The sequence below is a fragment of the Psittacula echo genome, assembly GCF_963264785.1.
Source record: "Psittacula echo genome assembly, chromosome: 5".
In the NCBI taxonomy this organism is placed as follows: Eukaryota; Metazoa; Chordata; class Aves; order Psittaciformes; family Psittacidae; genus Psittacula; species Psittacula echo.
Genome location: NC_137739.1, coordinates 81,179,191 through 81,245,371, shown reverse-complemented (window position 1 = coordinate 81,245,371; position 66,181 = coordinate 81,179,191). Strand labels below are relative to the sequence as shown.

General features: G+C 39.0%; 2 protein-coding genes across 2 annotated transcripts in view; one reads left to right on the top strand and one right to left on the bottom strand.

Annotated features, from left to right (window-relative positions):
- TTBK2 (tau tubulin kinase 2) overlaps nucleotides 1-20,261 on the bottom strand; it is a gene marked incomplete at its 5' end in the record, with an annotated part of 66,765 nt that extends 46,504 nt beyond the window's left edge. Inside the window, 5 exons of the mRNA XM_080618789.1 lie at nucleotides 4,381-4,485; nucleotides 6,371-6,511; nucleotides 7,213-7,286; nucleotides 14,696-14,843; nucleotides 20,193-20,261. Coding sequence (XP_080474915.1) covers nucleotides 4,381-4,485; nucleotides 6,371-6,511; nucleotides 7,213-7,286; nucleotides 14,696-14,843; nucleotides 20,193-20,261 — 537 coding nt within the window. The remainder of the gene's footprint in view (nucleotides 1-4,380; nucleotides 4,486-6,370; nucleotides 6,512-7,212; nucleotides 7,287-14,695; nucleotides 14,844-20,192) is intronic.
- A 38,767-nt stretch (nucleotides 20,262-59,028) lies between these two features.
- On the top strand, nucleotides 59,029-65,978 carry LOC308221021 (photoreceptor outer segment membrane glycoprotein 2; the record flags this gene model as incomplete). Its single annotated transcript, XM_080617819.1, has 3 exons — nucleotides 59,029-59,609; nucleotides 63,536-63,782; nucleotides 65,620-65,978. 3 exons carry the CDS (start codon nucleotides 59,029-59,031, stop codon nucleotides 65,884-65,886), a joined length of 1,095 nt encoding a protein of 364 aa, XP_080473945.1. The 3' UTR covers nucleotides 65,887-65,978.
- Between the last annotated feature and the right edge of the window lie 203 nt (nucleotides 65,979-66,181).

Here is a 66,181-nt window from a genome sequence, read left to right as displayed (position 1 = left end):
AACAAAGGCTTTCTTTGCCTACAGTGCACAAAAATCCTGGGAGCGATTTTTGCTGTAATAACATCTATTTACTCTAGGGAATAATTTAATTTATCATGGAAGATAGAGCTGCTTATAACTTAATTCTGCTGTCATTTAGGGAAGGTAGGAAAGCATGGCAGCAAGATGAGGAAACAGACTCCACTGAAAACAAATAGATCCAATGCTACTATAAAACTTGTCCCAAAAGAGTCTATGATAACTCATTAAAACCCTGCATTTAAATTAATATGATGTGTGGGAGACTTAGTTCCATAGGCTAAGAGTTTTGAATATTATAGACAGTTTCTTCATGTTGATGCACATGAAGAAACTAACTTTTAGAACATGTCTACACCATAGAAAAGAGGAGGCAGAACCATATCCATCCTAGGGAAGCATCTGTGTCATCAATGCATTTTCTGCAATGAGAACAGGTATGTTTGCTAACTATTGTAATAACAATATGAAACAAAAAAGTAATTACTTCAAAGGGTACCAAAAATATTTGAATTCTCTAACCTGAATGAATCTTCATTTTTACTTCAAAGTGCAAACTTTTTTCTATTGCAATATTGTTGGAACTTCATCAAAATTTCTCCAGACCCATTAGCACTACTGCCCATTTGTGAACTTCACTGCCAACATATCATATATGGCACCTGTAGTAAAACCTATACCTAAACATTGGCCGCCACTTTCTATATAAGATCCTGTATTCAGCCACTTGAAACTTCCTTCATATTACCAATTTAAGCTGAAATTCCTCATGTTAAATAACTGGTTTTGTAGCTGTTTGCTTTTAATTCAGCAAATAATTTCAAACCATTCTTGAATGCAGCTGAAACAAACGTTTGTTTCTTAACCCCCACAATAACTTGTAGGAAGCCTGTATGTATTCCCAGAGTGCCTTAGAATGAAGACAGACAAGGAGGGATTTGAGAGTGTGCCATGATGATCTCAAGGAACATTCTACTAGCCATCCAACACTCACTATGCCTGAGCTTTCAGAAAAATACATTTCACACAAGCTCAATACAGCCTTGTTTGAACGAGGCATAATTCAATATTTCAATAATATTCAGTAATTCAATAATTCAATCCAGAGCTGCAACAGCCTGAATTTGTTTTCTCTCACTCCTTCAGAATGCTTTCAGGGCTCATTGTGGTGCAAAGAAAAGAAACTGAGGGCAAAGAAAATGTCTTAGTTGCACTGAACTATTCCAGTGGGCACCAAAACTGCAAGAAGAGAAATTAGTTTAACTAGAAGCAAAGCAATATGAGGAGGTAGCTGTAGAAAAGAAACCAGAGAGGAGAGACAAAAGAAAAGATTCGGACTAGAGTAAGCACAGGCTTATCAAAACCACAGAAGGGTCCAAATGGATGGTTGAACATATCAGTAGCCACTGGCACATACTTCAGTCAAATACAGGAATAAAACCATGGATTCCCAAGTTTTATAATTCCTCTTTGTATAACAGATCTGAAACAAGAACAGCTTATCACACTGAATTTGTATGAAACTCTGCTGCATTTCTGTGTCCTAGTACAATGCACTGGCATAAACTAAGAGTCTAATGCTGGGTAGCTTAATGCTTTGCTATATTTCTCATTTCCTCTTTGCTTCCTGACCTGATTTCACACAATAAAAGTCTTCCTCACCATAAGGACCTCTTTTCAACTTTTTGTTTGAACTTCAGTCAAGTGAATACTATCTTTCTAACAAGACAATTTATACTATAAAACTTATGATAATTTATTCTTGAAATTGCATTTTAGTTTCAAACCTCTTGTCAGTCTTAAGTTGCATTTTGTCAAAGAACTACACAACACCTTTCTTCTCTACCAGTCTTGAAGCTAACTCAATTTTTTTATCTCCACCTGTTGGAGATAACCTGCCTGACCAATTTGGTGGAGCATGACCAGCAGGTCGAAGGAGGTGATCCTGCCCCTCTGCTCTCGTGAGACCTCACTTGGAGTATTGTGTGCAGTTCTGGTGTCCTCAACGTAAAAAGGACATGGAACTGTTGGAACAAGTCCAGAGGAGGGCCACGAGGATGATCAGGGGACTGGAGCACCTCCTGTATGAAGATAGGCTGAGAAAGTTGGGGCTGTTCAGCCTGGAGAAGAGAAGGCTGCGTGGAGACCTCATAGCAGCCTTCCAGGATCTGAAGGGGGCCTACAAGGATGCTGGGGAGGGACTATTCATCAGGGACTGTAGTGACAGGACAAGGGGTAACGGGTTCAAACTTAAACAGGAGAAGAAATTCTTTACTGAGAGGGTGGTGAGGCACTGGAATGGGTTGCCCAGGGAGGTTGTGAATGCTCCATCCTTGGCAGTGTTCAAGGCCAGGTTGGATGAGGCCTTGGGTGACATGGTTTAGTGTGAGGTGTCCTTGCCCATGGCAGGGGGGTTGGAACTAGATGATCTTAAGGTCCTTTCCAACCCTAACTATTCTATGATTCTATGAATGTATATGCTAGCCAGTGGTGCTGGCCAATGATTTCTGGATGGAAACAGAGTCTTGCCATAAAATTTTCTGCTTTCAATAGTATCCATATAAGCCTCTTCCATCTTTTTGAGTTGAACAAACAGATTTCTGGCCACCAGGAATTCCTTAATGTTGGGGAAAATACAAAGCTGTCAAAGGACTAAAATCTGATACTAGAATTTCCAAAGCTTCTGTTTCTATTCTTTTAAATCACATCTTGGAAATGCAAGGACTCAGGGGTTATATGTAAAATTTCAGTGGGACTGGATTCTTTCTACGGAAGTCAGGCATGTAGAAAATTAGACTCATCATAAAAATCTAATAATCAACCTTAACTAAGGAACAGTTTCTTATCAATACAGTACTACATGTTTTAGAGAATATGCTTTTAAATTGTTCCAGGTTATTTGCAGTATCTGCTGAAGAAATCTAATGACGTTTAGAAGAAGGATAGCCTTAAGAAGAAGCACATAGCACATTTAATGAAAATATTAATAATTTGGGGGTTTAAGCAAGGTCACACTGTGGTTGCTGTCTACACAGGAGTCTTTTATTTTTTCCCCTCACTGCCACTCTACTAATATGGATTACCCTGTCAGAACATTCTAAATAGATTAAATTGAAGAATTACTTCAGTTACACTGTAGGGCACTGCAATGAAAAACAAAAGGCAAGAGCTGAATTGTTACAAAAGAAAGAATAGGAGAAAAATTTTATGTTGTTATCACCTATTTTTTCCTGAAAATAGTACCATTGGTGTTTATACAAATTACAAAATCTTGGGAATTGTTTTCTCTTTGAAATTACAGGTCAGTTATAAAAAACATTATAAGCAGCCAAACATACAGAACACGAGAACACTGAGAAATAAAAAAGGAATTTAAAAACTACTTAAAATGTTTAGCTCACCTTTCCAACAGCAGCAGCCACTCTGTTGGTCTCCCCTGCTCTTTGTTTTCATTGCAGTGTCCAGCATTATGGCTGAAGGAATAGAGTACAGCAGAACCCTGCTAATTTACCTTACTGATTCACATACCTCATCATTTGCACACAGAAATTTGCCACCTTCCCAAAAATAAAATAAAACCAGAAGTCCTGTAGAGACGGCTTCTACCATTCAAAATCTAATCACATTAATCAATATGGTACATGATATTGACTAGGACGTTATTATTACCATCAAAAAGTAAACTAAACTAATTTAATAAAGAAAATATGTTTCTTTAAAACATCATCATGTACCATGCCATGGACTTGCTCATTTTCAAACTTTGACATCAACAAAAGGACTGCCCACCAGCAACTTAGTGAGGCTCTACTGTACTTAAAATTGTCATGTCCTCCTTGATACACTTTTATCTACAGTTTTCTTCAGACTGCACTGCATGGGAATACAGCAAATACATTTAACTATGTCCTGCTATCTATTATAATTAGTGTCCTATCACTGTTTTAATTATTCAGACTTTCAGAAAATTATATATTCAGTTTAGTGTATGACTTTTTTCTCCTACATAGAGCTTTTTTTCAATGCGATATATAATATCAAGTGAAATTCAGCCTCTGCGTAGTACCCTGATATTTAATGAAATCCTATTTGTCACTTGATTTTCCAAACCAAAAGATAAATTATCCAAAAATATCACAGACTATACCTCTGTCTCCAGACAAAAATCAGAAGCATGATTGATTCCTGACTGCCAATCTTTTAATATAATCAATAAATCATATGGCATTTCTGATCTGGAATGATATTTGTCAAGTTTAGACCAGTTACCAGTTCAATGCAATTTCCGTACTTTTCCAGAAAAAAAAGACAGCATATTACCACATTCAATTAATCAAATTGACAACTGTGAAAAAGTCTTACTGGTCTGACATCCCCACATGAGTTGGTAAATTGCCGTGCCAAGCCAAAATCCAGCATATAACACTTCCTACAGGTGCTAGGAAAACGTCCCATTGCGAAGTTAGACTGGGAAGAAAAACAAATACAGATAAATACATAGATATACACACACACATTTCAATATATGCACATACTAATGCAGTAACACAATCATAGACACTTCTCTATTCTTTCTTCCTGTTTTCTTCCATATTTTCAGTTCTACTAAACTCCCATTAAACTTGAAAAAAACATTAAGAAAATCACATATCCAACTTAGCATATCTGAACAGCAGCCTATGTGGTAACAGGAAATTGTCAACTTACTTCATCACTTAGAATATACTAATTTGTAGCAAGAATTTTCCAGTCATGGCAAGCACTCACACATTTTGATCTGGACATGTCAAAAAACCCTACCAACCTAGCAGCTACCAAGCCCATCTAAACAACTGCACTAGTAAATATGCAGAATACAGATTAAAAGGTGCAAACTGCCTTTCCCTTTTGACTGGAAGTGGAAGAACCAGGTTTAAGGGAAATAAAAATAAATAAATAAATAAACAAACAAACCCAACACACACCAAAATATCCAAACAGTAAGAACTGGAAAGTCAGTGAGGACTTAGGGAGGTAATTCTGAAAATCTCCAGTAAATATTCTCGTTTGCCTGTGTGGATTAACATTCCATGTTAAACCTTTAACAAAATTCTTCAACACTGCTAATTTATGATGTTTGAACATGTTGGCTGAACCAGTTCAAGTCTCTCCCCACCAAATTCCCTTAAAATGGATGACATAAGAAAAAAAAAAATCAAGCTAAAAACAAGCCACGTGAAATGGAATTGAAATTCTGAGCAAGCTGGAAGCTTAATGCAATTAACTCTGGAAAAATAGTTTTCTTATTCCATTATGTGAAACAGCAGTATTCTTCTGTATAAACCTGAAATTCACAGCTGCTTCAATGTGTAAGGCTGAGGGTAAAACCCAGTCAAAACTATGAACTGAAATGAGTGTGATCAACATTGCTTTTAAATGGAAGAGAATTTCAGCATTGCCTAATTCATCATGAAGCAAATAACCAAGCAAGGATTTCAGGATTTCAGCTCAGCACAAAGCTTGCTTTTTGTATAATCCATTTAGAAGATACACAACAAAAGATAAAATGGGTTTGTATTTTTTAGCCAAGAAAACTGCATCCTAGAAAGCAATCATGCTTTCTTTTGCATGTGTAGGTCACAGCATAATCTCTAAGGGGGAAGAAAAATTCTTTCTTTTACGAATCTAATACATTGCCTCACATTGCTGTTTATCCTGGCTGAACATTTCATTTTCTCGGTTTTTTCCATCTCCTAACAGCATTCTCCATTTCCATTCTGTTTGAGCCCATGGACTGCAAGACAGAGCTAGTTAATAACATGTCCCCAATCCATTCTGCCAGGCATAAAGGAACATATTTCCCATTCAAAACTCTAACAGTTTTCATCATTAAAGCCTTGCTCTCCAGCTAACCCCTCCTCACCTATTTCATTCGACATTCACTGCCTCTGTGTGCTTTCCGTATTAAATGAAGTCTTAGGGGTGGGTCATACAGAATACAAGGGTTTTTTTAAAAAGTTGCAAGAAAGAAGTCATGAAAACAAAAATTCAATTTCAGGAATAAATTCAAAGAAAAACAGACAAAACGGTTAAGAACAAAAGCATGATGCTGTCGGAAAGGCACTATCCTCATGACACTTTGACAACTCATTTTATTGTGCAATTCCAATAAACTAATTGAATAGTTTTGTCTTAGTTTTTCTTTACTTTCCTTGTTTGTGATAAATATATAGACGTTTATACAAAAATATGAACATTTTCTGTCCCTTCCCATTTTTTCATTTTAACATCTAGTATAGAACCTGTTCTTATTCATGCAGCCATCTAAGGACCACGTATTACCTGCCTGTTTTCATTTAACGGGCAGACTTACCGGTTTTATATCCCTGTGCAGGAATCCTACAGAATGAATACTTTCAATAGATTCCAAAATCTGCTTCCCAAGCCGCAGAGTGGTACTAATGGTGAATGTTCCTCGAGACTGGCTCCGACGCAGGTCTGCCAAGTTCCGACCCTGATCAAATTAAAAAGTCATCTACATAAAAAAATACTAATACCAAGATTCACAGATAGTAAAGGCTTCATACTACTTCTTCAGCTGTTTCTGGTTAACTACAGAATACTCTCACTTGCCATATTCAAGGATAACTCATCTCCCCTAAATATAATGAGCACATGTCCCTGAGTATCTCCAATATTAAATTTAGAATCTGGTTTTGGAAATATGGATCTTCGCATCTTTCTACTCCATAAAACTATTCTCTATTAGAAGACTACTAGATACACTACTAGTTAATGTTGTATCTGTGTCACACCTGAAAGAAGGCTACTGAGAAATTGCTCACAAAGGCTTCTTCACATTCACCTCTTTCAAGGAAAGTATGTTAATGTACTTAATTATGCAGTATATCTCAGATGATTTAACCAAACAGATGAAAAATATACTATGCAAAGAAATGTGAATTATCTCAGAAGACATCACAGTTCACTATTTCAATAGTCAAGTCTTTCTGAGTATGCAAGTTTTTCTTTCTGAGAGAACTATGGAAAGGATATCAAAGCACAAAGATATAAGGATATCCTCAATTTTGGTTTGTTCACTATTATGAATATCTTTATTTTTTGATTTGTCTAAAATTTTGCTGCTATTTTCATATATACTTGGCTAATAAACCAAAAAACACAAGCAAACTTTGAGCTGTTTAACACACTGACCTGCAACTGCATGACCACATAGTTAAATCTGTCGTTCCTTCCACATCCTATGAATCTACAGACATGATCTTTTCCTGAGAGAAAAAGAAGCAAATTAGATAATAATAATGAAATTCTGTAGTTAATTCCTTTAAATACCTATCAAATTACTGTATGAGACAATTATATTTCTTTAGAGACCTTTAATAAACTAAGCCCCCTACCCCCACGGTTGAACAGCTGTAAAACCAATGTCAGTTCTACTCCCAATTAATCAAAAGTTTTGTCCCATAAAATATGCAGCCTACCACACCTATCATTCTTCCACAAGAAAGTATGCACAGCAACATGTCTAAATCTGGTTTGAGATCATCTTAAGAACCTGAACGTGCACAAATCCATGGGACCTGATGAAATTCATCCACGGGTCCTGAAGGAGCTGGCGAATGAAGTTGCTAAGCCACTGTCCATCATATCTGAAAAATCATGGCAGTCAGGTGAAGTTCCCGACGACTGGAAAAAGGGAAATATAACCCCCATTTTCAAGAAGGGGGAAATGGATGACGCGGGGAATTACAGACCAGTCAGTCTCCCCTCTGTGCCTGGCAAAATCTTGGAGCAGATTCTCCTGGAAGGCATGCTAAGGCAAATGAAAAACAACAAGGTGCTTGGTGACAGCCAGCATGGCTTCACTAAGGGGAAATCCTGCCTGACCAATTTGCTGGCCTTCTATGATGGGGCTACGAAACTGATGGACAGGGGTAGAGCAGCTGACATCATCTACCTGGATTTGTGCAAAGCGTTTGACACCGTCCCACACGACATCCTTGTCTCTAAATTGGAGAGACACCAATTTGATGAGTGGACCACTCGGTGGATAAAGAACTGGCTGGATGGCTGCACGCAAAGAGTTGTGGTCAATGGCTCGATGTCCAGCTGGAGACCAGTAACAAGTGCTGTCCCTCAGGGATTGGGGTTGGGACCGGTCTTGTTCAACATCTTTGTCGGTGACATGGACAGTGGGATTGAGTGCGCCCTCAGCAAGTTTGCCGATGACACCAAGCTGTGTGGTTCGGTTGATACGCCGGAGGGAAGGGATGCCATCCAGAGGGACCTCGACACACTTGTGAGGTGGGCTGATGCCAACCTGATGAAGTTTAACCATGCCAAGTGCAAGGTCCTACACCTGGGTCGGAGCAATCCCAGGCACAGCTACAGGTTGGGCAGAGAAGAGATTCAGAGCAGCTCTGCAGAGGGGGACTTGGGGGTATTGGTCGATGAGAAAATGAACATAAGCCAGCTTCAGTGTGCACTTGCAGCCCAGAAAGCCAACCGTAACTGGAGCGTGACCAGCTCAAAAGGAGGTGATCCTGCCCCTCTGCTCTCATGAGACCTCACTTGGAGTATTGTGTGCAGTTCTGGTGTCATCAACATAAAAAGGACATGGAACTGTTGGAACAAGTCCAGAGGAGGGCCACGAGGATGATCAGGGGACTGGAGCACCTCCTATATGAAGACAGGCTGAGAAAGTTGGGGCTGTTCAGCCTGGAGAAGAGAAGGCTGCGTGGAGACCTCAGAGCAGCCTTCCAGGATCTGAAGGGGGCCTATAAGGATGCTGGGGAGGGACTATTCATTAGGGACTGTAGTGACAGGACAAGGGTTAATGGGTTCAAACTTAAACAGGGGAAGTTTAGATTGGATATAAGGAAGAAATTCTTTCCTGAGAGGGTGGTGAGGCACTGGAATGGGTTGCCCAGTGAAGGTGTGAATGCTCCACCCTGGCAGTGTTCAAGGCCAGGTTGGACAGAGCCTTGGGTGACATGGTTTAGTGGGAGGTGTCCCTGCCCATGGCAGGAGGGTTGGAACTAGATGATCTTAAGGTCCTTTCCAACCCTAACTATTCTATGATTCTAAATGTTCACAAATTTGAGGCACTGAAGACTGGAAAAAGGTTATTTTCCTGCAAAGCTGATGACTTGTCCTACCTAGACAATATTCCTAGCCACAATTCCTCTGTTTGTACAAGCTGCAGCTGCTGCAATGAAAGAAAAGAGCAGTAGTTACCTGTGGGTCATGTTTTGTATTAAAAAAAAATTGTAGCAAATGTAATTCAACTAATCTGATTTGTGAGTATCTTCTTCTAGAACATGATCTTTGCTCTCTAGCTACAGAAGACAAATTCAACTCAGGTACACTGAAGCAGAAACAAAAAGAAAGTAGCAGTTAAAAAATAAAAGAATCAGAGTTTGGTTTAAGCAAATTTTCTTTAAAGCCTCCTCCTGTTTTAGGAGCAAACTGTGGAAGAGAAGAGGGCTGCTCAGAAATAATCTCCCTAGTATCCTGTGTCAAATGCTAAGATTCCTCAGGCAGAGAGAAAAAGGCAAGCCAAAGACTGCAGTAAGGAAACAGAAGGGGAATGCAACCTCACTGTCATTTTGGTATCAATGTCACCGTGGAAGCTATGGCCAAGAGAAAGTGGCTGCTAAACCCGAGTAAAATTTCTGCCACCTAAGGTTTCTTTCATTAATTTCTTTTCCCTTAGGATTACCAGAATGCCATAGATAGGAGAAAACCAATTAAAATGACAAAACAAACCCCAAACCATTACTGCTTTCAAAACACTATTACTGCTACCTACAGATCTGGGAGGACTTTTTGTTACTGCTGCAATCACAGCTCCATGAAAACCCTAAAAACTTGGCCATACTGCATCTGAATATTCTCACTTCACCTGAAGAGCAGTTGCCTGTTTATTGTTTCCTCAGAAAGCTCCCTGCAACATATAATTAAAACAAAGAAAATGGGACAGGATTCATCAAAATTTCTTAAAAGAATTATTTTAAAAGAAAACACCACTTTTGCAAATATGTAAGTGCTAAGCTGTAAGTATCACTGATTTTCCTCTACTTTTTCCTTCTACCCATTTGTTTTAATGAGATAGGCAATATTACAGACAGTATCATTTTATGAAGAAAAAAGATTTGCAGCAAATTTATCAAGATGAAATCTTGTATATTCATTGCTGCAGTTTCCAGTTAATGAAGTCTCATCTCAAATATTTATGATTCATTTTACAGCCACTCTGCGTATGCTGAAGGAACATCTCCAGAGAAACATGTATCAGCCGGATTTTATCCGACAAATCCAGTAAATGTCAAAAACCTGGTTTGGTCAGAGAAGCCCTATTTTAACTGAGCAGCAACTTCAGCTATGTGGTAACTTCTCTGGAAAATAACTTTTCTAAAATCTGAGGACACAGGAAAGAACAGAAGTAGGGCCTGTACACCTTATTCAAATTGCCTGGAGAAGAGAAGGCTGCGTGGAGACCTCATAGCAGCCTTCCAGTATCTGAAGGTGGTCTACAAGAATGCCAGAGGGGGGCTCTTCATCAGCGATTGTAGTGATAGGACAAGGGGCAATGGCTTCAAACTTTTATAGGGGAGATTTAAGTTGGATATAAGGAAAAAATTCTTTACTGTGAGAGTAGTGAGGCACTGGAACAAGCTGCCCAAGGAAGCTCTGAATGCTCCATCCCTGGCAGTGTTCAAGGCCAGGCTGAACAGGGCCTTGAGCGACCAGATCTAGTGTGAGGCATTCCTGCCCATGGCAGAGGGGTTGGAACTACACGATCTTAAGGTTCTTTCCAACCCAAATCATTCTATGACTCTATGATCCTTCGCCACTCCAGTGTGGCTATACATAACTACTACACCCTTGCAGATGCCTTCAGTTCCTTTGCCCTCAGTGAAAAAACTGCTTTTTCACACCTGCCACATGATTGGGGAGCAGAGAATGAAGAAGTTGGCAATAGGCTGCAGTGAACAACCATGCCCTTGAAAAGCTTCCCAGGGAGGGTTTGAAGCCTACATGCCATTCCACCCCAGGTTGCAGTGTAGCACTACAACTAGCTTTTCAGCCTACAGCAGATGCAACCCATCACTAAATTATGCTAGAGAGCTGTAAATGAATGAGGGAGAAGTCTGTAAGGTTGTGTGAGACGGAAACCAACTGAGTGAGTCTCACTCTCACTGAGTGAGATGCGATAAATCTGTCTTCTCCCATCTGACTGTGGGAACAGATGGCCTAACACCATGATTAAACAAAACAACCATCTGTTGCAGCAGATTACTTAAAAAAAAAAAAAAAAAAAAAAGACAAAACCAGAGCTTAAAGAGTTAAACAGGATTCCAACGACAATAATCAAGAGACAGCATCATTGGCAGGGAATAAATATATAAATGAAGAAATCAAAGATGCAATTGATGACTAAGCTGTGATAAAAATGGCCATGTCAGTGAACATACTCCTTCTTCACAATTAAGAGAGAAGTCATAAACTACTCACATATTTAAGCATGTTTTGTTAGGTCAGGGTCTTAAAAGAGACGTATCTACAAAGTTATGACTGATTTCAACCCCACAATGAATGCCCACACTATTTTAATTTTCAACATTGCTGTAAGCAGAAATAACAACAGTACATCCCTGTGCTTCTGCCAACAGCTATTTGCATCCCAGTTTCACAGTTTGTGAAATAGAAATCTAATACAGAAACACTCAAAAGCATGTTTACAACCTTCAGAACGTGCCTGGCTCTAGAAAAGACTGGAAGAGCTGTTTTGCTGGTTTGAGACACATTATACCTGTTTATTTAATTCTTTCCTAAAATCCTGTTTCCTCACAATTTTCCCAGAAATTGTATATGATAATAAATACATCCAAAAAATCAGATCCACACATCAAGACAGCTCTGAATTACACTGTCAGCTCCCTTACTCTCATCACACACTATCTGTAGACCAGACTTTCCAAATGTTTGCAAGAAAAACGATTTTCATGACAGTTACATTCCTTCCTCTGATTTATGCCCAAGGTAACTAGAACACCTTGAAAGTAAGAGAACAGAAGTCCTTTGAGAAAAAGGTAATAATTATATACATACATATATATATACACACACATGCCAAAAAGGGATGGAAGAACAAGATAAAAGTTGGTCTCAGAGGATGTATGCTATTAGAAGGTTGTTACAAAAATAGCCTGAAAGAACTGTTTACAATTTCACCTGCGCAGAATCTGCAAGAAAAAAATCTTGTCAAAAATAAGAAAAATTTCTACATGGTAAATTGAGCATTCAATAAAAAATGTTTTTCAAGAAGCAATAATAAAGGTGGTTTCTACTCCCCATTTTTGTCTATTTTTCTTGTTTAATCTCTCTGCTTCAAATGTTTAGCTCTTGCATACTGAAAACTTGGCAAGGTAGAAAAATTAATGGAAATGGCTCCCAGAAGCCAAGTTTTTAGGTAAAACATAAAATGGTCTCTACCATAATATTATTTTACAAAAATTCTTTAAGTATGGATAAAAATATACACATGTAAAAACAAAGTTACATATCCGTGCAAACTATAAATCTCAATATATGCAAAAGACTCACCCTTGATTCACCTCTTATTGTAGTTATTTTCATAGTCATTTTCATGATTATCTAGGACATTCCCTACCTAAAACCAGAGTAGTTGCACTGTACTATGGTACTTGTGCAGCAATGATTAAATGTTGCCTCTAGTGTTATCATCATGGAATCACTGACTTTTTATTTCAATATGGGGGGGGGGGGGTCCTCTTTAAACTGTGCAAAACAATAAAAAAAGATAAAAATTAAGGCATAATATTGACTTCTCATAAGGAAGGTTGTCAAAAGAGCTCCTTCAAAGATCACATACAGAATGAGGGTTTCAGTTATATAAAACCCCCTTCTGTTTATCGTTTTCTCAGAGAAATACTATTGAGAAAATAAATAACTGAAAGATCTTTATTTGGATTATATATTAATTGGATTATTTGCCTCAGTGGATCTGTTGTTCAGGTGTTTCATGAGTCTGTCCTTTCCATCTAGACAGGATTTCCCATGATTCAGTAGAACCACTGCAGAAGGACTTGAGTTGTTAATGGAATTATACTCCCAAAGGAAGACTGATAAGAAAATGATAATTTCTGTAAGGCCCTATGGCAATTATTCACAAATCAATTTTTTATAATTTCAGCAAATATTGTTTTCCAAAAATATTGCAAAAGGTAAAAAAGTTTTTACTAAGACAAAAGCATTTTTGTAATATCTTAACTCCACTACACATGAATTCACAGTAGAAAGTTCTAATACGCCAGCTATCCAGACATATACAAGGCTATTTTTTACAAATACACTGGCATTGTAGTGCTACCAAATTCAGTATTTTATTTCAGTTATTAATTCCAGTATTTTATTTCAGTTATTACTATTTCTGTTCTTACTTCGGCTGCTTCACTTACACTGTTTTAAAGACTGGTTTTTGTTAAAAATAGAATCAAGGCCATGTGTGTACAAAAAAAAAAAATAAAAAACCCAATACCTTGAAAACTTAATTCTGAGCATTTAAAAACACAGTAGTTACAGAGTATTTGTTTCTTCAAAACTCACTAAGATAATTTTTCTCAAAAGCCTTTACAAATGGTTTCTAAATTTACAATTAATAATATTGAAACTCACTATTCATCTCTAGACTGAAAACTCTAAAATTCAAAGAAAGCAAATATGCAGTCCCTGAATCTCCTTGCTTGACTATAGAATTTGTGAAATTCTTTAAAAAGATAAAAACATTGGAACAGTTTGTTAACACTATAACATGTGACATGCTTGCCCTCTTAAATCTATAGAGGCTGTCAATTGCTGCTGCAATGTGACCTTTGCAGTAGATTAGGCAGCACCATATGTCATGCAGATTTTGTTTTATTCAAACTTAGAGTTTAGGAAAATGGGGCTGCTGACAGGGACAGATGTATTAGTCAAAATCTTCCAGATTCAAAATAAATTTTTTAAAGAATAAAAGTTACCCTTTAAACACTCTTTTTATAATCCTATGTTGTGAAAAGCAGTGAAGAGAAGCCGTTGCATATTTCTCTATATTGGTAGCTTCAGAGAGTAAAGTATTTAAAGGTACATCAAAAGTGACTATTCAAAGCTGTGATTCTGAATGACCTGAACCCTAAAAGTATTTCAGGACTCTACGTACCAGTAATTTTTTTTTCTACAAGTATTTCATATTTTTATCCTGGATGCTATGTAAAGGACCCACAAATATTCAGTGCTAGATAGTACAGGAAAAAAAAAGATACCATCTTAGAAGGGGAAATAAAAAGCTAATAACAACAGTGAAGTCTAGAGCAAACAAGGTAAGGAGAAGATATACATTCAGAATAAACTCCAGTTGAGCATAGGTTTTGCAGCTATTTAATGTTTTTGCTGTTCTTTTTATTTTCATGTCATCCAGTTTCAGATAAAAGGTTTATCATAGCAAAACTTTCAGAAACTAAAAGAGCTTTCATTCCACTTTAAATAACCATCTAACAATAACCTGCAGAATACAGGAATACTTACTCAGACTGTGACTAAGTAGAGATTATAATGATTTTCCAACAGACATTCTACTTCTGATGTATCCATCAGCCCTAGGGTACAGCCCTACCTTGCAATTTCTTCAACACAGCTACTTCCATTTTCAGCACTTGCTTTGGCTGCTGAGCTGATTCGACCTTCAGTGCAACATTTTCCCGAGTAAGCAAGTCCAGTGCATCGTAAATTTCTCCAAATCCTCCACCTCCTATTTTCCTCAGCTACATTGGGGAAAAAAGAATGAATAAAAAACAGATTTAAAAGAGGGGAGAAGAAAGGAAACAAACCAGCAATACTACTTTGTACTGCCTGCCATACTGCAAATACACAACATAATGATAATCTTCAGTACATAAAAGAGCTACTGAATTATCTAGGATGGAATGGTTAACCACAGTTCGGAAAAGAATCCTAGGAAAACAAGTTAATACATCGATCTTCATCTACATTATACTACTTGTATTTAATACAACAGCATTCCCCACACGACTCTGACCAAAGTCCGCATGCTGAATAAAGTCTTTCCTCAAATAGTCACATACTACCCAGAGACTTTCAAATACAAATGCACAGTGATGTTTTTAAAATACACCATCTTTTTCTTTTCAGAAATACACACACTGAATAGTAAAGGTACAAAAGTTCTTGGACTTACTGAAAAGAGATAGCATTTTCTACGCTATGCAGTAACTTACAGCTAAATCATAAATTATAAGAAATGGGTAAGATTCTCTTTGAATATATATTTCAAATGTTATTCACATTTACTTATGGCTCACAAATATTATTCTTATTAACAGACATATGAAAGGAACTTTCACCACCTAATGTTTCATCTGTGTTAGGAAGAGGTAAAAAGAATGCTCCTGGAGTATTGACCAGTTTGCTCTACATTTAGAGCAAATATTAATATTATTCACTCTGCTTTAAATGTTCCCAGGGAACAGAGACTTGTTGGTTTTCAGTATCAAAAATATCAATGTTATTTCCTGTAATGCTTTCATATGGTGATCTCCCCTGTAGCTAGCATTCTAAAGCTGATAAAAGAGAAAAGGAGATAAAAAACAACTCAACCTAAAGAACACACAATATTGTATTTTTACTACATTTTACATTGAAAGAACTGACATGGTTTTCTAACTGTCATTTGAAAACATACAGTTGCTAAGGGTATATGACTACGCTGTATTAAATGTCATCTGAACATTCCAAGGACCTAGAGATCAGCAATACACTGACCTATCTTCAGATTCTGAAAATGAATCTAATGCCTCCTCATCCAGACAATCAGCCATCTGACTGAGAAGGAAAAACAATTTTTAAAACAGCCTACACCCCTAAGAAAAGGGAAGAAGGTAACAGATAAAATACTCATTTTATTTACTTGCTTTTTTCAAGTCGTATCACATGAAATCCTTATTATATATATGATTACAACAATACTCAGTATTTTGTCATGCACCTTCTGTCCTGAAGATCTTTCACCATCACTATTTCAACTGCTATTTCAGTATTCTTAAGGTGAGGAAAATGTGGTCCAAGATACACAGTATTATCTACATTACTCCCAGCCAATTCATCACCAATTTTACAAAGGTGCATAGGATAGACAGCACATCACGCGTTCAGACCTACAGAACTAACCCACCTGAATATTTTCTTCTACTAAAACACTGCTGACTGCAAATTCACGTGTTCACTTCTTTCTAACAAGCACACCAGATGTTAGCAAATGCAACCTCTTCTCCACAGGCTGTATTCTTTCTCTGAAGCAGCATCACACGCATGCTACCAACAGAGACTTAAGCCCGTTACTCTTTAACCTACATATTCCAAGAACCTAACAAGTTCAAGAACAGAGAATCAGAAATCCTAAATAAGAAGTTTGTGTCTTTGGACATGACTTGCTTAAGGTACCAGTAAGTCTAGAATCTAGGGTTAACTCTAAAATAACAACAAACTGTGGGAAACAGAAACCTTACAAGTCTGATGAAATATTCAGTATAACTTGGTTACATTGAGGTGTATTTAATATATAGAGTGTTAGCCCTTGGAGAAAGGAATGGGATCTGTCATCTAAATATTGGGGAAAATAGTGAGTTTTAACAGGATTTTATATTTATTTTAAATATGGAAAAGTATGTGGGTTTGTACGTGTATCTCTCAAAGATGTAGATTCAGGACTAATTTGGCCATTTTTAAACCTGCATTTTTATGTTCCACCTCTTGGTCTGGTAATGTCATTATCTTACCTGAGCCCTGAGCTGTTACCCAGGCTCAGACAGCTAAACATAGATATCGATCTGACTGAAGTTTTTAGCATAAGCACATAAATTTTCAGCATAGTACAAGCACAACAGAGACAATGAGAATGCATGGTGAAAAAGGTGAGAGGGGAAATGGAAAGAGGTGACGAAGCCATCCTCACCCCTATACAAACTTAAAATGGTTTATCATATAACTTCATTTACCAGCTTTGAAAACCAGCCAGACTGAGAAAGTCTGCCTCTGAAAGGGGTTTTTTCTTGCTTTTTATTTTTAAAAATCTAAAACAAACAAACAAAATCCACAAAACCCACAAACACAAAAATACCCAAACAAAAACTAACGCATTACCACAACACATGACCACACTAATAAAATAACCAGATCAATTTCTATCCTCAGACAAAGTACACCAGAATCATCAACATAACATCCAATAATGACGTGGCACAAAAACATGAAGAACCTCTCTTTGACTGTAGATAAAAGTATCTGACGCGTCTTTGTCACTGGGTCACGCACCACATTCAGTAATAAGGCCACATTTTCCTTGGTCTTCTTTCTGCTGCCAATGTCCCTGTAGAAAGCTTTCTTCTTGCTTTACACATCCCTCACCAGTTTCAAATGCCAGCTGAGCTCTGGCTTCTCTATTTGTCATCCCAACACAGAGAGGCAATATCTCCACACTAATCTTGGGCAGCTCATCCCTGCTTCCACCTTCTGTTTACTTGCATTTTGCTCTTGAGTTTAGACAGGAGTTGCCTGTTAAACCATGCTGGATTCCTGCCACACTGGCTCAACATCTTTTACCTTGACAAGGACCACATTGCCCTCATTTACACATTGTACATTAGTTTCAAGCTTCTGTTCTCTGCATCATCATCTCACACACCAGTCATTCTCTCTTCAACTCTGATACTTCGTATGCTTCAAATCCAGAGCATACAATTTTCAACATGTTTAATCTTGATACTTTCACTTACACTACATATTAAATGGCATTCTTAAACCTACCTAAAAAAAATTAATATTACAATCAAGTCTCTCCAGGTCAGGAATATAATAAATATTTCAAAAGCCAAAAAAGAGGGATGAGAAAAGACATCACAGAGGATTAAAGCATACGTTAATAGATACAGAGACCAGTAGACAGGGAAGGTGTCACTGACGAAAAAATATTTTCTAAGCTTACATCCCAAAATAGAATCACAGAATCATAGAATAGTTAGGGTTGTAAACGACCTTAAGATCATCCAGTTCCAACCCCCCTGCCATGGGCAGGGACACCTCACACTAAATCATCCTAAAGTGCATATATAGGTTAAAATTAATTGAGCATAGTTTTTAGAAGTGCTCATATCCACAAATTTCAGGTACATTTTCACAATTACAAAGACCAAGGTCCTAAGCACCAAAAATTCCGAAAACTGCATTTTACCTGTGAATCTTTACATAACTTCCAGAAATTGTGCTTTTTATTTTATTTTTTGTTTTAGCTGGTTACAACAAAATAATCTCATGCAAGCATATTCCAGAGCTGCCATTCTTCAATGGGATGAAAAAGAAAGCAGGGCACTGAGAGAGTTCCACAAGGAACAACTGATAAGTAGGGACAGTACGCACTGTCACCAAAACTTCAAAGTCCACTGCTTTGTACCACCTCATCTATCTACACAAGGAAATCTTCAGTACTCTGCTGCTTCAAGAACACTAGCAAAAAGCTTCAATGCTTTATAACCTAACAGAACAGTATTAATTCTGTTAATACATATGTGACAAGCACTAAGGAATGTCTAAAATTTGCATGCTACTTTCTTCCACTGGCAGACTGTCCTATGAAATCCTGAATTCAAGAAGTATATCTCCTTGGATGCCACCAAGAAATCCTTAATGTTTGCTACAGGAATTAAGAAAATGAAAAGCTACCCAAACACAATATTTAGCATTCATCATCACCTGCAATACTTGATTTGGAAACCATACAATTTAAAATATATAATCATATGAAAGGAACAACAGCCTACTCTAAAAGTTTTCCAAAAGACAGCTGATCATTAGTCTTCATAACACAAAATAAACTTGAAGAAAACAGGACTATTTTTGCACATAGCAGACAGCAGAGTAGTTTTGTGGACAGCGATATATTAGCACACTGTTATCTCTTTATAATGCTATTTTATTCTATTGGATCTGATTCAAGACTATATTTACAATTGTTACCTCATTGCAATATTGAGATGCAATATAGACAGGTATTTTACAAATATTTACACTCCAAAGACAGCCACTTAGATTCTATTTACACAAACAGAAATGCAAAGGTTTCCTACACAAAGCTAGTACCAGCTTCCTGCATTTTTAAATGAAGAAGAGGGCACAAGATACTTGAAATTATTTTCTCTCTATGAATTTGAAATGAACAACGAATCTGTATTTTTTATGTTCAGTCTTAACAGTTTTTAATAAAATATTGAAATATGGGAGTAATACAAAGCAAAGACAGCACAAACAATAGTGATTCAGTATTCATTCATACCCTGCTAAAAACAGAGATATCCAAAATGTTCCCAAAATGTTCTATTATGAACATTTTTGTTTATTTATAGCTTTTTTCCTCTCCCCCCCCCCTTTTTTTTTTTTTTTTTAATCTCAGAAAAATCCACAAGCAAAAAATGATGCGAGGAATGGAATGGAGAAGGAACTTTGAGAACTCAGCCTCGTTTTCCCAGCAAAAATAGTTTCAAATGCATACTATTTTCCTCTAGATGTAAATTGAAGATACGAACACCAAAAGGGGACAGAGCTATTTATGGTAAAACCAATACTGGCACACAATCAAATGGACATAAATCAGCCAGGAATACATCTGCGCTATAAAATATAACAAACATAAATAATTTGTAGTTGGAAGAGCAGTAAGGTCCTGCAAGATCTTCCTATAAGTAGTAACAAATCTCACAACTCGACTAGTTTCAAGAGGGTGCCTGACTTGATTTCCAAAACAGACTGACACAATCATTGGCAGATTGGAGTCAATGAACTAACGGGATTCCCTCAGTTGTGTTCTTAACAGGCACTAAATCAGGATTTAAATGCTTTCCTCAGTCCTTACCAGAAAAAAAATTCACCTTATAGCTTCTTTTTAAAGCAGGACAAGAGAAACAAGTGATTTAAAAGTCCTTTCACCATAAGTATTAAGTAAAATACATCTCACAAGAATATTGTAACAGATTTCAAAGCACAAACTACTTATTTTTAAAAACATGTTTTAAAGAAGAAAAAGAATTGAAGGAATGCATACTCACCACCTTCCATCGTTCTTTGACCAAGATTCCCACACTGAGGATGTCAGGCTGCTCTCCTCCTCCACTCATTGCAACCTCCTGACACGATGGAGCTGCTATGCAAAGTCTATGTCAGTAGAAACCATCCAGATCCCAGGAATGGCTTCCATTTAACCAGTGACTGCAGAAACAAGAGCAGAACATGGGATCTCAGTGATTAACAGAATAACATGAAATACAGAAACAGCCATGTTTCTCACCTTGAACCTTAACTATCCTATAGTGACTTCCATTAGAGGGTAGATTTAGATTACGTATTAGGAAGAAATTCTTTCCTGTGAAGGTGGTGAGACACTGGAACAGGTTGTCCAAAGACATTATGGATGCCCCATGCCTTGAAGTGTTCAAGGCCAGGTTGGAAGAGGCTTTGAGCAGCCTGTAGTAGAAAGTGTCCCTGTCTGTGGCAGAGGGGTTGGAACCAGATGATCTTTAAAATTCTCTTCCAACCCAAACCATTCTATGATTATGTTGGAATTGTACTCAAGCAACTTCCAGTACCGAAGGAAATTTAAGGATATTCTTTATTTTTTTAACTCATTCTCTCAGACCTCTGAGCCCAATCTCAAAACGGCACTAATAAACATAAACATTTTCAGGGTTGTATTCTGCAGGCAGTTTCCAATTGCTGTAAATCATAACTACATTTAAATTTAAACAATTTTTTAAAATCTAATTAATAAAATACTAATTGGTTACATAATTAATAGCAATATAACAAAATTTAAAATAGATACTTAATTTGGAATTTTTTTCTTTTTTTATTGCACTGCATAAAGACTATTCCACAATGCGTTTCACATAACTAGGATTACTTACGATTAAAGATGTCTAAAGTACAACTTTGCTGGTTTATGCCTGGGTACAAATAGCGAAAGGAGAAAAAAACTATGGATAATTCTATTGCCTAATTTTTTAATTTCCTGATTTTAGGCAACCATCTCTAAATTAAATTTGATACAGTAATATAAAAAAATTGCCTTTTGGAGAGTAATCCATTCGTAATCGCTCTCATCAGCAACTGCTACAACCAATCAAAAGCTTATTTCAATTGTCTGAAGTTGTTTTAGTGTTGTGCTTATTTGTTACACGGGTATAATTATACAAGTGTAACACTTTGTACCAACTTTCTGATGCAATAATACATCTCTTCAAAAGTGTATCTGCTTTAGCTTTACTTCTATCACTTCCAAAATAGCATAAGATAAAAGTGAAAACTTCTTTTCTCCCTGAACCAACATGCAAATGGTATGCCAAAATCGGTACACCCATTCTGATTTAAATTAACACTATGTCCTTCCATTTGGATAAATGCCAAATTTACTACTGGGACTAAATTATGCCTTTTAGAAAAACAACCTGCTGTTTAAAAGTCCTGGTTTTTAAGATAGACATCTGTTTGACATAACTGTAGGGGTTTTTTTGTATTTATTTCACTTATATTTCATATTTCATTTATGCCTTTCCTGCTTCAGTTGCACATCCTGACATTTAAACCAACTTCAAACAAAACAGACCCCCCTGGAGAAAACTAATCTGGACTAGCTGAAGGCCTAAATTTATACCAAATTAGAGTGAATTACACTCCTGTAAAAGAGTATTCATTCAGAATAGGTAGCCTGAATTGGTTTAATTCAAACAAATGAAGGAAAACCAAATTAAGATTGTGTATTCCAAGTAACAGCATCCACCCTGCAACTTAATCAAGTTGAACTAAACCAATTTAAATTTTACCGGTGCTGGCAAATTCTCCTCTGCAGATCAGGTAAAAATTCTGAAGAGAACTATAGTGATTTCCGTGAACACTCTTAACATTACTCACCACTGACCATAATTACTAGCCCTTCCAACAGAATTAGCATAACACAGTCAGGGACTAAGTCAGTCAAACAGAAAATGAAATGGCACTAATGAGAGGAAGAAGGTCTATTTACAAATTTACATGCTTACAGCACGTATAGTCATTTTTCCACTTGCTCAAATCTGCGCTTCCCCTTCCACATCCCTCAGTTACATCAAAGCAGGTGCTGGCCTTCACTAAGTAATTTGTTTGCACCTATATCAGGACTTCCATGTTTAGGGTTTTTTCTGACATCTGCTTAAAAAAAAAAAAGTAATGGAGAAAGTATTCACCTCAGTGGAGCAAAATCTAAAATTGGCAAGTACGATTTTTGCTAAAGCTTTCAAACATGAGCAAAATTCATCACTTGTGGGAAAAGCAGATGCTTTATTAAAGCAAAGATACGACAGCAGTGGGTTTAGAGGTTTTTTGTTAATGCTGCTATCAGCCTTGATCTGACACCTGCTTTGACTGCTTAAATACATTTCAAATTACAGTTTACAGTCAGAGCTCTGTCAAACATTCTTTAGAGCTATTCATTCATGTATTCTTGAGAGAATCAAGTAACAAGAGAGCATCGCCCAGAATGTGACGGTACAATACACATACTCACAGAACAATCCCATACTTTAAAAATTATCATAGAAGTACCATATTACTATAACACCTGCATGGCCAAGGAAACAAAATCTCCATTTATACATAATTCCTCAATCCTATTCCAAGACACTAATTCCTTGTTAAATCTCTCATGATCCTATGTCATTACAAAGCAATAAAATCTATTCTATATCATCACCGTTATTCCAAGCACCAAAACCCCAGGACCCATCCAACTGTAGTCCATGGGATGCAGAAGTTCTCTCCTGAGCCCCTGAAGGCAAGGTGCTTAACACCTCCTGAAGCTTGATTATCTGCAAGCAATATAACTGCAAGCTCTATTTTGAATGAATGCAAGCTGCATTCATTACATGAGCACTATTTTACTTGAAAAACGCAACTTCTACAAACAATTTGAGGTTAATTTGAAGAATCCTGTTTTCTTCAAAATAAAGCATCAGGAGGATTCAGTCACCAAATTTCAAGGCCAGAAAGCTTGAAATTAGCCCAAACTTCTATCTGATCAGGCAACATAACTTCACCTCCTTCAGTGAATCAGCACGTGCCAATATTTAAGAGCCCAGATGACGAAGAGCCTCCTATCTTCACTGGTAACATGTTCCCATATGTCCCTCCCAGTAAGCATGACTTGCTTTGTTTCAAGATTTAATTTATCTAATTTTGGATTCTTACCACAGGACTTTCAGTTTTGGAAATCAAATTCCATTCCCAGTAATTTCACCTAATTTAAGCATATAAACTCTTTTTTTTCCTAACTTCCTCTAAATTTATAAACCAAGCTTTAAGTCTTCCTTCCTACTCCACCAGTCTTTTATTTGGCCCTTCTTTGAAAATCCTCTCCTTGCTCCACATTCTTCTGGTATGGGCAGCAACAGTGAGTTAGACACCAAGACTGAATTACACCCAATCATACCAATACCTAATATGGAGAAAAGATTAGCTTTTTATTTCTTTGTGATAGCAGTCTTATTTCCCTAACTTAAGTCTGAAGTTGTTTTCTAATTTTGCTTAATCACAACTCTATCAAAAGTTTGTACACCTCCATGCTTACACTCAGGCACTGCTGCTAGAATATGGTTCCTTTAAAGTCTTTAGTCACACTCTGATCTTGACTAGGTTTCATTGCTTTGGTCAGTTCTCTAATGACCTTAACACTGTATAACTGAAAATCTGCTAGTTATTAACATACTGCAGTGGATAAATATCTTTATATTCCTTACCTAATAACAGAAAGCACATATTCTGGTAGGTGCAATTTAGGACATGAATGCCTTCTCCAAACGCATGTGAGAAAAAGGGGACATTATTGGAGTGGACTTTTTAAAGGACTTCTGGACAGACATAAATATGCTTTTATCGGAGGTGGTACTCAGATCAAAATTGAAACTGAAACATCTCTGAATTCTGAAGGACTTAAATTCAGGTTGTTTGGCCCATTTAAATTCCACGGATGAATAAAATACTCAATAAAGTACAAACAGTTCAATTTGTATTACTGAAATACAGCCATATGTTGCTGTCAGCATAGCAGTGTAAGAGCCTACGATGCTGTTAAACAATTTCAGAAAGCTCCAGCATGTTTCTTATCCCACTGAAGCAGATGAACAGTTAATGACATACAGTTAAGGTGCAAACTTTCCCTTACTCATTCAACAGATGAATCCTTTAGCAATGCAGTTTTATAGGTGGCAGTATGGTTATATTCTGCACAACAAACACTTCTTTATAATTCTCCAAAGAAAGTAACAGCCATTTTAATTGCAATATGTCTCATAAAGTTCTATATTCATTAACTCATCAGTTTCCTTATCAGATCAAGGGAAATACATAAGATAACAGAATTATCACCATTAAAGGCAATTAGCCCTCTGTCAAATTTATTTCCAGGTGACAGGTCATGGAATAACCAGGACAACACAAAGAGTACAGGCTGTTCTGTAACATAAGCCTTTGCCTAGGAATTGATCACAGCATAAGAACAGGTAAAAGAAGGTTAGTGCTTATACCCAGAATTTAATATTGTACAAACAGCATCCACTATTTAAACTCTTCTATCCACTTAACTGCTTTTATCTACATATCATCCCCACAAAGGATTTCTTTGATTTACCCCAAACGTACTTGGGGTATACCAACTAAAAGATTATATGCTGTTAGAAAGCAACAGTACGAAACTTCTAGGAAGAAAAGTCCAGTTTGTAAAGGCTGATTCTAGCCTAGCAAGCAAAGACAACTGATTTATGTAATTTGTGGGCATGTATGTCATTTCTTTAGAGATGGCCCTACCCAAAGCCAGTTTCCATGTACCAGCCTTTCTAGATGTTTAAATCCAGATTTAAGGCTGAGAAGTAGCACAGAAAATTTGGCTGAATGGAGGTACTGTAAGTTTCAGAACAAAGCAAGTAAGGACAAAAGATTACTTCTGTTCTACTGAAAGGAAAAATACATAACCTGTTGCCTCCCCTGTGGAATGATAGCAACATTTTCCTATTAGGAATTCTCTATGCTTATTAGGAGCTCTATCTGCTTGCCTTCAGTTCATTTAAGAAACTAATAAATCTACTAGAATCTACAAAAGTTACTTTCTATTTCTGCACTTTCAACCTCTGAGCAGGAGAATTTAAACATACAAAGAAAAGTTTAACAAGTCAGCATAAAGAGAAAAATCAGGGCAGGAAACATTCAAAGGTTCTAATTCCATCATGTTTATGGTAAAGTCCACTTTCTTAGGCTAAGAAGCATGTTCACATTATAAATTCTATGGCAAAAAATGTTCTAAGTGTGTCTATTTGAACACCCAAACTGGAAAGCCATCCTATGCTTACAACCTAAATATTTTCTATATACATTCAGTAGAAGCCGGAGTTCTGAAAATCATCGTTCAGCATGTCAATAAGAAAACTAAATTTAAGACCTTGACTTAAATTTCCAAATACTGGTAGCGAAGAAAGTAAAAAATTCAGCACCAATGCCATTTTAGGTTTTCCTATCACAAGCTCTTGGGTGCCAAAATACTCATCATCACTTGGAGATTTCAGGTGTGAAAAGCTCCCAACTGTCTTGTGTGCTACTGCCAAAGAATCTGGATTTCCTTCTGGTAACTTCTGCACTTACAGCTATGTTGTTATCCCAAAAGTGGCAATATTTTCTCAGTTTGAAGACAGAGCTAAAAATATAACATTTAGTTTCAAGATAACAGTTTAATTTTAGAAACACGTATTTCAGGCTACCACACAGTTTGGAAGAGATTTCAGCACCAAAATATTACAAAACCCCAAATAAGGTACAGCTTATCAAAGGAGTATATTATCTTTTACTATACCAACTGATACAGGTGGTAAAACCCTACAAGTTTCAGACACAGAAACCTTTCTTAAGTCCAAACTAGAACAAACAACTTTAAAATTAAATTGCACTGAAGTAAACTTTAATGTGTTTCTTGATTAGAGCAACTGGGATAAAAGATACTCAATACCTTGCCATAAAGAAAGGGAAGCACCTGGGTACATGCATGACAGAGAGAGTTGTGGCTCCAATGAGAAACACAGAACATAATTTATTACCTACAGAAAAATCAGAAAATTTTGGTCAGGGAGAATTAGCAATGAATCGTACAACAAAACCTCTGTCCAAGCCATGATAGTTTTGCCATGGTATTTTTCAGCCAAGTGACTTTATTTCCTAATTTGATCTGTCACACAAATGCACAAAGCCTTAAGTCAGAATAAGAGAAAGAAAGTTAGCTAGCTGTGGGGGACAGGGAAAGGCTGGACTACTGTGGTGCTTTCTACTCAAGCCGCTTGAACTACAACCTCAAGTGCAGAGCCTTTAACACTAATGTGGAAACCTAACCTTGTGGAGAGTTTAACTTCATTCCAAACATCACTCTATTATTCTCATTTTTTTTTTTCACACCTCAGAGTGAGGAACAAATCAAAAAGATATTTGTGAAATGTTAATAATTACTCCAAAATTAATTTTAAAACACTAAAAGTGTCATTTATTTAAAAAAAAAAAAAAAAGGAAAAAGAAAAAAGCAAAAGGCTGTAGTTCTGTGTCTTAGATTTCACTGTAGCTGTTGTGGTATTTACAACAAACATAAATGGAACTAAAAGCAGGGGCTTTTGCTGTTATAAGAATTTGTTTTACCTGTCATAAAAGTCTTCTTCAAAAGAAACATGCAAATGGAAAGTCATTTCTGCAGTTACCTAAATTATACAGTGTTACAACAATTCTTTTTCAAGATACGTGTAAATTTTCATTGCAGAAAAGTTAAGTGATAGTGAAGTGTGGTTTTGAACATTGATACAAAGACAGCTTGAAGTCAAACAAGATATTTAAAATAGTGACACAGTAATATAATATCAAACTATTTACAGTCTACATTTAGCAGCAAAATAAAAATCTTTGTTCCCACTTAAAATGTTGGAATAGTCAGTTATCTTCTTAGGATAAACTCAGAATATTAATAGCCTACCACCAATGCCACCATATTCCAAGGAATAACACAAATTGATCCTTTAAGACACTCCAAACTATTGCCTTTTCCACTACTACTATCTATATGATTTCATAAATCAATTTTCTCAGCAAGGAAAAATATAAATGCTCAACCAAGCACATAATACACACTACAGAAGATAAGAAGGCAAACAATACACTATTTTGAAGAGTTTTTTCCTAAGCCAACACAGCTTCTGGCAGCAGATATACAGCAATTTATAGAGGAGGAGAGCTAATGCTAAGGACTATGAAAGAATGATGCAAGGGCATATATACAACTCACTGCTATTAACTTCTGAATTCTTAAGCAATCAAGTAAAGTTCAGCATAAACTCAAAATATAAATGGGAATGCTTAACTTCTTTTAAAATTAAAAAAAAAAACAAAAACATGACAGAAGAACTTTGGTGAGATGATCAGATCGATGACATGCAAATAGCAAAACGCTGTTTGCACAGATATTGCTCAAGTGATCAACAAGGCTGCCAGCAGCAGACAAGCAGCCCAGCTGGCAGACTGCAAGACTGCACTCGCTGTATTGTGCCCAGGCTGCAGCACCAAACATGGAGCGATTTGGACCTCACTAACAAAAGCTGAGAACCCACTTGATATGTCAATTGATAAAGCACAGCACAAATACATGGTGAAGAAGGCCTGACAGTTTGCTAAGCAGAGCAGAGGAATAATCTTTTTTTTCTTTAATCTCTCAGCAACCCTATTTTAAGGGCGTATAACTCTAAATCTGCAGTATTGTGATAAAGAGAGCGCACTGGCCATGCATGCAGAGGTGTTCCATCTCCTTAAATACCCGATGACAGTAGCTCTCATTTTGCCAATGTCTGAAATGAGGCCAGTAAGTGCTACACCAAGCAAGATGACTACAAAAGAGCCTAGCTGACAGGAAGATGGAATCTGAGTGAGTCCATGCAGTGCAGGAGGTCTACCAAACCCTGACAGGCTTTGGCCTCCATGATGAGGTGAATGCATAGCTTCCTGCCACACAATGCAGCAAATCCCTGAAAGAGGTAAGGAGAAAAGACCATCACATTATTGTCCATGCTGGAGACACCTCAGTATATTCAAGGATTATAATTTCCAGCAGTAGATCAACAGCACTAGAGAAGTCAGGTACAAAGAGAAGACAAAAACCCACAAAGTCCTCATGCTGACAGTCATGCCAAGACCAGCTCAGCACTGATGTCAACATTCCTAGCACCAGTGGGTAGGAGACAGCCATGTTAAGCGGGCCCTTATGAACTGCCAAATGACACGAGAAGTAGGAAATGGCTTGGTGCTTGGCTATGCTGAAGGAAGGTGGCACTATAGCAGCTAAATAAATATACAAGATATGACCAGTAGAACAGCACAAGCCATTACTTTATCTTCAGTTTGAGCCGGCTTCGGAGGCACTCTCTACAGTGCCACGGAGACTCTCTTGTTCCCAGGTTATCCCACAAGGATCACATGGGCTCAGGCAATACCAAATCTAGAAGCACAATCCACGAAAGCAAAGAAGATGTGTAGCTCATCTAGGACTGATCAGTCTGCCCCTAAAACACATCCATGCTGTGAACTTCTAAGGGACAGGGTTTTGAACCAACAACATGACTTGCCCAGAGCATTGCAGCCATAGTTGAAGGCAGCTTCAAACAACAGCAACTGAAACTTGAGCTCCTAACCGGAGGTCCTTCAAGGTTTGAAATGGGAGACAGGCATTAAAAAACTGAAATGGAACTTTGGCAAAGGCATCTGAAGTTGGAACAAATCCAAAAATACCAGATTAATCTGCAGCAGAAAAAAAATAGGTTAGACAGTAGAAAAGTAGATAGCATGGACAGCTAATCTCAACAGCAGACAGGCTGCAGTAGACCTAAGGTCCACCTAGCCAAATCTCCTGTCTCTGACTATTGCCAGCAGCAGATGTCTAGGGAAGAATACAAGGACACAGAAGGCACATATTCACGCTTTCCCAGAATATTTTGTGAAGATATAGCAAGCATGGGACACAAAACACTTTCTGAGCCAAAGACGGCGCTTCAGATTTTTCATTTCCAAGCTCATCAGATCTTTTCTGAACCCACGAAAGGTTTTAGCATCCAAACACTCTACTGCAATAAGCAGTAACTTAATTCCATTCTGTTGGAAGAAGTACATCTTTGTCTCCAATCTGTCTTCTGCTAGTTACATTTGAGGTTCAATAAACCTTGTGCTGGGAATACACAGCCCCTCATTTACCTCTTCACCTATTCAGTCTTTCACTGTGTTTGATCACCATCTGTGTTTGGGAAGATGCAGACAGGACAGAAATTCTGCTCCATGCAGCACCCTAAGTTAAGAGTGATCTGATGAGCTGTGACTGGAATTAAATTCTTATGCATAATCATTTTTCAGACACATAAAAGCAGCTCTAACCCTAAAACTGTTGACTAACTGTTGTGAGAACGATGACAGAAAGCAAATAATTTCAATGCAAGTAAACCTTTTTTCTGACACTGCTGTTAGTTGTTATTTTCGGGGCAAAAAAATGTAAACCCTTGAATGCAAGCAGCACTCAGGATCTCCAAGTACAATTTGTTCCATTATTTCAACTTGTATTTTCCATGTGCTGTCCCTTCCATTTTATGCAGGGTTTAATCTCTAGTCTCAGTGTCTCTATTTGTAATACTCTTCCCATCAGTGGCCATATTTCTTATTCCCTCCCAGCATCAGGCTCCTCATTCAAATGCAGACTTTCACATGCACATTAGAAACTAATACTAATCAACAATATTGTAAGTTTGAATTCTACCTCTAATAAAGCTGCATCTGCAAACAGCAATGAAATTATGTTGATTTAATAACTTGCAGCTCTAGTACAGGGCTGCTACTTTCAACTATCTTCCATATTTGCTCATCCTTTTTCACTTATGACTGAAGCAGAATAGTCCTTTTTAGATTTAGTATCATTACATAAAGCAAGTTTGTGATCCTGTCAACCAGTAAAATTAGAAACATGCTCCTCAGCTGAAGCATCAGAATCTATTGCAATAGGTATTTTTAAAAATACACAGAATAATAGCCCTTTTAATGATGACTTCCTATGTACCTTTTACAAAATGATAACTTACATAAAAAAGATGAAAGGAAACATGGCTTGAAGCAGTCACAGTGCAGTGTGGGATTTGAAGCATTTTTAACTATAGAAGAGATCAAACCATTCAGAGACTGTTAAATACATCTCAGTTTTGGTGACAATTCATGAATGTTCATTATGTTTCAATGGTTATGACCACACTTATATCCTTACATAAACATCAAATAGTTTCTCATAACACTACTTTTGCTAAAATCCTGTGTGGTAATAGTGTAAAGTTTGAAATTATACCTACTGCTATAGATAAAAAGTTGGACTATTCACAGAATATGTTATTGTAGTAAAAGACTTTGAAACACTGAAATGTACAGTGTTATCAAAACCACTTAACATCATGGAATCATACCGATATCACAGCTAAGTACTGCTACTTGAATTATAGCAGCTCTTTCAAAAAAAACCCCATTTTTAAATTACTTTTTACATTTTTTCCTACTCACATTGCACTTGCAGCTTACACCACATGACAGCAAGAGCCTGATTCACATTTTGGCAGCAGACATGTAGGGGTTTTTTTAAACTTTTCTAAAATGAGATTCATTTCACAAGACAGACTGAGCGTCTATAGAAGCACATCTATTCTACCAACGGAATCATGGAAAAATATCCTCAGCTCTTGTAAACTTCAGAGCAGCCTGCCACAGGATCTCACCCATTCATTCTCTGAATAAGTCAAAGTCTGCTCTTCTCCAGTCTAATACTGCTGTTCTGCTTGTCACGTTCCTCACGGCCTTTTGGTCTTAATCCATGATGACTGCAGCCAATGCTGCCATCAGTTTTCACATGTGTGGCCAGTTCTCCTCTATTCACAATTAACAGGTCCAGCAGCACACTTCCCCAAGTAAATTCACCCACCAACAACTTGACTTTAACACTTCAGACTAGACAATGAACTGGACTGAGGAACTTATAATACAAACCCTTTCAGAAAAGTTTTGTTTTACACTAGCTCAGTCCCTAGCTGGGAACACAAATTGTTCTACTGGGAGAGGGTGAATGGGTAGAACTGCTTTCAAGGTGGTAGTGCTAGTTCCAACTACCTACAGGTAAAACAAAACATAGCTCACATTAGCCTAGCTGGACATTACTACTGTCAATAATTTACTTTCCTCTTCTCCAGCCTAGATACAAGCCTTGTTTTATGCAATGCACTCTGAGAAATTTTTTGTCCTGGAGGCAGAAGTTATGGCAAAGTATTGTTACTCAATTATTTAGAACAATCTTAATAAAAAACCCCAAACCCAAACTTGTGGAATCTGATAAATGGATGGATGGATGGATGGATGAATTCAAAAGTACACTAAACCCATGCAGGTTTAGTCCTCTCTTAAATCATAACCATATCACAATTGAGTTTTAGGGGTCTTTTTGTTTGGGTTTGCTGCTTTTTTTAAGTGCCTCACCTCTTTCTCACACACCCAATGATTTTTCTCAATAGGTATAAACACTCCTCAGTCCATAGAGAGTTTTATGTATGACACAACTGAGCTAATAGGACTTCACATCTGCCCTGATTTAAGCCCAGCCGGTAATCCAGAACCACACAGCCACTCACTCACTCCCCCCCCGCCTCCTTTTTTCTCCCCCTGCTCCCGGAGGGATGGGGAGGAGAATAGAAAGAATGTAACTCCCATGGGCTGAGATAAGAACAGTGCAGTAACTAAGGTATAATGCAAAACTACTACTGCTACCACCAATAATAATAATAAGTGAAATAACAAGGGGAGAGAATATAAAACTAAAAGGTGAAAGGAAAAAAAACAGTAAACACAAGTGATGCACAATACAACTGCTCACCACCCGCCGACCAATACCCAGCCTGACCTGAGCAGCAATCTGGGACTTCTGGGTAACTCCCCCCAGTTTATATACTGGGCATGACATCCTGTGATATGGAATACCCCTTTGGCTAGTTAGGGTCAGGTGTCCTGTCTCTGCTTCCTCCCGGCTTCCCGTGTAGCTCCTCACTGGCACAGCATGAGACTGAAAAGTCCTTGATCAGGGTAGGCATTACTGAGCAACAACCAAAACCATCGGTGTTATCAGCACTGTTCTCAGACTAAAGTCAAAAACACAGCACTGCACCAGCTACTAAGGAGGAGAAAAATGACTGCTACTGCTGAACCCAGGAAAACAGCATGGTGTGATTCAACAGTGGTGATCATGGATGGATGAACCTTTAGAGCTGTAAGGATCATGGAGTACTTCCACATGTTGGTCAGGTGGAAACAGCACATCTGTCTTCTCCATGAATTCACACATTACTTCTAATTTTTCTGTTACTTTATCCTACAGGTGCCAAAGTAGTCATGCCAAGTGCATCCATGCCAACTCTAACAACACAACTCCATTATCTCTGCTGTTATCATGTTACCATGTCACTTTGTAACTCAACTTCAACATGATAAAAACCATACTATAGTTATTGATCAGCAATTGACTGCTGATTGATCAGCAATATTGATTAGACAAGGGGTGGTTTTTCTCACATGTATCTGGCTCCAGAAAAGATTCAGAAATGCCTCTCATCATTACTCAAATAATTCTATAGCTTGGATGCAGAGAACCGACACATGAATACACTTCTCCTAACCTCAGGGCTATCTTTCTCTTAATAAAGCTGGTGCAGGCCTCAGGGTCAGATATTTAACAATGAAAATTCATGCATGTGAACTCACCAAAGGTCAGGTAGCCAACACTGCAGTTTGAATACAAAGAAAACTTTCATTTAAAAACTGGTTGTTACCTCTTGCAGCAGCAAAACACATAATTGTGATTTTTTATACAGCTGACAGGACAAAAATTTTAGACTGCCTAAGGTCTGACTATCAAGAGAAACAAGGGTATAAACAGCCACAACCGGGATTTTCATAACTACTTCAGGTTACTTCAGGGAATTTTCAATACTGTGTTTATGTCTCATGAACAGCCACGAACAATTCCCGTAAAATAACAGGGAAGACAAAGGACTGTCCTTCCACAGAGAAGTTAGAATGTAAAACTGACAAAAAAGGTGACAAGAATTCCTATAAATCTGTTGCTGCTTGATACAGTATTCAAACCTCTTAACATTCTTTTCACTCTTGTAAATGGTTGGATATTGCTCAACATAATTCATAAGGAATCTCTGAATTTTAGCTCGACACTAATCTTTGCTACCTTTCCCACAGGAAACACATTAGACAGGCAAATCCTGGTCACATGCAATACCATGCAGGCTTTTTTGTTCAGTTCTTGCCACTGGATTAAGGCTTTTTGTTCTCCTAATTAAAATCAGCACTTACACACCTATTTTTGGTCTGGCACTACCTGCATACTAGGAAGGATGATACAAAGATTTCTGTATCATTTGCTACAGAAGTGATCACACACTTTTGCTGACACAGAATTTCCTTCCCGAGAGGACTAGGCTTTTACCACGTCATTAAATATTTAAAACCCTACAAGGCCCTACAGCACAGGGAAAAAAAACAACATCTGAAGTATGGTTTTTAATCCATTTGTTGGTTATTATCAGTTGTCAAGTCTGACAAAAGGACAAGCTGTCCCTGCAAAGCTCATTGAGCTGAGGTATAGCTGGTGATGGGAACAACAAAAGAGATTGAATTCTCAAGTAAAACTTCTGAAAATGCCTCTAAGTGTCGAATCCAAATGTTCATCTAAGGCTGAAGTACTGAAGCACAGAGTGCTTTTAATCTGCTTCAGTCCAGTAGCTTTGCTTCAGTCCAAAAGTTAGTAATGAGTTCAATAACTACTACAATTGTTCAGGAACAATTTTAAAGCTGAGAAATCAAAAAAGGATGCAAGAGGATTTTTATCTGAGTTTTAAGGAAAAAAACAGCACCCATGGATAGAACAATAGCCCTACTCTCAAAAAAGGAAACCAGTTTAATCAACTAACTGGATTACTTTTCTGCATATGTGAAATTTAATTGCCATGCATACGGCATAAGACATATAAGAAATGAAGCAAACTTGTCACAATATACCATGGATTTCAAAAGAAAACAATTCATAGATACAGTGCACAGAACATCAGTCATCTCAAGAAATTCAGGCTCTTGCCTGAGAGCCATGGAGTCCTCACAGCAGAAAGGCATCCAAGCCTTTCACCGGGAAAGGCCTGAGGAAATGGAATTAGATGGGAATAGGGGAGAAGAAGGAAAATGACAGATGTTCAAAACACCTTCTAGCACAGTGGCACTCCTTTGTCTTGCTTCTCTCACAGTTCTTGGTACTATTGCCCTGTAATCACTAACGAGGCCACCAAAGCTTAGGAGCTTCTGCTGTGAATCAAGATTCTGAGGTATATCTGCAGCAAAGCTAAAGTAATGCAGGGAATCAGAAAGGTAGTATTCTTTACAATACTGCTACACTAACATATTTTGTAAAAAATAATAATACATAACATACTTTTGTATATAACATATATATCCACAGATCACATTTATGTGATTTTACATTATATATATATGTTTACATTATTTACATATATACGTGTATGTGACACCTACACTATTATATATTTTATGGAATACAGAACCTTGTAATTGTATCTATAAGGATTTGTGGTTTTAACCTTAACTACTTACATAAAATGGCAGCATATCTGGCAATGTAGCTATATAGAGATGCAAACGAATATGCCCTAATACTTACTAAATGGGGTAAAGGCATTTGTAAATCACTAAAATAAGGAGGGTTATGTTTAATAACAACTTTAAATGTGCTATCACAAATCATCTTTAAAGTACACAAGAAGAAAAAAATGTCGTGTGGGGAAGACTGAACACAGAAACTAGTGGGACATGGAAGAAAAAAAATTAAACTAATGTCTGTAATAAGGTGGAAGTTGGTGCTATTTTCCAGGTTCATCTTTGGAGGTTGTTTTATAGGGTTCTCTGGAGGCCACAGCTGAGATGACAGAACAGGTGTTTTGTGAAAATTGTTCAGCTACAGGCTGATTAATGTTTTTGCCCTTTATACAGTGTCTGAAAGTCAACTGCGCTGCACAGTGATTGCTCAAGTTTCACTTTCTAGTGAAACTTCATAGAAGTGCATTTGAAAAGTTTGTATCTCTTGCTTGGAGATAGTATAGATACATTTGGTGTCACTTGAATAACAAGGAATCTGATTCTGATGATGAATTTAGCATGACTGGGGCTGTTAAAAAGCCAGGAGCTGTGGTTCTGGGAAAACTTCTTCCACTGTAGTTTTCTTCCAGTACAGGTAGCAATTGCATAACTACTTTCTGTGCAAGTCCCAGCATATAATGTTATATGAAAACAAGATGCTACAGTCAGTGGTAACCTAAAGAAGGTTACTATTAGTAAGGAAGGAAGCCATTAACCATTCCTCCGGTGCCCGGGTGTCACGCTCCAAGTTAGAGCGCAGCGGCTGCCAGGCGCGGGCGGGGCGGGCCGGTGCGGGTCAGCACCATGGCCAGCGCCCGGGTCTGCTCGGCCGCGCTCCCCGGTGTAAACACAGGACGGGGGGGACGCCGGCAACGGTGGGTCAAACAAACGTCTCACGGTGATGATGCATCTTGTATACCCACAATAAATATTAGTCAGATGCTACTAAGTTAGACAGGTTGAGAGGAACTTGTGTCTTAACAGCAGTTTTCAAGGTGGTTTCTGATTTGGCATTGCAAGTTCCCACAGATTCATAGAATCACAGAATATCAGGTTGGAAAGGACCTCAAGGATCATCTGGTCCAACCTTTCTTGACAAACCATGATCTAGACTGGATGTTTCAGCACCCTGTCCAGCTGAATCTTAATTGTGTCCAGTGTTGAGGAATTCACCACTTCCCTGGGGAGATTACTCCAATGCCTGATTGTTCTCATAGTGAAAAATTTTCTTTGAGTCCGTTCAGAATCTCCCCAGGAGTAACTGTACCCATTAGCCCTCATGTTTTCTATGTGACTCCTAGTAAAAAGGAAGTCTCCATCCTCTTTGTAGTTACCCTTTAAAAATACTGGAAACATGGTGATAAGGTCTTCCCTGAGCCTTCTTCAGGCTGAACAGGCCCAGTTCTCTCAGCCTTTCCTCATACAGCTTCCCAGTCTTTTGATCATCTTTTTGGCCCTTTCCAGCCTGTCCACATCTGGTTTGTATAGCAGAGACCAAAACTGAACACAGGTGTGGCCTGACAAGTGCTGAGTAGAGCGAGACGATGACTTTTTTATCTCTGCTGGTGTAGAGATACATCTTCATGATGTAACCCAGGAGCCTGTTGGCTTTCTGTGCTGCAGCTGCACACTGTTCATTTATACTGAGTAGTGTCCACCACGATCCCCAGGTCCCTTTCCAAAGAGCTGCTCCCCAGTCAGTAGATCCTAGCCTGTGCTATACTCCTGGATTATGTTTCCCCAGGTACAAAACCATACATTTGTCCTTATTGAACTTCATGAGGTTCTTGTTAGCCCACTCTTCCAGCCTGTCATTCTGTAGGGTGGCTCTTCCTTTCAAATTGAGCACTTGCCCACTCAGTTTGGTATCATCAGCACAGTTCATAAGGGTACACTTGACCTCATCATCCAGATCATTTATGAAATTATTAAACATCACTAGGCCCAATATCAATCTACGGGGGAGCCACTAGTGACAGGTCACTAGCTGGAAAAGTAGCTATTTACCACTACCCTCCAAGTGTGGCTGGTCAGCCAGCGCCCCACCCACCACACAGGCCACTTCTTTGGACTATAATGTATCAGTTTCTCTAGGAGGAGGCTGTGAGAAACACATTGAAAGTCTGGGAAAAATCCAGGTGTCCAACGCTCACCACATCAAGCAAGCAGGTTACTTTATCATAGAAGGTGACCAAAAGTTTGTCAAGCATGATTTGCCTCTGGTGAATCTAGTTCACCAGATTCGCTGAATTTCAGATTCCTGAAATACAGTAAACTCCAGAAGACAGTTAATGTTAATGTTTGGGAAGGATAAAAAACCCCTACTTTGGTAACTATGGGCCATCAGCCTGAAATCAATTCTAGGCAAAATAGAGGACATGCATATTAAAGAATTAACAGAAGACAGTATAATTACTGCCATTCAACTAAAATCCCTTTCTGTCAAACTAACTTTTTATGACGACATTACAAGTTTGGCCTATAAACACAGTAGTTATTATGGCACTTACACTTCCCAAGACATCTAAGTTCATACCACACAGCACAGTCTGTTTTTAGGAAACTAAAAAGGTGAAAATTGATAGAACACACATTAAATAATAGGTCCAGAAATATAACTGTAAGTTACCTGAACTAATGTTTCTCTAATTAGCCCCATGAATCAACTCCTGACTTTATACTGAAACATTTTTTACTAGGAAAAATAAGATTAAGCTTATAGTTAACACTGAGATCAGGAAGTGGTATAGAACAAACTGTGCCAACTGTTTAATGGCCTGCAATCAAATGACACATGTTCCAACTCAGATAAAAGACAACATTATACATCACCCTACACGACACAGATATTCAGTCACTTTTGATAGATGTATCTGCTGCAGTGTTAAGGCTACAGCTACTATGGAGGAGTAGGCAAATAAATGCTAAGGGAGACTGTAACATGTCTCTGGCTGCTTATTGTGGGATTGCTGCTGGAATATTATATCAAGTTTTAAAAATCTGAAGCTCAGTTTCTTCAGATTATACAATTAAAATCACTTTAGTCTAAGAGATTACAACATATCTTCATTCTGACTTTCAAAATCATAAGTAAAAGGATGAATCTTTAGATTACTTACAAACAGAAAAATATCTCCAAGGCCCTTTATTTTAGTCAATATTCTACTATTAGAATACTTCATTAATTATTTCAGTGGATTCTTCAGTGCTGACACTTCTGTGTCAGAATGATTTTCCAAGTTATATGCTTTTATTCAGCTGCTGTTATCACATGTTAATTCAGAGGAGTCCAAGAAAAGGTGGTGTTATGCACAAAGGTAGCTTCAATAACCACAACAGTTCCCTTGGTCTTAAAGCAGGCCAAGATAAGTTATGAAAATTAGCTATACAAGTATGGTTCATTATGAAAAGAAGAATTACCCCGGGTAAATTTAGAGACTGCCTAAAGTCCACAAAAGTAATTTTCAACAGTTCAGGGTTCAGCTGAAAGAAATAAAACATGGCAGAATGACAAGGCATAATAATCAGGAAGTTTATGTATTATAAATACAGGGATCAAGAGACTCCCCAAAGTTTCTTACACATCAGAAGAGCACAACAGGGTGCAAGCTCAGTTTTTAAATATCTGCCAAACACACACAAAACTATTCCTAAGAACACAACAGCAGTTTCAAAAAAAAAAAATTGCAGCCTTTCATTTCATCCTTACTTAATAACAAGTAATCCACATTGCTATCACATGTTTGAAGAAATATTTGCTGTGTGTAAATAGAGACATTGAATACCAAATGTCTCAGAATTAAAGCTTGGGCTTTAAAAATAATCTTGGTTGTATTGCTGACCTATAACTGCCACGTTTGTATATTTTGAATGTTTAAGCACTTGACCAATACAAATAAAATGCCTAAAACTAGAGAAGTTTTACTTCAAATTGACTGCAGATTCAATTTTGTAGATATGGGAATAGTAACACATGACACTATAATGGCAAAAGTGCAATAACTATAAAACAATAACAGTACTGTATAGATTCTTGAATTTACTTAAGAAATACAGTTCTATCAACACAAATTGTAGCCTGTTTTGGAGGGGGGGTTCTCTTTATTTTTAATACACCAACAGTCATGGAATTTGCTTTAAGGATATTCAATTCTCAACTAAGGTGAGATACTTCTTCATTCTGAAATTATTATTTAAATAAAAATTAATTTCTGCTCTGTAAGAGAACATGGTGGATATGCAATGCTATGGCAAGCAGAGTTACAAGATTTCTACTGAGAAACAGGAAACATACCGGGTGATATCTGTGTACATTTGTTTTGTTTCTATTAATCCTAGGAACTAGAATAGTAATAATACAGGTAATAACTATATTCTTATTTATTACTACTCTTAGGACCAGGATTCCAGTTTTTACCTTCTTCAGAGCAAGGAATCTAAGAGTGCATTATAATATGTCAACAAATACGAGCAGTATCTACTGCAGGGTTACCCATGTGACAGGTCGTGGCCCAGACCATAAATAATTCTGTCCAAACCTTTACTCCAGGAAAAAAAAAAATATTTCAACGATCTGTTAAATGTTGATGCAGGTCCTCACGACAGAACTTAAGTATTAACTACCAACTCCAACAAGGCAGCCAAAGTAGAGCTGCTCCCTGAGTGCAGAGGGAGGTCAAGGAAAAATTGATTCATCAAGGAAAGGTTAATCCAGTCTTTGGAGATATGTACAGAAGCACTGCCATGTGACTGAGGGCTCAAAACTAAATATATACATAAGAATAATATGGACAACAGGGAGAAATGTCCAGCCTGAATTTACGATTTGGTCAAATTCCTTCTAGTCAACAGAGAAGGGACTGCAACATCACCTCAATGCAGCCTTTTCAATAAAACATTCCTCTTTCTCCTGCTTCCTCCCCAAGCTGACAAGAAGCAGAAAGACTGCCTGGCTGAGCACCCTGGCAACAGTAGCAGAAAGGATGTGGGGCTACTATGTCAGCTAGACACTCAGGGTGAAGCTGCACCTAACAGCATGACCTAGCAAGATGTATAAACCAGTCTCAGCAAAAAAGCAGTACAAATAACTCCCTTCTTACACTCATTCTCTATCAATTTGAGAGTTGAATCAGTGCAGCTCAGAGATGAACGGGTACTGGAAAAGGCACAAAGGACATCATCTTCCACTTATAAACAGCAGCTGGCTGTGAGACTGCTTCAACAATAATGTGCAATTTCATCTGCAGGAGCTAACACATGACAAATATGATAATATGTATGTATAGCTATAAATAAATGACAATCAGCACCAGACAGTCAATAAGGGAGCTGCTTTCCTGCATGCATCTGCTTTACTGTGGGAGGCTTACGGCTTTCTTTTCAGCTTCAGCATCAATTTCTTGGTTCTTGCCTAGTCAAGACAAGAACTGACTGGGTTAGCTAGCACATTTCTCCCACAAGACCAATAAATACTTTCTTCACGCTCATCTATCTTGTGATTCTTTCATGATTTTTCTCCATCCAGAAAAATTGTTTAACAGGTTTCCCCACTGGAAACACCATCTTGCTCAAAACTGAAAAACTATTATTTCACCCAAACCGTCACGATTACCAAAATAATCCCTAAAGCTTGCCAAAACAGTGGATGAACTTCATGCAGAAAAAGGATCGTGATACAGTATCAATTCCTCTCCTTCAGGTCTCACAGTACAACCCACAAATTTGTTCTAGGCTGACTCAACTTAGTGAGTTACATTTTGATTTTATGGACTACTGGAAACAGAAAAGCAAAATGTCACACATGAAGTCAGGGCATTCAATGAAACTCATGGAGCAGCACAGCCATTCATTATAGAACACCATTTCAATCTGTTGATAATGCCTGTTCTAGATTATTTAACTCAGGATGCTGACAAAGAGAAAGATAGGAAAATAATTATTTCAGGACAGTAAATTACATAACCTTATTTAAAATAACAATACAAATACGTTCTAAAAAGTCACCAGTTTGATGCTGAAAAGAAGATGCTCAATTTACACATCACCCACCCTTTATTTTTTTAATACTCCAACACTATGAAGCTTAACAGACACAATTTGCTCAGAAGCTATACTGCTCGCCCAGAGTGGCATGTGAAGCACTATTATACCAGTAAACAGCTGCAACAAGATACATCCTGCTGATACACCATACAACAAAGCAGTCTTGTTCTTACTACCTTGCTGAAGAACACTGCAACAAATAAATATTGCTAAAGCCCTCACAAAACCTTAATACCCTGAGAGACTGTATGACAGAAGCAACAAACATCTGAGAGTTACCTGGGAAGTGATGGGGAGCAGAACAAACCCCCTCTTTCAGAACCCATAAGCAGTTGCTAACTGAAGACAATTCCCAAGTACTGAAATAGACACAAATCCCAAAAGGTAAAACCTTCCCTAACTGTGGATGAGTCCAGAGGAATAAGTTCATTAAGAGGATGTAACTTTTATGCAACTTCAGTTGGGAGAAGTGTATGAAAACCACAATGAAATTATTTCCATTTAAACACACCAGGAGGACACCCACCTTCATCATTCCAGTTTTTCCCCCATGTTAGCTCCTGATAGCAAGTTGTCCCTTCAATAAATAGCAAATCCCTTTGCAATGTCCAGATAGAAAAAATGGCCTCATATTAAAAAGACTTCACATCTTTTACAAGCTCTTAAAGTAAGTTCAGTGTATTTTACCCTTTCTTTATACATCAGGCAGCTTTGTAATGGAAAATATTACTTTCCTCATCAATACCATCAGTGAGCTGGTTAACTTCATCCATGAAAACCCAGCCAGCCTTCAACTCTTCCAGCTACTCAGAAGCTTCTACCAGAATTAAGAGCCAAGGCAACATACACACATTTCTCCAAAAGGAAGAATTACTGGATGGAGTTCCTCATCAGTGCAAATAACCTAATTCTCAGTAATGGATTAATCTCTTCAGAAACAAAAGCAACAGCATGAAATAGCATTTGAGCAATGTGTTTCAGCACAGAATTGTTCTCAACTGTGCAGTACAAGAACCATGGAAAAACAGGCCTAAACATAACACGTTTTTGAATTCTTAACAGGATACAGTTTTGTCAAAAAGGCTAAAGACTTCTTCAGTTTCCCAGTTTGTCCTCCTTTTCCTTCCTCCTCACAAATTCAATCTTTCCCTTCTTCCCAAAAAAATCCTCAAGGTTTTCAGAGATTTCTCTCCACTAATTCAAAAACAAGTTGAAGAATAAATTATTGACAATTATGCCTTGCACAAGGTCTCAAAATGGGAAAAAGACATTCAACCAAATCAAAAGGTCAAGCGTCACAAGGTCAGATTTTATTGTTTGAATTTTCTACTCCTTAGGTTTCAAGATCAGTGACCTATAAGCTAACACACAAAAAATAGACTATAAATCTAAATTGCTAAGAATGGCACCTCAATTCCATAAGCAGCTTAAAACCAAAACACGTTACAAGATTCCCTCAAAAGTTACTAAAAGCCACTTTATGTTATATTCAGTGTTTCCAACGAGGAGAGAGAAGTGAACTTTTCCTCCATGACAGTGTGACACAGAATACAGTACAACCATTAAAGCTCTCTTATTTGTGCACAAAAAGCAGAAAAATGAAACTGCTCTGATTAGTTATACTCTCTCATCCAACTGAATTAATTTTATTTCCTCTTCTTAAAGCTAACGTGTTTAGTTCCCATTTAAGTAGCCTAGATCCTAAACAAAATCAAAGCAAATAAAAGATTAACCATTTGAACAAGTTTCTTTCTGCCCAATCATGGACAAGAAATTCAGTTGATACTAAGTATTTTTTAAACACAGCACAATCTGTAGATCTCCAATTCCTTAATGTAGAACTTGCCTTTAGTCAATTTTGATTCTTGCCTGCCTATACTTTAACAACTGCCTCCTCAGACTGATCTGCTGGATCCATGGCGCAACACACTGCTCTGTGAGCTAACGAAGCTCAGGTTTCTCTGCTGTGAGGAGAAAGTGCTTTAACAGAATGAGAGAGGAAGGACAGTGGCTGGTTCACGTACAGCAACGCATCCCTGTGAGGCCACTAGGAATCCTGGTGTCTCATACTGAAAAAGCAGCTGTTTCTCCTCCCCTCTAGCCAAACACAAAGGCTTTGTGTAGTGCTTTCCCAGAGCAGGAGAAAGAGACAACGCAACACACAGGAATACGCAGAAACTGTCAATCTTCTGCTGTAGAGCAGAGTATTCATTCTTGCTAGGTAAACAAGTCTTCTGTAACACAGAAAACATAGTAGTATATTAATGTACCATACAGTGCAACTTCACATGCTAAGCAAGTGTTCAACCTTCTGTACACATGTATCTAGAGCAAGCAGAAGTCGACCATGCAGAAATCAGTGTTGAACAGAGAAACCTCCACTCATGTCCCTTGTACTCAAAAATCTTCTTTGATTTAATCAGTCACATTGGAAAACGCTGTCTGGTGTTTGTGATGTTAGAGGTAACAGAGCCTGCAGCACATAGCAGCAGTACAGTGACTACACTAAACCTTACCAACACCACAAAATTCTAGTTGCCCAATTTGCTCTTCTCACTCTAACCCCATCATTTCCAAAATAGGAAGTTTAAAAAGAACTTGAAGAGCAATGGTACATCAGAAATACATCAGAGAAGAACAAAGTATTTTTCAGATATAATTGATTCCATCTTCACATTTTTTAACTGTATCTTGATGCCCTGTTTTCAAAATAACTTTTCACCAATGAATATACATACTACCGCAGTCAAACTTGCCTATATATAATTTTTTAACAAGCCAAACAAATGCTAACAAGCACACTTCTGGTTTAACAGGTTAAGGAAGTTTTAATACTTAATCAAATGTAATTCCCACTGTAAATCAAAGGAAACCATCAATAAAGTGTTCTATGCAACTGAACACAGAATAAAAATGTTGGATACCTTTGTACCTTGAGTTCACATCATTAAGACCCCCTCCAAAAAAAAACCAAAAATCAGACAAGAGCAGCAAAACAAACTCTTCAGTATTCTCAGCTACAGCAGCTAAAATGAACTAACACACCTACAATCACAGCATGTGTTCAGCAGAGACATGGCATTAACTACGTAGAATATCTATAAAAATCTACTCATTTTTTCCAGAAACACAACACGGAAACTAATCACTCACTCTCGGGCTAACACGATTTTAAAATACATAGAGTACGTTTTATTTTAGGACTCTCAACCTTCCTGTCAAGAGAGCTTACTCATTTTGAACATTTAAGCTGAAATTCAACTGTTTCTGCACCTACAGTTTAATGAAGAAAGCAACTACAACCTATTTTATAATTCATTTCTTTCAGTCCTTTCCAGCTAATTATAAATACGGCAGAAGGTTCTCAAAAGGCTGTCAAGGGTCTTTCCTTTGTGTCCACTCCCACCTCCAGAATAACACATTAATATTGTTAATGTTTGCAAATCCATCCCCATTCACACTAGCAGTTGTTCCCAACTGCTCTGGCTCACACCAGAGGTTAGAAACCTCGTAGTGATCTTTGTCCTCTCATTGCTTTTACTCTGGAGTGACAACAGAAGTACAAGGATGCAGTTGCTTATAACTGTGTGGAGTTACAGCTCCACAGATCATCTGTAGACACAGGAACATTTCCACACTTCCTTTTTTTAAAAGCTAAAAGTATGCATAATAATGGTTTTTAAATATCACCTCTATGCTGCTTATATGTTTACTATTATCACCGTAGTGAGTGCATCTGCGGCCTAGCCAGGCATATCTGTATTCATATATTGATGCAACTGCTGCTAATGGCTCCAGCACTTCAAGCGCTAGACAACGGAGAGACAGACCGATTCCCCATCCAGCCGTGCCCACAAATGCAACCGCTACACGCATGCCACAATTAGGAACTGGAAATACAGAGGCAGCTATTTTAAAACAGGGTCGGTTCGCCACCAGAACACGTAAACACCGTACCGTTTGCCTCCTTGCAGCAAGGGGGAGGGACAAAAAGAAATCTCGTGCCTATAAATCTGAGTTCTCCGTAGAGGCCGGGGAGGTGATGCCTGCTGCTGGAGCCGCCAGCCTGCCCACCCCAACTCCACAGATAGGACCGCCCGTCCCGCACCCCCGCTGCAATAAGCCCCTCTCGGGCCGGTTTCCCGCAGCTCCTCCGCCCGGCAAACTCCCGCTCCCGTAGAGACAAACCACGAAGCGTCTCCCACGCAACAACAACGGCTGAGGCCGGGCCGGCGGTGGAGGCTTGGCCGCCGGAGCCCGAGCGCCGCATCAGCTGAGGCGGACGCAGCGCCCCCGGGGACACCTCCGCCCGGCTGCCAGGGCCCACGGCGGCGGGAGCGCAAGTGGAAGCAGTAACCGCGACAGCCGCCGCGCAGCGCCGCGTCTCCTCACCTGGAACGGGGCCGAGGCGGCGGCGGCGGCTCCTCAGGGCGGTACGGAGCCGCACGGCGAGTCCCTGCGGGCCCCGCGGCGCGTGGTAGGGTTAGAGCGGCGCCCCCCGGTCCGGCCTCCGCCCCATAGCGTGCGGCACGGTCTCTATGGCGACTGCAGTGCCGGGACAGCGCCGGCCCGCCCGCGGGGAGGGGAAGCGGCTGCGCGCAGCGCCGAGGACCCCTCAGGGGGTTACGGAGGGGCCCGTGGCCCTCCCCAGAGGGGTTAATCCCCTCACGGCCGCCATCCCTGCGACAGTCCCCACCGGAGCCCTGCCGCGCTGCCTCCCGGCTCTCGCCCTTCCTCAGCCGCGGTGCCACCGAGCCCGCTGTCCTCCGGGGCACCACCCGCATCCTTCTTTCTGGAGCGGTGATTGGGCAGCCGCGGAGATTGCTCCTGAGCGATTGGCTATCAGCGCGATCAATTAAGATGCCGGGGGCGGGCGCACCTGGAAGCGGCGCTGTGTGCGAGGTTGGGTGAGGGCCGTTGAGCGCTGCTCCCTGCCAGGCCGCCCCGCGCCGGAGAGCGAGCTGGACGCTGTCGTTCCTCGCCGCGCTGGCAGCGGCCCGACCGGCCGGGGCTGTAACGAGCCGTTTCCCGCCGAGGTTCTGAGGGGTGGCGGGCAGCGGCCTATGACGGGGGCTGAGGCTGGGCTGCTCTCCGCTGCAGCGCCTGCTCTGGACTGGGGGCAGCTGCGTCCTCGCTGCGGTACCGGCCTGCTCAGGCGCCTCCGGTACCTCAGTCCCGGCTCGGTCATCCCCGGGCCTTATCGGCGAAGCTGCCCGCAACTGGAGGGGGCTACCCTGGGCCTGCCTCGGCCAGGCCGCTGCCCTGCCGCCGCGGTGGCGAGAGGGTTGAGGGCAGAGGGGCTGTGGCGGAGGTTCCCGTGCGGGGTGAGGCCGGCCACTCTCATCGCATCAGGCCTTCTGTCCCCCGGGGGCAAGCGCTACCCTAAGGACACAGCAGGGCTGTCACCTGCGGGCTCCAGGCTGTGGCACTAGGGAGGGGTTGGTGCTTTCCTCGCCACTACGCCCTTCGGAGTAAGCGCTTCAGCTCTGACAGGTGACTCCTCACTGCAGGCAGGACTCTCCCGCTGTGTGAGACAATGGAGCGGGTACTCCATCGCACATGTGCCATCGCACAACAGCCGACAGGACGGGTGTGTAGGCCACGGTGTCAACCCAGAGGCTGGATCCATCTGGCAGAGCGGCATCTAGGAGAGAGCTGTTCTGTGGGAAGGGGAAAGCACAGATTTGCTGTGCTCGCAGCAGCTTGTACGAAGTGAGTAAACACACCGCAGTCTTCCCCACGTGTGAAGTTTTATTAAAGAAAGTGTTTATTTCCTTGCTGTCAGGCAGATAAGATGATGATAGTGTGAATAATTTAAGCCCTTTCTTCATTTGTCACAAGGAGATACTAGTAAAAGAGTAGGGTTAGAAAACAGTATCTGCTACTGCTGCTTTATGAGTAGGAAGATCTTGGTACTTGTAGTTTACAAAGGAGTGTACCCAGCAGTGGGAGCTGTCAGCCTAACAGTGAGCTCAAACAGTTGTGACTTGCTCAGTGTCAGCTTCAGCCAGATGCTTCTTCATTCACAAAGTGAGCTCCCTCCAGCAGCAGGCCACCAATCATAGTGGTGTAGATAAGCACAGGTGATAAGCGTATAGTCCTCTATATAGAGAGAATGCATGTGTGTATAATGGCCTAACAGTTAAAGCAGTTAATAAGAAAGCTGATATTACAAAGAAATACTCATTTTGTGAATGGAAATGAACCAACCTTGACTGCAATAGGTGGGGAGGGTTGTTTTTTCTTTTTTCCCTATTTTTTTTTTCTACTAGTACAACTACCCAATTGTAAAATGGATTTATGGTTATGCTTCCTTTGACAGGCATTTACAATTTCTCAGATGTAAATTATTCCTCTGGAGTTACCTATTGTTCCAAACTTGTCTACAGTTATTCTAGGCCAGCCCCTTATACCCATTTTTACAAAACAAATGTTTTTGTATATTCACTGTGAAGTAGAAAGTACTTTTCCTCCCAAATTGTAATTGAGGGTATATGAATGTCCTAACTACCTCTTATTTCAAGTAATGCCAACAACACTTGCTGTGTTCAAGGTGCAGTGGCCAGCTCATGAATATGAATATAGCTGTGAAGAGTCTTTTATTGTTCCCCCAATAGTTGACGTATTGCCTGAGGTGTACAATTCTTCAAGAAAATTATCTGATACTATTAAAGAGAATGGAAAGGCCTTAAACTTGTTTATCTGGTTTGTCTGTTTACTTGTTTAGCATTGCTAATCCAAGAAGTATAGCTTCTCTCATTATTTTGGAATTCACAAGTTAGCAATTAATTATGTAACATAACCACGTTATCATGCACAATATCATGGAAACCACATCGTGAGTACATCTTCTTGGCATACTGCAAGTGAGCAGGCACATTGCAGGTTTTCAAACACCAAATAGCCTTTCCCTTCATCATCAGTTAAAGTTATTATGATCTGTTAGTTTTCAAATTACCATGGACTTTTCAGATGCAGACAAAACCTGAATGGTCCAAATAAAAGTCAAGCAGCGAAGAAAGAAACTGAAACTTCTTTCCATTTTCTCAAAAGGAAAATCTGTTTCCACTTCAGTGGAGGAGGTCTTAAAAGATCTAATCTTTTCTAATTCACTGCTCCAGAAATACACCACGAGGTTCTTCAAGGCTTTCTGTTCTACTATTTTGGGTTTAAAGATGATGGTAAATATAACAGATACCAGCCTTTGCTCTGTCAATGCAAACTTGCAGAATAAAAAAAACCCTATATATTTAAATCTCTAAGTAAATGTGGAACCATGGTACTCTAGGTTTTTTTGCAGTAGTACAGGTAGCTAAGCTTTGATGCATAGTGTTGATTAGGCTTGGAAAAAGTTGCTCTGTGCCCATTATTCAGGTTTTAGATTATTAGTTCTAACTGGTGATCTCAATGTAAAAATGTCTCTGTTTTTGTAGCATAACTATAACCTTTTCCATGTCTTTTAATCACTTGTATTTTGTTGCTGCATCTGGCTTTGTGTGGTATTTATCTGGTATTCCATAACGTCCGATTAACAACAGTTTGGATGCAGAGGAAGTAAAAGGGGGATTAACTATAGAAAGTGCCTCTAAATACTATTTACTCTTGCTGCTGTTAGAGATGGACTAGAGGGCCAAGTGGGTAACTGGTCTGACCCTGCAGAGTATTTTGTACATTCTGGTGTAGCTATATTTTGTATGGGAGTTTATAATGCAGCCTTTGAATCAATACATCAAACATATGAGAGTGAAGAGCCACCTCTGAATCTGCATGAAATGGTAATGAGAATCCTAGGTCCTCCTATAAAGTCAGGAAGCTCTTGCAAGCATATTCAAGTGCAGTAGCCCAGCACAGATAAACATTTAACTCTTATGTGACTGTGAATTAATCAAGTCTTTAGTTTACTACTACTTGTGTAGAAAGAAAAGGGAGAAGAGCATCTTCTAACTCCAATCTGTTGTGGATCTCTGAGTCTGTTCCTACTATGAGTATTCTGTGGAAGGTGACTTCTTACATGTACATTATATTTCTCTGTGCATGTAAACAGTATACCTAAATATTTCTTCTTAAAACTATTACATTGCTTTTATTATTCCTGAGAAACACTTACACAGAAATAAAGTTAACATTTGTATCATAAATTACACAAAAAATGTTACTTTTATAAATAAATTGTTAAAATCGCAGGAAGGGGAAAATCATTATTTGCACAGCAAAGGTTCAGATTTTGCCAAGAGGTGAATTTCACTTTGGATGGAGAGGAACAAGTTCTGGAAAAAATTGTTTGCTGGTTTAACTTTTCTGAAGTCAGAATGATTGCATCAGCAGAAACTTTAGTCTGTTACTTCCAAATAGAGGGATAATGAAGTTACTTAGCAAAGTCAGTCAGCTGCTCTAAACCACTGCAAATGGACACCTCTGTGCAAAGTAAATCAATAAAGCAGACTGTCTTCTCTTAGTTCAACCCAAAATATCTAGCTTGGCTGGAGACTGCAAGGAATAAAAAGAAAATCAGTGCAGATCAGAACTCTGAAGTCGGAGAGCAGGAGGTTACTGTTAGAAATTACTCCAAATTCCAAAGGCTTACCTGCCCAAGCTTTACTATAACCAAGTAGTTGTTATGGAAAGCTTGGGGGGGAGAGGAGGAGAGAGAGAAATGACAGTGTGAAAAATAATTCCCAGTCCTGCAAATATGTTCTAACATGTCTAATATAGCTTCAATATTTTATAATAAGTATTAAGTCACCTACTGAGGCAATAAATAGAACTGGTCTGAATTTTAAATATATAGAAACAAGCCTTAAAGACCAAAGTGACAGCAAACTTATTTCTGGACAAAACTGGATACAGTTCTAGCTTTAACTATTTTTTGTTATTTTAAAAAGAATAGAGTATGAGAGTATACCCACATATAAATTCACAGTAGCTTGCTTTCTTGTTTGAAGAACTAGATCAGAACTTCCAGGATTGTTTGTCGATGGAACACAACTTTATAGTGTTTCAACTTCTACTTTCTTAGGCTTCATAATAGGTAATCATGGAAAAATAAGTTTGCTTTCCTGGAAATCTTCCTAGTGCGATAAGTGAAAATTTTCATCAGTGTTTTTTGTTTGAAATGAATGATCTAATGTTTCATCAAGGAATCTTCAAAAATTAAAAACCTGTACCTATGCATATATCTGCTGATGGAGAAGGGTGACATGAGGAACAATGTGTAACACCTTCTGAACCCTGCTGTTATTTTCTTCAGATGAATGTGTATGGGAGTGGATGATTCATCCTGTGAAGTACAGACTCCTTGGTTACAAATACATTCATTGGAACTTCTTAGCCTAGACATCGGGGTGTTTGGGTTACTTATTTATTTCTTTATGAGTCAGAAGTTCTGACTAATGTTTGTGCTTAGTTAACCACAGAATAGGAGACAAAGCTCCAGATTTTTTTTGTGGAGAGTCAGAAATCAAATGGTTGTTATAAAAGAGAAGTACAAAAGGAAAAAGAAAATAAAACAGGGGGATGATAGATAGCAAGATGCACAGACTTCATAAGTACTCATTTCCAAGAAGTTTGGTTAGTCAGTGAATGAACATCCACTAAATTCTAGAATTTGTTGAAAATTGCAATTAAAACTTAGTACATAAATGGAGATGGAAACAATGCTCTCACTGAAGAGGAAAAAGGTAAACATGTTTTTAAGTTCACATTTCAGGTAAAAATCAATGAGCACAAGAACTATTGACCAAGGATGGAATAGGACTTACAGGGTTTTGTAGATGTTTAAGCAGATCTCCAGTTCATAGCAAATGAAAAATCACAAGACCTTGAGACATCAAATTCAGCCCTTTTCCCAAGGAAGGACTACCTGTCCCTACAATATTCCCAGCTGATACTTGTCAACCTCTTCTAAAAGTATACTGTTGATGGAAATCAAACTTTTTCATGGGCAGTTTCACTGTTCTCACTAAAAGAAGGATTTCACCTATTATTTCTCAACCTATCATCAAAGGAATTTATTTGCTTCCTCTGTCCAGCTACCTTAAAATTGCTTGAACACTATTTTTACCTCTCACCATCAGTCTTCTCTACAGTAAGAAAACTGAGTTTCTTCCATCTTTTTTTCATAGATCATTTCAAGACACAGTGTCAATAAGAATGAAGTCACCGCTGAAGGGACTTCAGACAAAGATCTTGGATCTTTTTCAGAGGAGCAATAAGAGCACTGTGTCCAAGTGGTGGGTTTTGTCTGTTTGACAACTTCAGAAACTTTGTGAGTCTCTTTTTCTTCTTTTGGTAACTGTCTTTTTTTCTTTCTAAAAGAATCTCAGATTCCCTACAAGATGTCCTGAGTAATATTGTTCTGTTCAATAGTGTCTAGAGAATGAAAACCAGCATCAACACCAGGTTTATAATAAGATGTTAACAGAGAGACTTCCTGATTAGTGTAGGAGGTCTCTTCGAGGAGAAATGTGAGAGTGTATATCTGACTACTTTGCTAAGGGAGGAAGGGTCAGTTGGCAGTATAGTGCACCCAAATATTGATGCTCTGAGATATGGAACAGAAAAAGGAAATTTTACCGTGTGATGTTAGCGGAATTTTGTCGGAAACCTTCATAATGTGTGTGTAATTCCATTTTGCAAAAAGCTTCCTGATGACTGGCTTGTGATGATATGATCCATAGTGAAGAAGGTACGAATGTGAAAAGCAAGATTGCTGCACGGTCTAATTATGAATAGGTTGTAAAAATGGATTAGTCTTTAGAAAAAAAATACAGCCAAGATGGAAGTTTTAGGTTACCAACCAATTTAAAATACAGATTCATTTTCTATAGACTGCTGGTCTGATTTAAAGGTAAATACCCTGTTTCTGTGCCTTAGTTTTCCATTTGTAATGACTCACCGTGAATCAGGAGTGGATGACTCAGAGGTTATGGACAGTACAGCTCCTATGGATTGAAATCAGAGCTGGCTTGACAGGTACCCACATGGTGTTTCCCATAATATACAGGAGCCCTGAAAAACAGGAGGACATGTGCACTGCACTTCATGCAAGCCTGCTATAATCTCCTTTTTGCCTGAGACTGGCTCCAGCATCCATATTGTTATAACCTTTAAACATCTAAAAATGAAAATTAATAGTACTTCTTTTTCTGATTTGTTTATTCTGTGGTCTTCTTCAGGCAGTTAAATGAGCTGCCATGACAGTATCTGTATATTGCATCATACAAGGGTCTTCTGGTACAACAGCAGTACAGTGTAAAGCTGTAGCTGCAAAACATATAATTTACTTAGTTCTTGTGGCATACTGATGTACGAACTGGGTTCTTTTAAATTATTGTCCACTCCCATTACCTCTTGGCTTTGAGTTTTGATAATCCCTCTGCCAACTCTGCTATTCCATAAGCATTTCAAATGATTGGTTTAACTGAGGTGTCTTCATCAAACTAGAACAACTGTAATCATCTAGATAACACTATACTTCCTTCCTAAAAGTTCAAAAATGCAAATGAGAGATGAATATTCTGCAAAGACCCAATTGCTTCTATTTGCCTCATAACTTACACCTCTCAATATCTACCATGTGATTCTTAACTTTACCAAAGCCAAAAAAAGCAGATGGTCTGAATTACCTCTTTCATACCCTCTCCACATTAACACGTATCAGCAAGAATCTATTCCTGAATATGGACTCCCCCTCTGAAGCACTGACATGTTAAAGAAGGGTCATATACTACCTGCTTGTGTCAGACTTAGTAAGTGCCTCCAGTTTTAGTCCATCACTCCAAAATCTCATTAGTTATCATTTGCATGAAACAGAAGATGAAGTGGAAAGCCATTGGAATATAAAAACAAAACATTAACTTTTGGAAAGTAGGTGTAAAATTAAATTGTGCAGCATGCATCATCCCAACTAGCTATTTAATTGGGCTAATTCAGAATACATCTGTCTTTGCTTGTGGACTTATATATGAACGGTACTAAACAGATGAGTAATTGGCCTAACATTTATTAAATTTAGCTCTTTCAGATCCTAAGCCACAACACAGCGATCTCCACTGTTAGCAGGAAGGTGGGTGGTAGATGGCAGACCTACATCTATAATCACTCCTGCTGAGGTACAAAACGCTACTCTATCATTATGGTCTTGGTGTCCAGACTTCCCAGCAGGTTTGTAGGAAAGTGCATCATGGTTAGTTATAGACTGCTAAAAATAAAAATAAAAACTAATTTCTAAGTAATTTAGCTTTAAATATTAACTTTGCTGCTGAAACCATTTCCCAGTACAAGATGGAACAAAAAATACAGGTAGCATTGACCTCTAAGTGCAGTAACGTTGGATTTAACTCATTTCCTACAATGATACATTCCTGAGCTTGCCTTCGCTGTGTGAGTGACCTCTGATTTCTCTAACATAAGCAAAATAAAGCTTCTTACTTTGTGGGAAAAGAACTACATACAGCAGCACTGCCATCTTCTGCTTGCTTGCTTTCATGCATGCAAGTACTAGGTTTATATTGCAAAGCAACAACAGGGAAGGTGCATTTTTCTACGAGTAGGTATCTGAGGCAATGAGATTTTCTAATACTCAGTGGTAACATATGTCTGGAGTTCCACAGATGTGTGGGTTTTGACACAAGAACTTTTTCTGGGAAGAGAAAAGGATTTCAGACATTTATCCAGGATTTCTAATATATCCCATTCCAGCCAGAGCAATAGCTCAAAAATCTCAGGAAAATGTGTGCATTTGTATGTTTGTGCTGTCCACAAGGAATATATTTCACTTGTTGAGTATGCTCTGTAGAGTTGATCTGTACACAAATGTACACATTTGAACAGATCTACTATTCCTTATGGTCTGCACGAGTACAGCATGTTCAAAGTATGAATGATTCATGTGCACAGGACTAATTTAATGTGGTTGAGGTATCTTTGATCCTATGCAAGTGTTTGTGTGGTCCATATGCAGTAGGTCAAACAGGTCCCAGATGTATCACATGTGCTTTTGATCTGAAGTTTCCTGGATGTGCTGTACATCAGCACATAAGCAAGATAGAAAGCTGGAAGCCCTGCCTCAGGTATTTCTTTTTAAAAGATTAAGATGTGGTAAATGATATTTTTCTGAACTGAAGTTGCCCACAAAGGGCACATGGAGCCTGTATGGCTCCAGGGATGTGCCACACATCAAGGAAGCAGCTCTGTGAAAGTTTGCCATATGGTATTAGGCAATGCATTGTTGGATGGAACTTTCAGCATGACCATTAGTTATGAGTTTGATTGTATCAGAGAAACTGAAAAGGGAAAGAATTTCACTGTATGACTATCCTGCTGGGACATGTCCTTGGGGTTTTTCACCCCATGGAGGTACAGAGTGACATTGGCAGTTATGATCCTTCCTTTTCCATGCAGTAATGCGTGGAATTACTTCTGGCAAGTGAATATTCCAGTCTCTGCCTTACTCAAGACTTTGATAGACTGAATTGCAGTGATAATTAATATTTTATCTTTCCTAAGTGTGATAATACTGGTGCATGCAGAGGGGTACAGACAATATTTGCAGAAGCATGAGACTTCAAAAAAGGTGGGGAGGTGTATTCCCAGAATACAGAGTTAAATTCACAATAATATCATAGTACAGGTTTATTGCTCATAATTATCTGAGAGAGGACTAATTAGCTGAGATTATTCACATACACTGCTATCCCTGGTACAGAGTCCCTTGCGGTCCGTCATGTGTGCTCACTGAACTCTGATGCATTATGAACCCTATAGACCAACCCTGGTCCTGCTGAGTGATTCAGTTCTGGTACCAACATCACCACTAACTTGATCGAGCATTGCTGCACACTCAGCTTGTTGCTATTACTATTACCAGTTCAACCTAGCAATGTGCATCCCACATATTACTACAGGTTGGGCTCAGAAATGCCAGGGGACAAGATGCTTTTGGTTCTGGCTTGAGATAAAAGCTTTTTAAGAGCCTAGGACAGAGGTTTCTGCTAGATTATTCTTGAACCTGGAAAGCTTCCCAAACCAGAATCTACTGTGAGTCATACAGTATGATCCAATTGCTCTCAGTAACTTGAATTCCTTTCTTGGACAGAGTCAGAGTCAGTACAGACAACAGACGATTCCATTCAAAAAATATGGAATGATGGGCAAGGCACATGATAGCGGGTGTAAATGACAGATTTTTCTCTTCAGACAGAAGCACAAAGTTTCATTCTTCTCTCTCTTGAACCCACGCTTATTGTTAAGAACAAGTTAAGAACTAATGAAGGCATTAGCAGGTACTGAAGAACAGTCTGTTGCTTGCTAGCCAACACTTCTGGGGTGCAAGAAGGTAAAAGAAGTTACTATAAATGCATTTTGTCGGCGAGATCTCGGCTCACACTCAGCTAATTGGCCTGTTTTTCAGGACTTAACCTGGTGGCATAAGAACCTTGAAATAAATCTCTTAGCTACGATTAGAGATGAGAGATTAGCACAGGCAGGAGAGTTGAAGTCTCTTTCTTCATCTCTGCTGGGACAGAAGAACTACACAGACGTCAGGAAATCAGTACTTCGGTCTTCCTCAGGATGCCTGATCCAAGTATTTTCTCCACTGTACTCAGCAAGTTGCCAGTTTCAAGATCCCATTCAGTCCTCTGAAGCAGGTTAGTGGTTTCTTTTACAGATACGAATTTGTGTTTAGCAGAAATGGTGGATTTTAGTGAAATTGATAAGATGGGTTTCTTTATGATAAAATTGCAAACCAAATTTCTGTGGAAAATTTGCATCTGATAAGCGTTATGTAAAACTGAATAGCTGTGCTACGTTTTGTTCTATATAGTTGAGGGAAATTGATACCAAAGGAACAGGTATGTGGCATCTTGGAAGCAAAAAGCTACCTGCCATATGCTGATGGAAGCTGTCTTTGAAGTGAGTTAGACAAGGAAACTTGAGAACAGTACTGATAATATGGGCAGGATGTCCACATTTATTTGGCTTCCTCTGTTGAAAGAAGTATTTCTCCCTTTATAGAATAAATTCGCTTGTTCTCCCATAGCTGGGATAAAAATGTCTGTGTGTATGTGCTTCATACCTCTGGAGTGCCTCGTGTGCAATGGCACGGTATGTTTCAAAGAACTTCGATAAAGGTGTTAGTTCCATTGAACTACTGGGAGCATTGGTGGTTTTACAGTAGCCCACTGCCAAATGTAACTTGGAGAAGAACAGATGCATATTGCAGAACAAGACAACAACACTTCTAGCTCATAACTGCACCTCAGTTCTTTCAGCTGGAAGAACTGTCTTCATTATGGTCAAAAAAATGCTACTATACAGCAGTATGTGAACTGCAATACATCTTATGCTAATAAATATATTCAATACTTCATTGAAGAGTTGGGGAAAGAATAATGTCATGGTGTGCTTATACAACTCATCATGATGGAAAGAGAGTCTTCTTGTTATCTAGAATAAATTCAGTAAATAATAGGAAAAAATGATTTAAAGAGAAGTATCCTCATAGAAGCTGAGAACTCAGGAACAGAGTAGGTAAGTTGTTCTTCTGTCCCAGACTCAATGCACTCAAAGTTTCATGAGAAGCACAGTGTATCTTTGTGCAATCCCAGGTACATCAGTGACAGCCAGGGTCAGTCATCGAGTGGTCACTGCACTACAACAAGCAGTTGTTTCCCCCCTTTTCCTCTGGCAGTACAGCTCATATGAAACAGCAGGTCTTACTGCACTAGAGGACTGTAGTACCTCTGTTAGATGCATGTGAATATTCCATGAAAATTGGTCTTACAACAATATTGAAATTACACTGGAGAACCTGGAAATACCAGATGAGAATTACTGGAGGCAAGGACTTATGAGGAGAGTTGCTTTTGCACAGAAATTTTTCATTGTTTTAACTTCAGGCATCTAAAAATGGGTGAGGGAGCTCTGTCAGAATACCTGTACGAGATGGAATATACCCCTGCTTATGGAATTCAGCTTCAAGTTTCTTTATGGATCGAATATGACAAAGTCTTCCAAAATCAACAATGCTTCTTGAGTGATGGATTTTTAAATAAAGGTAGAACTGTTTACAACTTTCATTCAAACATTAAAGCAAAAGATGTTCGGCAAGCAGGGTGTTCTCAGTGACACTGTAACTATGCCTAACATTTCAGAGGCATTTTGTAACTACACAAGTGTATTGCATAGTAGTGAACAGGGAGTGATGCATTCATATACACTGGCCATTGAACATGAGTTGCCTATCAGCAGCTAGGGGATTTCACAACAGATTCTCTCTATTGTGAGCTCTGAGACCCAAGTATCAGGGGTTGCAGCAGCCATCTACAGCTATTTAAGTTCAAGTCATGAGCTGCTTAGCTGGTGAAGCAATCAAAGATACTGTCTCCAGGCTTAGACAGGCTGTCAGCTGAATGCACATGGATGCTTAATTCTGTGCCAGCAGAGCATGATCTTTTTGAATGAGGTCTGAAGAATATTGTAGAAGATCAGTGTGAACACAGTGTTGTCATTTTATGAATGACTGTTGTCTGAGCTTGTTTGTACAGAGGTGTCTATCAGTAATCAGTCTTTCATAATTATAACTGATATGCTTATGACAGTATGATCAGAATCAATATCCAACCATAACTGATAATCAGCCTCAACAATCATTAAAGCCAGCACCCTGTTTTTAAAGTCACAGAGCTGCTGGCCTCAACACCTTTGGAAATAAGAAAAATACTGTGCATTTTTCACACTATTCTCTGTACTGTACAAAATATACAAAAATTAATAGTTTTGAGGGGAGGTAGTTTCCTCTGTAAATGCAGGAGAAAATAAATCAACAAAAATAAAGTAGATCTCTCAGGCATTAAAATGTTTTTATATTGAAATGCATGAAGACATCTAACCATATCCTGATATGAATGGAACAACCTGTTCCTCGCCTCTAAACCAGAACTGACTCCTGCTGACATGCACAGATGAAGATGCTGGGATGCCATTACCTTTTTAAATTGTAGTCTACAACAATCTGCTTACCCCATGTTAAACTTTGTGGCAGTTGTGGATCCTTCAGTGGGTAGGTGTAGCCCTACTTCTGTACAGCTAGTCTGCTGGTGGTTTTCATGCTGGTTTAGCCAATACCAGTTTTATTCAGAGTGAAGCAGTAGCATCCACTAGCTTAAAAAATATTATACAAGAATAATGCTGCTTATACTTCTGTATTTCCCCAAATTTACAGGATTATGTTTTACAGTCAATAAATGCCATTGTATTAGTGGAATTAGATGACTATAAACATATAAATGAGGAAAGGCAATCACAAAGCATCAGAAGCATTGAAGACAGGTAAAAAGATCATTGCTGGATCTTGAGATACTGCAGCATAGTTCTACATGCACATCGCATACACTGAAACACATTGTCTCCAGCTCCAACAGGTTTTAGATCTTGGATGCTATTAGCTGCTTTTTGCCTGTGATTGTGATATAACTGGAGAGATGCAAAGAAGTTACACAACATCAGTAGTGTTGCAGAGAAGCAAGGTTAAAAGTGCTGGGGAAGATGGTATCTTTTTTTTTTTAGATCCACTAATAGCTAGGGAAAACAAGACAGACCTTGAAACACGGAAGTCCTCCTCCAGCTGTGAAACTGAAATATTGATTTGAAACTCAAGGGGGTTCCTCTCTGAATATATTTTATGCCCATCATTGTGACCTTTGAAAAGAAAAATAAGAATCTGCAGATCACATGGGAAAGTTATTAAAGCAAACAGCACTGCACCAGCTACTAGGAAGAAAAATAACTGTTACAGCTGAAATTCAAGCTATAAATGTCACTGGGGGACTCCCTTGGCAGGGCTCAGAGTGCGTGAGGCTGTACAGGAAGTTTTCTGCAGCCTCTATAAATACCTGGTCAAACAGACAGTAATCTCTCTCTCTCTCTCTCCCCTTCAGATTTCTGCTGCATGCCTTGGATAGATGCTTCTAATCAGCTTACAAGCTTTCCTTGACCTACGCTTCCTTTCCTAACTCTGATCCGACTATGGCTGTCCTCAAAGTAAAATTCACCAAAACTAAGAGGGACAAATTGGCTCAGATCTTATGGATCCTCAACTGGGTTTCTGTAGTGAGCGGGATCATTCTCTTCAGTCTTGGCCTCTTTCTGAAAATAGAGATCAAGAAGCGCAATGAAGTGATGGCAAAAGGGGATGTTAACTCTGTCCCCAACATGCTGATCTCTGTAGGGGTCGTAGCATGTATCATCAACTTCCTGGGTGGCAAAATCTGCTATGACTGCTCAGATACCAACAAGTTCTCTCGATGGAAACTAGTTATGCTCCCATACATTGTGTGCACCTTCTGTTTTACCTTCTGCATCCTGGTGGGTGCTCTCATGTGCTATACCATGAGGAACGAGCTGGAAGAGTCTCTCTATCTGGGACTGAGGGATGCTATTAAGTTCTATAAGGACACGGACATACCTGGACGATGTTTCTTAAAGAAAACAGTGGATATGTTACAAATTGGATTCCAATGCTGTGGAAACAATGGCTTTAGAGACTGGTTTGAAATTCAGTGGGTATCTCATCGTTACCTGAATATGGCTTCCAAGGAAGTTCTGGAGTAAGTATTTACTAGTCATAACAAAAGAAATCTAGGTGAAAAAACCATTCAAGGCGGCAAAGCAGATAGTAGTTTTGACTGGACCTTTGTCTCTTAATCAAAAAACTGTAGAATGACCACGTTGCTCACAATATATGCTACCTACATGCACAATCAGAACTTGCCTTTTGCTGGCTTTTTAGCAAAAGTGATGCTAAGCAAAGCAAGGATTTATCTTTCCTTTTATAATGTGGTGAATTAGGTACCTCAAAGTTTCCATTATAGTGAGCTGATACTGGAAAGAAAAAAGGGTTCTACCATCAGTACATTGCACAATCAATCCTGAACACTGAAAGATCATCCTCCTCCTTGCAGCCTTCTCTTAGGCTGCAAATCTAGTTTCAGTTCTATATGTTCACATATGAGAAACTGCCAACATCATGTACACTGCATAAAAAAGAAGGAGAAAACCCTGTGAATTTTGGAGGGCAGGAAGGGGGGGGGGATTCAAGTGATGTAGCAATTGTGAAATTATATGGCCAAAAAGAAGAGTCTGGTTATTCTTACAATAAATAGAAAACTTAACAATATTGGTAAATATTAAATTAGACAATCCAGTATATAATAATTCTTCTAAAGCTGAAAATAAGTGTTCACTGATGACAGTGTAGTAGCTATGTAAGTTCTTGGGAAAGACAAACACAGAAAGCTTGACTGGCATTTGTCAAGTATCCTGTTCTGTTGAACTCAAAAATTGGTGTCAGTAAAGCCAAAGGAAGAGAGGCCAAAGATCTCACGCTCACCACATTTGCAACTGGAAACTACCAACAAAGCAAAGCATATATACAGAGCTGCAAACATCTCAGAGGACAGAGCCTAGGAGAATATAGACAAGAGGGCACCAACATGCGTAAGGCAGTTGGCCATGGAAATAAAGCGAGCTGTAGAGCAAGTGTTCTTGAGAGAGAAGTTGGAAAGCAACAGTGACACAAAGCAGACTGACCTAAGAGGAGATTTAAATCCTGGTTCTACCCTGAAAAGTGACATGACAACAAAGATGGTCCACAGGAACTTCAGAATAGTGTCTTATTGTGAGAAGTAAAATATGCAGCCTTTTATTTTTGAGACAAGCAGAAACAGTAATATTTTACCCAGGGTCTTAGCCAAGCTCTGTTTTCCTCTGCAGGTTCACCTGTGCTATGCCCTTACTTTGGAAATACAGTTAGTTAATTTTTGCCCCATGTAAGGAGAAGATGCCAGTGAAATTTGTGAGAGAAGTAATTACACTGCAGAATTTCTTTTGCTGCATGTGATTTGGGCAACTCCATCTTGATTGAGATGGAACGTCTTAATGCAGAATGCAAGTTGGTGCTGTATAACCAAATTATGCAGCGACTCCCAGAAATGTAGTAGTGAATCATTTGATAGGACATCACTGGAAGCAAAGTCCAGCTGGTTCAGAAAGGATGGAGAAGGAACCAAACATTTTCCTTGGTGTTACCTTGCACTGTATATCAGTTAGTACTTGGTAGATTAAGAGGCAAAGCATGTGAGAGCTGACATGCTGCCAGTTGGCATGTGACCTTTGCAGAACTGAACTTTTCACCTTCCCTCATAATCCTCTTCCCTCCCCTCTCTTCTGCATCTCCATTGTCAACACCATGATGTGACAAGAAATGGGGAGTCAATGGGAAGCAGGGGGATGAGGCAGGCTGCAGCAGTACAATCCTATCATTGCTTATCATTGCTTGGGTAAAAATTGCCTTTTCATAGTCTCAAATGCAAGTTTTGCTTTGCAGTACCGTAATGATTTTGAACTACAACAACAAATAGCACTGAGTGTTTCACTCCCTCAGCTCTACTACTGAGGTCTTCCCTTCTAACAGTACCAAGATCCATCATTCCTTAATTGCCCCTAGTAAGAGGAAACATGATGGCAAGAAGACATCACCTAAGTCTGGAAACTGCGAATGTTGCCAGTGGGAAGAAGATTCCTCCTTGTAACATGTGGCAGGAAGCAAATAAAAATAACTAAATTGGTGGTTGGGATCAGAGAAAAGCTTAAAATCCAGTTTAAGAGATTGTATTTTAACCATTTTAGATGCTGTACAGTATTCGGATCATGTCACTGAAATATGCAGGGTTGTTCTGCTGGCCCAGGGAAAAGCTTCCCTTTCACAGTGTACCGGCCTTTGTCTCCTGCCTCTGTGAGGTTTCTTTTCTCCTCCCACATTTGAGCATTCCGGTTTGTACCTCTTTGGCTCCCCCATTCTTGCTTCCCTCCCAGCGAGTGGTTTTGCCTCTGCCTCTTACACAGCTTGCACACTTCAGTCTGATTTCAATGCATTATTTCAGTTCTTTTGCATTGGTTTCATTTTTTTGCCGTTACCAGGAATATGATGGCCACAAAGTAAAGACAGTTAAGATGGGAGAGGAGTTCACATCTAAGCCACTCCTAGGTGGAAAATGAAAGATGAACTTCCTGACTTAGACAGGTCTTTCACAAGGGTATTTTTGACACAATGTTAAACAAAACACACCGCCCCCCAAAAAAAAGAAAGGGAAAAACAACGGCTGGAGGTTGTATTTAGCAGGCCTACAGCAATAAAATGAAGGCAATTATTCTGCTACCCCAGCACAGCCACAGATACTGAACTTCCTAGCAGCTTATGTTTCTCTTGAAAGATACATTTAGTCCCAACATGCTGGAAGAACACTGAACCACAGAGCTGCTGCTTTCTGTTCACCTGATGAGCTTTGTGTGACAACTTCTTTCCATTTAACTTAGATCATCTGCAGTGGAGCAGGAAAATATGATCTGTGAATGTTAATAAATGAGGAAAAGTCTTGGAAAATATTAAAAATTCTACTATTAGCAAGTGCTGAAAGCTGGATCTCTCAGAGAAAGTTCTTTCATGTATTCTGGCTCCCTAACAAAGGCTAAAGGGCATGGTCTTCATTAAAACAGATTCTCACCTGTGGGGCTACCTCAGGAAATCAGACATCTGTGATGAGCATGAAAATAGATACATGCTTAAAGGCTACTTCCCCAAAGTGTGAGACCATCTCTCAACGTCTTAGATACCCTCTGCATTATGGAAAATCTATTTCTCTGAAGAGCCTCTTGAGAACAGAAGTCCTCACAAGGGCCCACTAGCATAAGAGCAGATAATAGAGGGAAAATGGATGTCAAGGGTTCACTTAAGTGTTCCAGAAACTCTTGATTAACCTGAGACTCGGTTCTCTTTCCAGTGTATGATTCTTTTGTTCTCCCTCCTATTTCTTTATCTTTCTTCTTTCCCACTTGTTTCTCTCCTGATCTTATAGGGAAGGGGAAGGAATCATTTCTAGCAATAAGTATAAAGTTTCAAAAATGACAGAAAGCATAGTTGTAAGAAGTAGGAACTCCCCTGTGAGGGAACACAAGACGTGTTGAACCAGCCATTGTGTGTGGGCACAATGATGAAATAAATGCCAGCAGACAATTTCCAGCGGTTCCTGTGGCATGTAAAGTTGTCCTTGTATTAGGTTCTCTCTTAAGGAATGCTCATGCTGAAAATCAATCCAGAAGTGGTGAAAGAGGATTTGTAGGGCCAAAACTTCCACTAGAGTTCTACCAAGATAAACAAGTTCAGAAATTGTCTTGAGTATTTTCAGCACAAATATACCCAAAAAGGCAACATCCCCCCCCATGAAAGCTGAACCCATATCTTGCATGCACAGTACTGAGAACCACGTGAAATACTGTGCTGATACCATACTTCAGAAACACAGGAAAGGAAACATCCAGTTTTCCTGCAGTAAACAACTTTTCCAGTTGGAAAGATATTCCCATTTTCCTGTTGTTACATGTTGCAGCATATTTGCATTCTAGCCTTTAATAAAGATCACAGACACTGTTTGCTGCTAACAGATTTGTAATACCCAAACTGTCTGTCCTGCTGCAGCCGCCTGAAGAGCAATGTTGATGGGAAGTTCCTGGTGGATGGAGTACCCTTCAGCTGCTGCAACCCAAGCTCCCCACGGCCCTGTATCCAGTACCAGCTGACAAACAACAGCGCTCACTACAACTACGACTTTCTGACCGAGGAGCTCAATATCTGGGTGAGGGGGTGCAGAGAGGCCCTGCTGGAGTACTACACAGTCATTATGAGATCCATTGGTGTTACAGCATTGCTTATTTGGTTGTTTGAGGTAAGCCTCATGAAAACATTCCTGTCAGATTAATCCGTCTTCCTGCTCTCTAACTACATAATAACTACAAATAACTGCAGTGTAACATATGAAGAGTGCCTCAGTATCCAATAGAAAATCCGAATGCACTTCAGCAGTGTTGCAGGATTTCCTTCAGTACAGACAACTTCCCAGAGCAGAGGCAAATCTCACTGAAGAACCATTAGAAATGGTGTATATAATCCTGCATGTTTGCAGAGCTTTTTCAGCAGACTATGGCATATTCCCTTCCCTGAAGCATTTACTGGATCAATTACAGGATGATGCATGTAGTGACAACTGCACAGAAATGAGGTCTGAGGATTGTTTTAAGTCAGTTTTAACAAAGAATATAAAAAAATGTGAGCAGGTCTTCAGCCAAATACATTAACTTTATAGGAAAAACTCAGCATAGGTACTACTATCTCAAAGCCTCCTTTTACATTCCATAGCTTCATCACATGGCCAGTACTTGCGAACATGGCATACCTTTTTAGATGTAGATTAGACTGCTTATTATACAATCAAAATAAGCATTTCACAGGCAAGCACATACACCTGTGAAGATGCACTGTTTCTACTGGCTGTAAACTGAATGTTGTCATCCAGAGGCTGAGGGAGCTGGGTCTCTTTAGCTTGGAGAAGGGGAGACTGAGGGGTGACCTCATCAATGTTTACACATATGTAAAGGGTGAGTGTCAGGATGATGGAGCTAGGCTTTTCTCAGTGATGTCCAGTGATAGGACAAGGGGTAATGGGTGTAAACTGGAGCATAAGAGGTTCCATCTGAACATCAGGAAAAACTTCTTTACTGTGAGAGTGACAGCACTGGAACAGGTTGCCCAGGGGGGTTGTGGGGTCTCCTACGTTGGAGATATTCAAGGCCCGGCTGGACAAGTTCCTGTGTGATGTACTCTAGGTTACCCTGCTCTTGAAGGGGGGTTGGACTAGATGATCTTTTGAGGTCCCTTTCAACCCTTGGGATTCTGTGATCCACAGGTAAAGGACTCCACGATAGCATAGGCTAAAATATGTGTTTCTTCCCTTTTTAGTTAGGTTTTCATTTTCTGATTATTGCCATACTGCATGCATATTAGCACTGTAATTAAAATAGTTCCCAACAGTCCTCTGGCAGTGCTAGATGTGGTGGTGGTGCCAGAAACAACAGGCCTTTGGCAGCACCTTGAGAAAGCTGGGAGCTGGCTCTCTCTGCTCCCTTAAACATTGACACACAGGCACCATGATCTCAATTCCCAGAGAACTATGGAAGTGGGGCTTTTTCCTATACTCACATTTGAGCCTCCGCTATAGGCCATCCTTCTTAATTTCAGTGCATTGGCATGTAGAACACATCTGGCCTCCACATGAATGATTGGACTCCTTGGAGGAAATACTGATTTAATCAAGGTCAGTGGAAAAAAAATCCACTGAAATTAACACACTACAATCTATTCTTTTTTTCCCCATTGTGACTGATAGTTCCATTAATTGATCATCCATTCTACAGCAATTAGTTATAGTCTCTACGGCTGCAGTGTTCCTGAGTAATTCTGGGTATCGATGTGCCAATAACATCCAAGTGGGAATGATACCTGATCAATGGAGAGAAAAAAGAACCAATCACTCTCTCCCTGGTATTTTTCTTTCTACAAAAATGCAGTTAATTGGGAGAGCGGTTTGATATACTGCTGGGGTAAGGAATTTGTCTGCTTTATTCAATATTATTTATTAAGACTGTAAATACACAAGTCAGCTGACTCAGTGGTAGGATTGAGGCTGTAATTTAAACTCTTGTTTAACTATTAACTGTTTCTTACAGCTCTCTGTTCTTATGGGTGTTCGGTACCTACAAACAGCAATGAAGAACGTCCTCCTGCTAGGAGATTTGGAGGGCGAGTCAGATGGTTGGTTACTAGAAAACAGCTTTGTGGAAACTGCCAAATACAACATCAATATCATCAAGAACCTCGGCAAAGCCAACCAGATCTCCACTGTCTCAGGCATGAATGACCCCAACATCAATGTTCAAAACACAAACTGTGACAAAACCAATGTTACAACAAAATCTATCCCAGCAGCTAGCTAGGCAAGCCTTCAAAGAAACAACATCACAAGTGTAGCTTTGACGTATCTGACATGTAATGTCACTGACCAGGATGCCCTGTGACTGTAATTCATTGCTCATAGTACACAGGAAAAACATACTAATACAGAATAGATGATAAGAGACCAATATTTTACTTGTTACTGTTGTAAATAATACATTATCTGAATATCATTTTGGACACCCTGCATGTAATCAAATACAAAGAAGTTGTATCACTGGGATATTCAAAGCAGAAAAATACTCTTGCTTTTGAAATTGTGCAAAAGTCACAGTA